At 38.3% G+C, this 72,089-nt stretch overlaps 3 protein-coding genes and 1 long non-coding RNA gene across 5 annotated transcripts in view; 1 reads left to right on the top strand and 3 right to left on the bottom strand.

The window, feature by feature from the left end:
• Window positions 1–12,758: 12,758 nt before the first annotated feature.
• On the bottom strand, window positions 12,759–15,323 carry LOC128518083 (uncharacterized). The gene is made up of 3 exons (XR_008357561.1): window positions 15,248–15,323; window positions 13,377–13,475; window positions 12,759–13,030 (listed from the first exon to the last, which is right to left on the bottom strand). It is a non-coding gene; the product is annotated as an uncharacterized LOC128518083 (long non-coding RNA).
• A 3,546-nt stretch (window positions 15,324–18,869) lies between these two features.
• LOC128517139 (CD276 antigen homolog) lies at window positions 18,870–22,791 on the top strand. 2 transcript variants are annotated; one of them, XM_053490945.1, is made up of 5 exons: window positions 18,870–18,952; window positions 19,125–19,472; window positions 20,060–20,119; window positions 22,439–22,475; window positions 22,686–22,766. In XM_053490945.1, exons 1-5 carry the CDS (start codon window positions 18,904–18,906, stop codon window positions 22,687–22,689), a joined length of 498 nt encoding a protein of 165 aa, XP_053346920.1. In that variant the 5' UTR covers window positions 18,870–18,903; the 3' UTR covers window positions 22,690–22,766. The 2 variants fall into 2 exon arrangements, with proteins under 2 accessions (XP_053346920.1, XP_053346918.1); XM_053490943.1 differs by lacking the exon at window positions 22,439–22,475 and having other exon boundaries at window positions 22,686–22,791.
• Window positions 22,792–51,913: 29,122 nt separating this feature from the next.
• LOC128507252 (uncharacterized) lies at window positions 51,914–59,940 on the bottom strand. The gene is made up of 8 exons (XM_053477995.1): window positions 59,864–59,940; window positions 58,597–58,649; window positions 56,219–56,295; window positions 54,699–54,731; window positions 53,406–53,705; window positions 52,724–52,765; window positions 52,581–52,610; window positions 51,914–52,251 (listed from the first exon to the last, which is right to left on the bottom strand). Exons 1-8 carry the CDS (start codon window positions 59,921–59,923, stop codon window positions 52,103–52,105), a joined length of 744 nt encoding a protein of 247 aa, XP_053333970.1. The 5' UTR covers window positions 59,924–59,940; the 3' UTR covers window positions 51,914–52,102.
• An 11,902-nt stretch (window positions 59,941–71,842) lies between these two features.
• Window positions 71,843–72,089, bottom strand: part of LOC128507236 (uncharacterized) — a 9,857-nt gene continuing 9,610 nt past the window's right edge. The window contains exon 8 of the mRNA XM_053477969.1: window positions 71,843–72,089. This exon is cut by the window's right edge and continues 251 nt beyond it. The gene's annotated coding sequence lies outside the window, so the exon portion shown is untranslated.

Raw genomic sequence — 72,089 nt, 5'->3', positions numbered from 1 at the left:
ATAACCTTTTGAAACATTGGAATTACAGGCTATACACCAGCAGGTGTATGTCATGGTCCTGTCACAGCAACACTGTGGTAAAAAAGGCCCGGCAGCGTCTTTACCACCTCAGACGCTTGAGAGACTTCAGACTGCCCTCTAAGGTGCTCAGGAATTTCTACTCCTGCACCATAGAGAGCATCCTGACAGGAAACGACCTGGTTTGGAAACAGCACCTTAAAGGACAGACGAGCTCTACAGAGGGTGGTGCGTTCAGCTGAACGAATCATCCGCACCGAGCTCCCTGACCTGCACTCAATCTACAGCAAGCGATGCTGGATCAAAGCCCGGAAAATAGTGAAAGACCTCAGCCATCCCAACAATGGACTGTTCACTCTGTTGCGGTCTGGAAAGCGATTCCGCTCCCTGAAGGCCAACACAGAGAGACTGAGGAGGAGCTTCTTCCCGCAGGCGATAAGGTCTCTCAACCACAACACAACACAGGACCAACTACCATCTTTTTGTAACTCCACGGCACAAATCACTTTAAATAAGACACTTTACAAAGTCACTTTTTATGCAGAATTGCACACCACAGCCATTTAAAAATTCTAAATCTGTTTTTGACAAATTTCTATTTTCTTTTCTATATTTCTTATATTTGATATATTTATATTTTATTTTTTTATAGATATTTTGTTCTTATTTGTAAAGTTTATTTTACTTTTACTTTGTACAATACATTTGCACTAGTTAATCTTATTTTCAAACGTATTCTCTTATTGTAGTATATTTACTTTGTACAGCATATTTTACTAGTTAATTTAATTTTTTAAAGTATTTCTTTCATTCCTATTATTTCTTATGTATAAGCTTTTACTATTTTTTTTTTTTATTTGGTCACTGGCAATCGTATAAGCATTTTACTGCATTTTCACTGATGTTAAGAGACAGGGGTAGGGGTAGCTCAGTGGTTAAGGCATTGGACTACGGTTCAGAAGATCCCAGGTTCAAACCACACAACCACCAAGTTGCCACTGTTGGGCCCTTGAGCAAGGCCCTTAACCCTCAACTGCTCAGATGTGTAATGAGATAAAAATGTAAGTCGCTCTGGATAAGAGCGTCTGCCAAATGCCTAAATGTAAGAGAAGCAGTTCTGTCTCTAATTTGGATCCTATGTTGCATAATGGACTGCTGTTGGCTGGAGGAAGACTTGGTAAGTCAGCTTTGCCAAGTGAAATGAAAACATCCCATCCTGTTATCAAAGGATTACCATGTGTCACATCTCATACTTCGAGACATTCATGAACAGTTGGGTCACGGTGGCAGAAATCAGATGGTTTCCAAACTTCGGTGCAAGTACTGGATATCAAATGCCAACTCTTTTGCAAGAAAGATAATCTCCAAATGTGTCATCTGTAGATGTCATAAAGGGAAGTTGGGTGAACAGAAGATGGCAGACCTTCCAGTAAAAAGGATTACCCCTGATTTACCACCTTTTACTAATGTAGGAGTGGATTATTTTTTTTTGGCCCCATAGAAGTTAAAAGGGGACGGAGTAAAGTGAAACGCTATGGAGTCATTTTTACTTGGCAAGTAAAGCTGTTCACTTGGAAATGGCGCATTCCCTCGATACAGATTCATGCATCATGGTCTCTCACATGAGATTTGATAATGGGACAAACTTTATTGGTGCTGAGCGGGAGCCAAGAAAGGCACTAACAGCATTAAATAATGAAAAGATTCAAAGGACCTTACTGCAGAAGGGAGTAGATTGGAATTTTAATCCACCCTCAAGCTCTCACTATGGAGGAATATGGAAGCGTATAATTCGAATGGTGAGACAGATTCTTTGTACTGTTCTTCGACAACAAACATTGGATCACAAAGCACTTCAATCTGTCTTGTGCAAAGCAGAAGCAATTTTGAACGATCGACCTCTCTCTAAACTATCCAATGATCCTAAAGATTTTCATTGAAAATCCAACACCAAAACATTTCATTGAAGCTCCAACACCAAAACACCTTCATTCTTTCATTCTGTTAATGAAAGGAAATCCTGCATTGCGGTCTGGTTTATTTGAAAGGTCTGACTTGTGTGCCAGAAGAAGATGGAGACAAGTGCAATATATTGCAGATTTTTTCTGGAAAAGTGTGAATACCTACCCTTGTTACAGTACAAGAGTGGCAAAAATGGAACAAACAACGTAGGAATCCAGGGGTAAGATTTCTACATTGTTTGTTCCATTTTCGCAGCTCTTGTCGCTCTGAGACACTGTAATTATTGCTGATTCTACAGCACCACGTGGCTCATGGTCTCTTGGAAAAGTCATGGAGACTTAGACAGACAACACAGATTTAGTGCGTTCAGTAAAGGGTCGAACCAAATGTAACATCTTGATACGTCCAGTTAGTAAGCTTTGTCTCCTATTAAAAGCAACAGACTAAATAGGGCATACGATAGTCAAATATTTACTGTTTCTTTTTATCTTTGGTATAAATCATGAATTATTTAAGGATCCATTGTAAATGAATGTGTAATTGTTATGTCATTATGCCATAATCAAGGGGCTGGTGTGTTGGAGCCATTCATTGTAAAGTTTCTTTGGACACTGTGTGTCACCGGTGTAAGAGTCAGGTGTGTGTTGTTGATAATTGGGAAAAATACAGTTTTTGACCGCACAACAGATTAGCGTGTGTGGGGGACAATTTGTAATACTGTGTCATTGATTATGGATTGGAAACATTGATGAATACTCTCAACAAGTAGATTCAAGACAATTGTTAATGGAGCACAAATAAAGTAAGTCCTATTGTATCGACTTCATTTTCGTGGTCTCTGTTTGTATGTGTCCAACAACTTCCTCAAATATTACCAACGCAGCGGTTTATTGGAAAGCTGTTACATGGTAATGTGCTGGGTTGGCCAGCCAACTCGCCTGACCTGAATTTCTGGGCTATTGTACAGACGAGCTAAAAGGTGATAAACTAACCTGTTCTTCAATAACACCAATAATGTACTGGGTGGTAAAACACAAAAGTCTTTACATGTAATACAGATCTGGTCTTTAAAAACGCACGTTTTGAGAAAAGGGATCCCGTGACTTGCTGCGGCAAGCTGTGAAAATGCCCTTCATTACCTGTAGGGGGCAGTCGTGTTTCAGGCTGAAGTATTGTGTGTCTACTGAAGCCGAAAATGTGTTGTGTCTCTTAGGCATCCGTTGACAGCAAGCGACAAAGCTCATAAACATGTCAAGCTCAAACTGATATGTAGGCCTATTTATTCTTCATTTTCTTCTCTCCTTCAATGATGGTACTTCTTTGACTGCGTTTTCTCCATTCAGAATTATTATTATAACGCACCGCGCGTGTGCAAAAAGACTACAAAGATGTATGATATGTTAGCCTATAACATTATTGTTTTTATGCGCTCCGACTATACAAGGGCACTGGTGGCTCAGTGGTAGGTGATTTACCTGTTATGCGGAAGACCCGGGTTCGATTCCCAGCCAGTGCTCAAAGTTCTGGTGTTTTGCGCTGAAATGCCCCCCTCCCACGATATTGCCATTACATTATCAAGTTATGCTTCAGTACTAAATGCATATTTGCAATTAATTTTTTTTTTCTTAAGCTATGAAACACATTAGCACTCACCTCACAGTTGCTATAATTTAATGATAAGCAAAAACTGTAAAACAAAGGATTCACATTAATTACATTTTCACCCAGAGCGGTATTCGAACCATTTCGTTATTACAGGGGCGGACTGGGACCAAAAAGTGGCCCTGGACTTCCTGGCCCACAGCAGCCCACACCATAATACATTGGCTTATTAATGTGGAGATACATTTTTAACACCAGTTACTATTATAAAAATATAACACAATACAGAAATCAATGCTATTTAAACATTATTTGAAGTATGACTGAACATATATTGGGTCATATTAGTAAAACAAAGAAATAAAGAAAAGAAAATCAAGACAAACAACATATAAATCTATAAAGACAATATTTTAAAAGGAATGGCAATATAACTAAAGAGGTAAGCTGAAATAAAATCAGTAGCAGCAGTAGCTTACGCTAGTAAACTAGTTACTTATTTTAATTATGATGGTAGTCAATATTAATAAGAAATAATGCTGAGAAACATTATTTTAAATTAAAATTAACTACCATAATAATTACTAGCACGAGTTAATGCTATATATATATATATATCAAATAAAATTTCATATTATACACACACACATTGATTTATACACATTCTGCAGCTCTTTCTCGAAAGAGAGGCGCTGATGGGGGGTGGGGGGGGAGTCTCGCCTGGGGAGCAATTCAGTGTAGAACCGCCACTGCCTATTCTCCACCACATCACGTACTTCCCGGACCTTGGACTAAACTCCGCACCTCGCTTTTATAATTTGGAGCAAGCCCGAGATCATATTAACGTTAATTATTGCCAGCCGGAACGAATAGGTGGCTCCGTCCCTTTGCCGCCTATTCAGGGAGCCTACGGAGTGAGCGAGAAGCGATAATAAATTTGGGCGCACACCAATCACAGGCGCACGCCGTGACAGATCATCATAAGTTTCTTTAATAGTAAATAATGACCCCCGTTGCGCTGTACCACTGCTGGCAAAACCCTTATGAAATACTTAAACATTAAACGAATTTACAAAACTTTATGCGTGCGGTTAAGCGCTGATTCTACATACAGTAGAAAAGTAAAGAGGAGCAGTGGCGGACTGGCCATCTGGAGCACCGGGAGATTTCCCGGTAGGCCGCTGGCCAATGTGGGGCAGCCCAGTCAGTACGCAAATATATGTATATATAAAAAAATTACGGAAACCATAATATTGCATCTCTTTTCTAGGCATATGGATGCGAAAGTGCGCCGCCGACCAAGAGCGCGTGTTTATGTTTGTAAAACGGATGTATATTTGTAAAACAAAGGAAAAAAAGGGAAGAACAATAAGCCAAACAACATATAAAACTACCAGGAGGCTTATAAACAGTTTGACAGCAAAATTAGACATTTTCGCAGTATTGTGATTTTTTTTTTTTTCTTTCAAAAGATGCAAGACAATACTGGTAAAATATATCATTTACATGCTGTTAAAAACTATTCTGTGCATTGTCTATTATTGAGTCACAAGGGAGCTAAAAAGCTATTCATCATTCAAAGTTATTCATATCAGTGTAGTTAGTCAGTGGCACAGTTTAATCCTAGTGGAACAATCTGACTACATGTGCAGTGCCATGAAAAAGTATTTGCCCCTTCCTAATTTTTTTCTTTGCATATTTGTCACACTTGTATAGGTGGAATTTCACCTAAACACTTTATGAGGAAAAGACAAATTGACCTTTTTTTTGTGAGTTATCATGAACATTTTGCATTTCGGGGGTATCATCTTGATGCATTGTAAGACAAAAAACAATTGTAAAAACAATGCAATTTATGCTATCATAAGGAAAATATCAATTTCTTTCATTCCAAGAATTAAAAACTGTAACAATGTCAACTTTAGAATCTAGAATCCAGAAGGCCTGAAAGTCTTCAGAAGAGCCTCAGATTCAAGAGGTTTTTAAAGTGTGGAGAGGTGAATTACAGTTCCTCTGAATGTATAGGTGAGAACAGATGATTCATACTTGGGGAGAGTGAATAATTTGTGTATTGTTTTTAGTGAACTTGGGCGCGTCAGAAAATGAACGCAAAAGTTTTTTTAAATGGTCAGAGTCAGTCTGCTTGCTGTTTTCCCGACGCATTCATAATCATTAGTCTACTAAGTAAAAAAACAATAGCCCACGTATAGAAACCGTTTATAAATTCTTTGCGACATGAGTTGGCCCGGTGTTATGCGCAGAGCGCCGGGAGATTTCCTGAAGCTCCGAAATCACTGGGGCATTTTTTTATAGATGCTATCTTGAATATATGATGGAGGTTTTAAGCTGTATACATGCATTTTTGAGTGGTTTAAAACGAATTAATAATTCAATTCAATTCAATTTTATTTGTATAGCGCTTTTAACGATTTACATCATCACAAAGCAGCTTTAGTTTTAATAAGTCCGAGCAGACCTACATGAAAGGTGAGAAGTGAGTAACTGCGCTCGCTGTCGCGGTGTATATACTGTACAACACGCGTTTATCAACCTTTTGATAAAAACTCTGCCGTCTGTAAAGGGAAAGTACTTTACAAAAGACGAACAGCTTTATTTGAGTCATGAATTCACAATCACATCACATTCCAGCTATTATTTCCAGCCGTGGTTAAATAATGTATGAAATAATTATTAAATGCTGGACACAAACAGCAAATATGATGATTATTATAAAAAGCCCGAAGAAGTTCGTGTTCATAAAATAATATTTACTTAATAATATAATATATAGTTCATTCATGTCTTCTGATGATGTCGACACATTTTTTACGTTTTAAATAAGATATGTTGGCATATTCACGAATCAGGACATTCGCATAGTTAAGACTATCAGGAAAGTAAAATAATTTCAACACCATGTAAACCGAGACATTGCCATGTCTTTCACTGTTTTGTCCCAGTTAAGACATTACAAAAAATATATAAGAAACTTATTAGGAATTTTAAAGCACGAATTTGGGCATCTCATTACATCATTATGAAAATAATATGAAGCACATATACACACATTTATCATGACAGATCTGTTGTAAAGCAAAATAAAATTCATGTTTGCTTCAGCATTGGAAACAATATTGTTTTAGGCTAACTAATTATACACAATTCTTCGTTGTACAGTTCTTTGTCCGGCTTTTAGATAAAGTCCTTCCATGCGCCACATTTATTTAAATTCCCGAACGTGCTTACGGCAAGTCGCGGCATGCGGCGCGCTAAATTGCGGCATCTCGCGGGAAAACACACGCAGTCTTAATAGCCACATCTGTACATTTAAAAAATGAGTTGGAAAATTACTTTTTCATAATAATTATTATTATTATGTTTCCGCACTGTAATTTGGTACAAATCGCATGACACAAAAATTGCTTGGAAATGTTAATTTTAAAATCATTCATAATTATAAAATTGGAATATCTGTAATATAATTATATAATAAAATAAGTATACCAAAATAGTTTTACCTGATTTTTTCCACTACAGCTTGTGTTAAGTACTTCTCATTGTGGTACTGAGAACAGGGAAGTGCTAGTCTAATAATGTTTTTCCGGCAAGGCAGGCATGGGGGAGGAGACAAGTTCTACAATAAACCAAGTGGATACAAGAACATGGGAGAGAAATTAGTCTTTTAATAATTACGCAATTAATTAAATTAAATTAATAAAAAATTAAACGCAACACTTTTGTTTTTGCTCCCAATTTTGATGAGATGAACTCAAAGATCTGAAACATTTTCTACATACACAAAATAACCATATCTCTCAAATATTGTTCACAAATCTGTTTAAAAGTGATAGTGAGCACTTCTCCTTTGCCGAGATAATCCATCCCACCTCACAGGTGTGCCATATCAAGATGCTGATTAGACAGCATGATTATTGCACAGGTGTGCCTTAGACTGGCCACCTGTAAAAGGCCACTTTAAAAGGTTCAGTTGAATCACACAGCACAATGCCACAGATGTCGCAAGTTTTGAGGGAGCGTGCAATTGGCATGCTGACAGCAGGAATGTCCACCAGAGCTGTTGCTCGTGAATTGAATGTTCATTTCTCTACCATAAGCCGTCTCCAGAGGTGTTTCAGAGGATTTGACAGTACATCCAACCAGCCTCACAACCGCAGACCACGTGTAACCACACCAGCCCAGGACCTCCACATTCAGCAGGTTCACCTCCATGATCGTCCGAGATCAGCCACTCGGACAGCTGCTGAAACAATCGGATTGCATAACCAAAGAATTTCTGCACAAACTGTCAGAAACAGTCTCAGGGAAGCTCATCTGCATGCTCGTCGTCCTCATTGGGGTCTCGACTTGACTCCAGTTCTTCATCTTAACAGATTTTGACAGATTTGTGAACAATATTTGAGAGATATGGTTATTTTGTTTATGTAGAAAATGTTTCAGATCTTTGAGTTCATCTCATTAAAAATGGGAGCAAAAACAAAAGTGTTGCGTTTATATTTTTGTTCAGTATACATACTGGTACAAAACTGCCCAAGCTTTTAAACATTTACAGGGTTCTCACCTTGATAGAAAATATAAAGTGACACTGATTTTTGCATGATTGTGTCAATACTATGTATATGTATAGTAGTGCTGTAGATATGTTTCATTTAATACAGTGCTCGGAATAATTTATGCCTTGTAATCAGCGCATGACTTTTTATACAGCAAGTTAGACGGATCACATGTAACGACAACACAGACGTGCTGTCTGAATGTCCACATGATCAGAGAGGAACTGCTTATTTCCACATTTTAGTCAGTAAATGAACAACTTTGTTCTATATAGTATATGCTTTATGGACATACATATTTCCCCAAAAATCCAGATACCAAAAACACCTTCTTGTTGGTAGTGAACTCACATACTGGATAAAGGACCTGTTTCACAGCCATCACATGTCAGAAAACCTTCTGTGTTCTTTTTTTTTTAATAGAAACTTATGTCTGAATGCAGAAGAGGAGGCACATCTAAAGGACTGTATTTAACCCCCTAATTACCCCAGGCCTTAATGTTTATTAAACACTGTTTATGTTGAGTCATTACCAGCAGTGTTTCATTTTGTAACCTGGTAACCTAGTGTAAGGATATATAGACAGAAACTTTAAAGCGCTGATGGAAGTTGCTCTAATAAGTCCTTCTCCCAAATGCAATGATGTCAATGTAAATATAAATGTAAATGAGTTTGAGCTCACAAATGTGGTTAGCATTAGACCAAAAGTCCCATCCCATAGCAACAATAGCACTATGAAAACACAGTGATGTCAGTTTAGAAATTTCCTTCAGGATCAATATCTTATAAAAATGTTGAAATTCACAAAAACACAACTCTGCACTTAAATAGATTAAAACGTACAATTGAGACATAACACAATTGAGTGTTATGTCTTCAGTCCCAAAAACTAAAATGTTTTGGACAAATAAGGTGCAGCCCTAATGTCAATAATTCCTATTCCTACTATAAACACTAGCCCTTATTTAAACTTGTGTGAACTTAGTTGTCCTTCATCATAGAATTTCTATAGAATAAGAAGGAAAAATCCCTTCTTAAAGACTATACATTCAATGCTCGAAGCATTTGCATGAAATCATTGCCGGACATTAATGGTTTTAACAAAGCAATGTTAAACCTCTTGAGAACACACTGCTATTCTTCAGACAATTGTAAACACATTCGTTTATCTGAGAGCAAACATACTATTAGGAAACTTTTCACCCAGAAAAGCCTTCCGAGATAATGGCAATTATTAAAGTTCAGGGAAATTTGAATTCAACAACACTGACATTTCTGAGTAAAGTGAAACCTTGCAATTTGTGTTCAGTGTTGACTCCAGTTACCACACGCTCAGCCTGACTGTCAGCATTTACGTAATTGGAGGAAGCTAATGTGCAATTACTGCAAGTATTGCAAGTATTCTTTTACTTCTAACTAGGCGTATATAAAAATTGTACAGTGTTATTTTAACACTCAGAGTATTTGAGGGTGTGTTTTCACTGAACACATTTTTACAAATGTTTTAGCTTCAATATTTTATATATTTTCAAACTCCTGCAGAAACAATCTGGTTGTCCTAAACCATCTGGGACATGTAGAGATGACCACGAAAAATAAATTCCCTTTTGCAGTGTGAGCAACACTAAAGACTTTTTTTATATAAGATAAAATGCTAAATTAAAGAATGTATTTACTGACACTGAGATAGTTATGGCAGTTGGAAAAACAGTTTTAGGTGCAATAATGCCATCCACCAGACTGAAGTGTGGATTGTTTGATAAGCAGGAAAGAAAAAAAACATTTAATACAATTACAGAAACATTAAATTCCTAATATCCAATTCTTAATCCAGAGGGATTAATATGATGTTGGCCCCGCCCCCTTTGCAGCTATAACTGCTTCAACTCCTCTGTGAAGGCTTTCCACGAGGTTTATGAGTGTGTTTATGGGAATATTTGACCATTCTTCCAGAAATGCATTTGTTTGGTCAGACAATAATGTTGGACGAGAAGGCCTGACTCACATTCTCCGCTGTGTGGAGCCCTGTGTGCAGCGGGCACTGGGTTTTCTGGTTGTTCTCCATTTTTGTGATTGGACCAGAGGACGCATTTAGGCATTAACTTTCTATAAGTTCATAAGTCTCTGGCATCTGGTATACCTACAACACCATTCCCAGGGTGAAGCATTGTGTAAGCAGTGCCATGTTATGGAGCTGCTTCCCTTCAGATGGGATTTAGGTCAGGATAAAGGGGATCATGGACAGCTCCATGTACAACTCTATGTTTATTATAACACGTGTGTGTGTCCGCATAAAGCAAAAGCTAGTCTCATTAGAGAGGTTAAGGATCCATTTTCTCTCTCCCTGTGTCAGACTGATTCGGTTAGTGTGTCTAACAAAAACACTGCCCTGTCACGATTCTATTTAAAGGTGAGGTGCAGGTTAATTTATTTTATTTTTACTTTACAGCAGTAATTCCATTGTGCGCATGCTCGAGTGTCATTAGAGAGATTTCTTGTTTATTTTGTCTCTCTTGTGCGTGTGCGTGTGAGAAAGTCGTCCCGCACAATAGCCCCGTTAAATAAGAGCGAGAAGAGAAGGAGAACTCTGTAAGATGAGAGGGGAAAGAGTCATTCCTCCTCTCGACTTACTTTAGCTGCACACACACACACACACACACTAATGGAAACACTTATCTGGCAGCATTTATTTTTACTTTTTTTAAAGTAAAGTTAAGGCTGCATGTTAATTTGTTTTAGTTTGACTTTATATTTTGTAATAATTATTAATTTTATGTATTATTTTTTGGGGTTGTGGAACGAATGATAAGAGTTTCATTATTTCTTTTGGGGGAAATTTGCTTTGATATATGTGTGTTTTGAAATACAAGCACACTTCCAGAATGAAATATGCTCGCGATCCAGGGTTGAACTGTAAATTCTCCCACACACACAATTGTGAACTTCCAAGTTCACCTTAATTTCAATCAACAAACAAGATTGTTTTCCTAACAACGAGACAATGTATCCACAAGTATGTTGAGGGTCCCCTTTTTATGAGAAATAATCTAATTGAATCCTTGGACAACGAGAGACCAAATACCAGGCCATGCAAAAAAAATAATGAATACATTTCATTGTCTATCAAGTCTATTTTTAATTTTTTTATTTCGTACATGCATACTTTTTTTTTAATCTGCACAGTCTGGAGTTTGTTGCACTACATTTCACTACTGTTGTACTTGTACAACCATGCATGTCACAAATAAAATTGTTGAATCTTTAAATACTTTTACTACGTGACCAGAACATGGATGGTCATTAGCCATAGTGAGAACTTGGTTCCGAAACTCCTGCAGTCTCATAACAGAGTGCTAGCAAAAGGGTTGGCCTTCTAAGATATTCCCAACTGCGCACGAGTTATAAGAAGATAGATGTCTGAATTAGAAGTAGCATCGTGAACGTCACTGAATTTCACACAGGGGTCAAGCTAAGGCATGCTTGCCTCAATTGTTTCCCCTGGACACAAGAAAGATTCTGACAAATTCCTTACATCACTAGTTTCCCCTGCTGAAATACAGAACTAGCGGTTTGTTGACGAGCAACACAGAAGGCAATTAAGTGACCTGGTTCATGACAATAGCAACAGTCACGAGTTTCAGATGAAGAACTAACCAGTGGCTTACCAGTGAGGACTGGAGGGGAGGAAGTGGTGACACCGGCGCGCTGGAGACATCAGCTCTAACGGGACAAGTGCAAGACTGGTGCAGGAGAGTCAAACCTTCTTGGAAAAGTCACAGGCTTTTAACACTGAGCAGCCAGGTCAAGCTTCTTCCCCTCAGCGGTTTTTTGGAGATATACCATTATGAATAAAAGAAAAAAACTCTAAAAAGAGGGAAAACATAATTAAATAAATGGTAATTAATTAAATTATTACATAATTACTACATTGCATAATAGTTATCATTTTTATTTTATTAAATACAACTATTTTTTAAAAACAAAATCAAACTATATACACAGAGGTGGGTAAAAAAAAGAAAAACTGGTGTCTCTGTTATGTGACTGTTAGTCAGTACTGATTTAAAGTCACACACGGTGGTTTGAGAGTGAGGTGTCCACATACTTTTGCCTGTGTAGTGCGTCATTAACTAAGTTAGATAGATTAAAAGCAAGAAAATTGTCCAGTTTACTAAACATCCGGAATGACCAAGTGTGTAATGAAAAAAAATCTGTTGATATTTATTTGACTTATTTTATTTTATTTTTTTCATGTCGTGTGTGCTGTCGTCTCTGGAAGCTTCTGTCACCGAAACAAATTCTTTGTAGGCTTTGGACTGACCTACATGGCTTGACGGTAAGTTAATATCGCCACCTGTTGGTTTAGCATGCTAAAGGATGGATGAAAATTTTCTATGTTTAAACATAACTGTGTATTTTTGTCATTACCTGTTCAGTGCATAAATTACAATAACATTAGAATTAAATTGATCATGTGAACCGGTTTGATAATAAAGTGCCTTTACAAACATTTGTCCTCTGGTGTGTGTGTCATTGTGTGTTCTACACGGCTTATTTATTCTTTTGTGATAGTCTCAGATCTCTTGGGTTGTGTCTTTACCTGGTAGCTGGTGTAGACTCCTGCATCAGTGAGGGTTAGATCACACAACACCAGTGAACAGTTCCCCTCACGCAGCTCCTCCACAGGAACGTCCACACGACCCTCATATCTCTCACCCTGATACGAGTCCACACCCAGTCATTAAAAACAATCTTAGATTTGATTCGCCACTTGATATTCGATCTGTCAGTGTCTACACTCGTCAGTTCACACGGCAGGACAGCTGTAGAACCCACTGGGCCAGATACACTGATCTCAGGTTCTGCAGAGAGGAGGTCTGAGACAGGAAATTATAATATAGATTATTTTATAACCTTATGGACACTGCTCTTGTTATGAGCTGCATGTTTTATATATATTTTACCACATAAGGGTACTTTTTCACACACACGGTACTTAATATAGTGCAAATATAAAAACAGGACGTCATGATGCCCTGATAGTGTCTGTGTGTGTACAAATTCTAAAACAAGAAAAGGCAGCCATGCAAAAAAAAAAAATAAATAACACACACACATATATATATGTTGTTAAATTACATTTTAGATTTTAAGAAGATAGCTAAATTATATTATTGTAGATCAACATAATTTCCACATTATCTAATACATCACACTACTTACATACATTCTGATGTCAGAAATAAAAACACAGGTCGACTGCAGCATGCGAATCACCATCACCTACTCCAGGGTGTTTTACGTCAAGTCTTTGACAACAACCTGCAACATAAAATGTACATAAATCCTTTATTCTCTACACTGTATAGCTACATCATTAAAAACCACCTCCATGTGTACAGTGCTGTGAAAAATTATTTGCGCCTTCCTGATGATTTTTGCAAATCTGTCACACTTAAATGATTAAATCAAACAAATTAGAATGTTACAGAAAGATAACTGGAGAAAATGTGATTTAATCTATTAAGGAAAAAAGCTGTCCAAACCTGCCTGACCCTATGTGAAGTAATTATCCCCTAAACCTAATACAGTGGGACCTCGGATTGTGAGTAATTTTTAATAAATTTCGTCTTGGTTTACGAGCACAGAGTATCATGTATTACGCATGCGCTTCTTGTTTTGACACCGAGCATCATGTGATCACAACTTCGTTTTTTCTCTCTCACTATTGAATTGTGGGTAATCGTCTCCCCGCTAGGTCTTAGTGCTCGTATCTTACCGGTATAATCAACATCCGTGCGTCTTGCTGAGCATCATCTCCACATTAGGAATAAATAAAGTTCTCAGTTAAAAACAGGCTCTCAAATTGATGTCTGTGACTGTTTCTCCAGGAGATGTAGGCTGTAGATACCTTAATGGTAATGGCTTTTCCTTCCTCTGGAAGAATCTTTATCTTTTTTTTTTTCCATGTTTTTATTTTCTTTTTCAGTAATGCCCTAGAGTTTCCGATTTCACCTACTGTAGTATGTTTCCATCTCTTCCTTTTTGGGGCGATCCTCAACTTTCTTCTCAACCATCATCTTCTGCAGGTTTTAACACAATTTTAATTGTTTAAAAAAAAACATGTTGAAAGTGCTCAAGCCATGCTACGAAATACCCACTTCAGCATAAAAATTGTGCCTAAACTTTATGAAAAGGATAGAAACTAAATCCTCATGGACTTATCAGAAGCATCCTCTGTGATCACGACAGACTGGTGGACACCAAGGTCTACAGAAAGCTAAGTAACTTTGACTGCGCACTACATCATAGCGGAGTCAGGACCTTCTAGCAGGTCCTGATAGAAGCGTAGGAGCACAGTGATAGTTAAAGAGAAACAATGCATGTAGCGATAGTCCAGTCACCACAGATAATCCACCAGAGAACAAGAAGCTGGAGGCCACAGATCTCATGCTTTTCACGAGTGATAAATGTAGCATGCCACTTCAGTTCCTAGTGAGAGGGTTTTGTCCACTGTGGTCAAGTGACAGTGACCGCTAAGAGGTCCACCAGAGAATGAGAGATTTCAGGTTCAAAGCCCATGACCACTGAGGCTGCTCTGGATAAAGGCATCTGACAAACTGCTCAAGGGACAAACTGCCTGTAGGGGCAGTGTGGTGGGCAACCCAGAGCTGGGACTGTCTGAGCACCACTGACTGACCACATGACTTACAACTTAAAGGGGACTTTTATTATATAATACATATTAACTGTATATACATATTGTTGGCGAATGTCGGATCCTCATCCAGCAGTAAAGTTTACTGACAGTTGGAGAGTGTACTGTACATACTCTTACTCTCTGCCAATAGTAAACAAGTCGTGTCTGGTAACCACTTTATTAAATGTAGCAAAGGTTTTGAACTGTTAGTCCTATTTTTATAAGTTGATATAAGATCTTAGTAGCTCATCTGTTTGAATAAAAGACGCCAAACTCTTAAACACTGAAATCAGTAATTTGCATCAAAATAGCAAGAAACTATGATTTAACCACCGTTATCGCCCAAAAGACCAGAATAAATCTGTATTGCGCAAAAAAGGTTATATATTCATACCTTAGTCCACAACGGAGAGCTGAGAGATAAACCTGCCTACAGAAGCCTGACTTCACCGAGCCGCTACACGCGGTGTAATGTTTAAGGAAGTAATCTCAGGCTGTGTTCCATTCCGAAGTGTATTTCACAGGGTGCTCCCTACTCCCTGCTCCGTTCGCAGTGAATGTCGGTAAAAGGAACTTCCCTCGACTAATCTGCACCATTTGGAACACCCTGCGAAGTCACCAGCGCTGACGTCACTTCCTCTTTGCCATACCTGTCGCTGCTGCTGTGGAAATTTCACACTACTGACATTAAATATGGAAACAAAAACTGATACCATTATAAAACAAACTACTGAAACGTGTATAACTTTTAAATAAATTATTGATTGATTATTATAATTATTGTTTAATTTAATTTTTTTGTACCCGTTACTAGCCTATATAACACTAAAACCTTTTCTGATTAAAATTAAATGTAATTTTTTGTGACGTTTTAATATAATGTAATCATGTTAATAATGATAATAAATATATAAATCCTATTTGAGCTCTATTTTTTTTCACAATCACACGAGACGCAATGACTGATGGGAATTTTTTCATTCCATTTCCGGTGAAGTGAACACCTGTGGTTCACTCGTTCCCTACACCGTACGCAATTTCCTTTGAACTGAACATTTTCGCTCCCTGCGGTTTGGAATCACACTTAACATGGCCGACCAGCCTGTGTAGTGCACTTCGCAGGGTACTACAGGCCGTTTGGAACGGACCTCAAGTGTTGCACGCGCCTCAGTAAGGAACGTAGCTATTGGCTGTCCTAAAAGGCGCTAAATGACGCCATCGTCTAATTTACATAATAGACAATTTGCTTGCAGTTGAAATGGACACTGTAGGGGAAAAGAATAACGTCGTGGAAGAGCTAAAAAGTAAAGAAAAAGCACTGTAAATATGTTTAGAACTGTAAATGACCTATTTTCTGTTGATTCCTTGTATTTTTTTTTATTTTATTTAATTTTGTAACAGAAAGACACACAGTGGACGAGGTGCATAAGTGACTAAGAAAGAGTCAAATGTTGACAAATTATTAAATCACAAAAAAACTACAATTACAATATGAAAAGTATGAAAGTACCAGATTCAGATATACAATAAAAGATATCAAAAAGTATACAAATAACTATCCACAGATGAATAGAAGATATAGGTTCATAAAAAAAAATCAATTGCATTTTATTTTCAAGCCTAGAGAAGAATAAAAACCCTCTGGAACAAAAAAAAAATCTTGACTGGGGTTCTCAAAATTTCATGCATGAAAGAGGTAAAAACATTTAGAGGAATGTGGACAATCAGGAACAGAAGAGAAGTAAACGCGGAAACAATTCTTTTATCTGATTGATCCACAGTATTTGTTTTTTGTAGCTGTGGTTAGACCGACACTTCTGCGGACACCTCGCCATGGTCTTCAAGGTTGTAGCTGGAGAAAAGGCTTTTTACACTAATATGTCTTGACACTTCTAAAAGCTAAGGACTTAAGGAGATTAAGTTTTATTTCTGCAAGCCTTTTCTGAACAGTCCATACTACATGATCACATGCCGATCTGAGTTTGATTTGTGGTTATAGAAGTTTGATTCTGATAAACTTGATTTAGAAGGTAGTTTGTTAGAAGATAGGTATTTAGAAGGTAGTTGTTTGGCCTCGTATCTGTCTGACCAGGTATCTGCGGTGTAGCTGCCGGCGGATTTACCTGCGGATTTACACCTGGCTTATTATTTTATTATTACATTATTATATATATATAATATTACTTTGTTATTATTATATATTTTACCAGTTTATAACAAATCTTAATAGCAACAGATTTTTGTGTTTAGATTATTTTGTGTTTTCTTTGCTAGAATTGATGTATTTCTTACCCTGATCTTTTTGCCTTTCTGTTAGTCTTTCTTTTTATTCCAAATTTTTTTTTTCCATGGCAATATCTCTTTTCTTTTTTTCTTAATTACACAAGTGCACACAAAACAGAGTTGAGAAATCTGAGATGCATTTAGACATAAAACACTAAATGTCTGTAATATAACATCAAAACAGCACAACATGTAATTTAACAGGCTGGATCCCGGATGTTAAGCAGAACATCCAGTATGTTCTTTAATACTCACCATGCAAGTTTATTTTTAATTACATTTTTTCTCTGGCTGCTTGCCAATTTACAGGTTCGATAAAGTGAAACTGCCTGCATGTTGTTATTGTTGTTGTTGTTCTTCTTCTTACCTTCCACTTGGAGGAGTTTATGTTGGATCTCCTTAAGCTTTGATTACAGTGCATATTCACTATTGAACTGTTTCAACCCTAAACAACCATTTATTTCTGTCAAAAGTTGTATTTATTTTTGGCAATGGCTTGTTTTGATGACCCCTTAAAGTGTGTTTCTGCTTCTTTTTAGGAGATTATTGTACATACTGTACTGTATGGTAACATTATCTTAAAGCACTTTTTTAAGTTGCTTTGGATAAGAGTGTAAAATGTACAGTAAATTCCTAAATGTAAATGTAATTCTGTTTTATTAGTGTTATCCCTCTTGATTAAAAAAAAAAAAAAAAAGGTTTATAGTACTTTAGTATTGGTTCAAAAAATTTTAAATAGCAGTCTTCCCACTGGAGCTGCCAACTGCTATTAGATTGTCTATGCTCTTGTATGGATGAACTAAGTTTTGTTTTGAACGATGTTTTGTTAGTTGATATTCGGAGAAAACTTTAAGTGTTTCACTAATTCTATGCCTTGATACAATCAAGACGAAAATATTTCATCATTTTAATCAAAAATATGTTTAAAATATATAAAGAATAGATATGTCTATTCTTTATATATTTTGAATATATTTCTAATTCAAATTTAAATTCAAATTTACGCACTACATATTTATATTTTCATTTATGGACCACTGCACAAATCACTTTAATAAGACACTTTAAGAAGTCACTTTTTATGCATATTTGCACATCCAATTTCATTTACATTTACATTCATCTACATTTTGACAAATTTCTATTTTCTTCTATCTTTTTCTAATTTACTTTGTACAGTATAGTTTACTAGTTAAGTTTATTTTCTATCGTATTTCTTTATTTATATTTATTTCTTATGTATAAGCATTTATTTTTTAAGGTCACTGGCGGTCGTATAAGCATTTCATTGCATATCGTACTGTGTATGACTGTGTATGTGACGAATAAAATTTTAATTTGATTTGATTTATTTTTGAACTATATGAACATTGTGCACTTTTTTTTTCTTTTTTTTCTTTCACTTTTTTAGCTTGGAAAAATGTTTTTGTGGTTTCTTAAAATAAATACAATGCAGTTTACAAGTTCCTTTCCAAACTGGTTAAATTCATACACTTGTATATACGGCTAAAGTATTCAAGTACAGAGAGCCTCAGCTTTGAGCATTTAATAATTTATACTATATATTTTTTTTGCCTATTGATCCAGACATTCGGGTCAGCTGTATATATCTGTACATAGATTTATTACATATTTTTATTATTATTGAGAGAATTGAAACACCATGTTACCTGGGGATATTTCTATATATTTATTCACACTCATTCACACCTGGATTTGTCTGTACTAGCAATCTGGACACACTCCTCCAGACACCATGATGGAAAGATGACCTCATTTACAAATATTTGCATTGTGTGGTTCACCGTCTGTGTGGGTGAGTAATCAGTATTTTTATTAAACAGATAAACATGGGTCTCTTGTCATGTAAGATATTTTTTTATTTAATTCATTATAGATTTAGTTTAGATTAGATTCAACTTTGTCACTGCACATGTAGGTACAAGGCAATGATAATTTAACATAGATCTTAATTTTCTCATTTTAAGGCCTTTGTGCAGACCCCGATGTCACTGTATCTAAACCAGTCGGATCTACAGCAGTCCTGCCGTGTACACTGAGCCCTCTGCCAAGTGAAACTCCGTTCATTATCTGGCACAACAAGAATGGCTTTGTGTTTGAGCGAGAGGGTGAGGAGTCGTATCAGGGTGAGGGATATGAGGGTCGTGTGGACGTTCCTGTGGAGGAGCTGCGTAAGGGGAACTGTTCACTGGTGTTGAGAGATCTGAGACTAAATGATGCAGGAGTCTACACCAGCTACCAGATAGAGGGACACACCAAGAGATCTGCTTCTGCCATGACAAAAAGTAACCTGATCAACAGTGTTGAACTCGAAGGTAAGTGAGTGTGTCTCAGTCAAACATAGACTCTTATACACACAGAGAATGAAGCTGGACATACTGAATCATTTTCATTATTCTAAAATATTGTTACATGTTACATGGTTACAAAAATAAAGATTATTTTATTACTGACATAAAACAAAAGAGTAATATTTTTTTTAATTTTGAATGGTAGTGTGTGTGTGTATATGTATAAAAACTTAAATAACTCTTGATTGTGGAAAGCTGCTTTGCGGCAATGAAAATAGCTAAAAGCGCTATACAAATAAAAATGAATTGAATTGAATATATTTACATTTTACATTTACATTTGGGCATTTGGCAGACGCTCTTATCCAGAGCGACTTACAATTTTTACCTCATTATACATCTGAGCAGTTGAGGGTTAAGGGCCGCTCAAGGGCCCAACAGTGGCAACTTGGTGGTTGTGGGGTTTGAACCTGGGATCTTCCGAACCGTAATCCAATGCCTTAACCACTAAGCTACCGCCGGCCTGTATATATATATATACAGTATATACACACACTTTAAGTTCTATAAGTGTGGCAAGATGATTTAATACTGTTTTTAACCCTATACAGTTACTATTCCTGTCAAAGGGACAAATGAAAAGAGCTTATCTGAAACACTTGGTTCCTCTGGTGAGTAAAATACATATTTTTAAGCTATGAAACTTTATATTTGTTTATTTGAATAATTTTATTTTTCAGTCTGTTAGAAGTGTGTGCAGGACTGTTCTTTTTTTTTTCCAATCCCACTCCTGCCTGAAGTGATTTTGATCAATCCCAGCTCCACTCCTGCGGAAACAATTACCAATCAATCCCGCTTTCACACGTCTGTTAATTCACCTGCAAACAAATCTAATTAATAATATTTCTTAATTTATAAAATATTAATTGAGATAAATGGAATGAATAAATGCAGTAATTGCGTCATGCGGCATCCAGTAGGCATTAACTTTTATGATTATTTCCTGGTAAATTCTGATAAATAGTTTATAATAAATTTTTGTGCAAGGCAGAAGTTTTGTGCTCCTAGGCTATTTCTGGCCATTGAGCACACTGAGACAAATTGTCGTGAGCCAATGCATCAGTGGGTGTGTCAATCATTAAAAAACAAACAAGCAAACCATGTCTATACAAATAAAAAATATATAAGGTCTTTATCAAGTGTGTCTGTCTCTTGATCAGCCAGGCTGTGTGTGACTGTTATTCACTGTGCACATTGGAGTGTGTTCAGTGTGTCTCCAGACTGGGCTCACTGGCTAATCACAGGTTAATGCGCACTTAGGTAAAGTATGTCAACATCCTCTAGTAATCAGGTTAAAAGGTAGTGTGCTGAAGAGAGATGGTAAATGAAGAAAAAAAGAAAACATCAAAAAGTAAAAGAGGAGCTGGCGTTAAAGGCACAGGTGTCTTAATGATGATAATAAATAAGTAATTCACCTGTGCATTGACGTGGCCATCAACATCCTCAAGTGGTCAGTAATGTTTTTGAGGAGAACATTCAAATGGTAAAATAAAGATAAATTATAGGATATGTATTCAACCGCAGCCAGCAGAGTGGCTTAGTTGTTAGCACTTTCGCCTTGCACCTCCAGAGTCTGGGTTCGATTTCTGTCTCTGCGTGCAAGTTTGCAATTTCTCCTCGTGCTTGGTGGGTTTCCTCCGAATAGTCCGGTTTCCTCCCACAGTCAAAAGACATGCAGGTTAGGTTAATTGGCGTTCCCAAAATTGCCCGTAGTGTGTATGTGTGTGCCCTGCAACAGATTGGCACTCAGTCAGTTTTGTACCCTACCTCGTGCCCTAAGTCTCCTGGGATAGACTTCAGCCCCCCTGCAACCCTGAATACAGGATAAAGCGGTATAGACGATGAGTGAGTGAGTGAGTATTTAACTGTACAGTAGTTTGCTTGTGCTTACAAGGCAAATCACTGATCGACAACTTGTTACTATATGATACAAAACACAATATGTGATAAACATTTCCATATTTTGCAGTGGATCTTTTTTATTGTAATTTTATAGTCCCCTCCACACATAACTGACTTTTTTTTTTTTTTTTTTACATTTACTTTGTTGTTAACTGTTATCGATATTATCAACCTTAGAAATTACAGCGGTGGGGAGTAGAGATTTGGATTTTTTTTTTTGTACTGTATAAATATTTTTTGTTAACTGAACTAAACTACTAGTATAGCCTGTGATGCATTGGCGCCGTGTCCAGGCTGTACCCCGCCTTGTGCTCTAAGTCTCCTGTGATAGGCTCCAGGCCCCAGCGACCCTGAATACAGGATGAAGCAGTATACTGTAGATAATGAGTGAGTGAATCTGATGAAGAAGAATACAAAAAATCATATACTACAAACTCAATCAGCAGACATTAAAATCCATATCTTAAAGTATCAGTATCTTCCGTACATGTATTAAACATATGAATTAAATCCTGCTGTATCAACCTGATATACACACATAATTTCCATACTTTATTTCATTATGTACATGATGTCATGATCCAGACGTACAGACTGTAGCTGTATGTGTTACTTTATTGTATTGTATTAATTGTTATACTGTGGTTGTGTAGATGCAGCAGATGAGCTCCATTAACATTTGGACAAGTTTGAAATGAAATATAGAAATTATGTGTGTATATCAGGTTCATACAACAGAGATTAAATCAATATTATTTCATTATATGCGGTATATTTAATAATAATAATATTTAGAATATGGACTTAAATTACTGTAAATGTCTGGTGATAAGGTTATAGTAAATGATTTTATTTGTTATTAAATCTGCATTGCAAGTTTATTTTGTAAGACTGCTAGGTTCCTCCTATAATATATTATTATATCTACTGTACGTTATGTCTATTTACAAGTACCTGCTGTTATTTTTATACACAATCAGTTTCTATATTGCACTGATTTCTCCTCATGCTTGGTGGGTTTCCTCCAGGTACTCCAGTTTCCTCCCACAGTCAAAAGACATGCAGGTTAGGTTAATTGGCGTTCCCAAAATTGCTCGTAGTGTGTATGTGTGTGCCCTGCAATGGATTGGCTGCAAGGTTTTGTGTTGTATTCAATAAGAGTACATCAATCAGTAATATATTTAGATTAGGTTACAGTTCTCTCTTGTGTGTGTGTGTGTATAGTTTTGTGTACTGATTACTCTAATAAAAGAATGTTTTTCTGTGTTTTTCCAGGTGATGCCATAACGACCCACCCACACCTAAAGATTCTGGTTCTGTCCCTCCTCTCCTGTTTACTCTTCAATCTCCTCTCATAGATGGAGGGGTGAAGACACTTAGATGGATGTCAAGGTTTTGTCACCAGAGCACCAAACTGCCTGTTTGTATTTTGTTATCTGTAAAATAAAACTGCACTCCCTGAGACTTTTCGCTTTGAGTGTTTTCAGTTGGGTCCAAACCTATCACCTCTGTGGCTCAGTGGTAAATTCCTCAGCCTTTACCCCGGAGACCTGGGTTCAAGCCCCCAGCCTGACACAGTCAGGTGAAGCTGGCAAGCACTGTCTGACCTCTGTGTGTAGGAAGGCTTTGGGGCATCTTTGTTTCATGTGTAATTTTACTGTAGGAACACCTTAAAGTGTTCTGTTTGGGTATTTCATGCTACTCTGAGTTTCTTTTGGTGAAAAAAGAAATATTTTTGAACTTTGTTATAACCAATGTTGGGAGGGTTACTTTGGAAATGTGATAGGTAAAAGGTTAGTGATAAATACAGTAGTTATACAAACGTTTAATCCCCTAGACAGCCAAAGAACCGCGTTTGGTGAATTATTTTTTACCCAGTATTCATCCCTTAATTATTATTATTGTAAACGTTGCTTAAATTTTTATCTATAATTTTTTTAAATATTTTTTTTATTATAATAAAATATATTCTTTAATTATACTTTACATTAACCTAGACATTTGAGGCACCATATACTGTAGGGTAACTTTACTGATCTTGATTTAGAAAATAAAAATGACAAGAATTAAAATGAATAAATCACAAAATTATATAAAAAGTGTTTTGGAAAAAAGTCTTGAATTTTATTTACAAGCGGGGCCGGTTCTACTGGGGGCAAGAGGGGGCAATTAGTTATAGTGTGTTAAGTCTTACTTTAGGTTAAACATTTTTGAGAATTGGACCATCCAGCTAAGATAAATGTTATGTCATTGATTGATAAAATCTGGATTAAGGATATTTTATTTTGTTTTATTTAATTTGAATTTTTCAGTTTCCCCCTGAGGGATTGCCACCTTATTGTGGTCAGGGGGTTTGCGTGCCTCAGTGACCTTAAGATCTATACCAGCAGGAGCTTAGTCTTCAAGTGGGACACCCAAGTTGAAGAGGTCTGAAGGTAGAGGCCTGACAAAGTGTAATCCACTTCTCCAAGCATCTGATGTAGCTAACAACACAATTCAGCAAGGACAATACTGTTACTATAAACACAGGGAGAAAACAGTGTTCGAACATGATGTGTACACATGATGCCCCCCCATATGTGAATGTCTAGAACCGGCCCTGTTTACAAGGATTTTTGGCAATGAAGCTGTAAAGTTCTAAAATCATAGTTAAACCAGGCAATGTAAACCTACAATCAATATGACTGTTGGATAGCTAACAATAACCAGTCCTGACTGGAGATTAAATATTAATGTGTTACTGAATGGACAGGGGGCAGCACGGTGGTTTACTCCAGTTTCCTCTCGTATTCAAGGGTCATGCAGATTAGGCTCACTGCTGGTGAACAAGCATTACACTTTACAGTATTGTTGGAGCTACTGTATTTTCTGATTTTAAAAAATAGAAGATTGAGGAATTTTTTGCAGTAAAACACACACTTTATTCATCAGACCCCATCTGCCAAGAGTGAAGCACAAAGAGTTTATTAACAGATGTAAATCAGTGCAAAGTCAGACAGGAGAACCAGTTCAATTTTAAGTCAATTAAATTTTAAACAGTTCTTAATAAATGGAAAAAGTTACAAAAGTCAAAACGAGTCTGTTACACAGTGTACCGAACTATGGCCAAAGAAGTCACAACTGCATTAAAAAGAAGCAAAGTACAACATAGTCTAGATTTTTTTTTTTTACAGAAACATTTTTGAACAAATAAAAAAATTCTGTTTTTTTTTCTTCTCAGTAATATATTAAAATGTATTTTACTAATATAATTATGTAACACTTATATGAAGAAACTACTCCAACACTGGCTAAAACAGTTATAAAGTTTTTTTTCTTCTTGGTGTATGATTGAAGCAGCTACTGAGTTTATGAAAAAAAACTCAAAATCATTTCTAATCTCTCTGCATTATTTACATACTTTCTCCAGCAGGTGGCAGCAGAGTGACACTGTACATGTCCTAAACCCCTAAAGTATAATTCACATCAGTTATTCACATTTTATTTCTATCCCAAAGTCTTCATATTAAATAGGTCAATAATGTACTTTTAAGTACAGAACAGAAAATTATTGATTACAACATTTTATAGCTCACACACACTGAGTATTAACTGATCAGTCATGTTTTGGATCACAGCAGGGTCTCTACTGATTAATGGTTCTTGTGGTGAGAAATGGTTTCTGGGCCATCTGGAAAATCGTTGGTTGGTCACGTATCAGCTTCCTGCACAGCGAAATGTGTGTTAGTGTGAAATAACAGAGTTATAACGCAAAGTATCAGTTTTGATTTTCTCTAAGCTACGTCTGATGTGTGTCTCTGTTACCTTATTGTTTAAATTTCAAACACTGGCACAAGAGAAGGTACAATAATTATAGTTATTAATGTGTGACATGGTGACGTGTATGAATGTTGGTCTATAACCTGCAACTTCTTACCGTGTAGCATGATATAGGTCAGAAAGGAGCTGATGAGGCACATTAAAACAACTAAATAAAAAAAAAAACGATGTCGTTTTATTAAATTGATTGCATTGTATATAAGGGGCAGACCGCTGTTTGTCTAAACCATCAGCCTCATGATTCTTCTGGTAGTTACATCTGCAAAAACAGCTGAGATAAAATTCTAATATAAAGTCCAAGAACTCATCTGAAACACACACAGGGGAGGAGCACAGAGACATCAACATCATCTGAAACACACACAGGGGAGGAGCACAGAGACATCAACATCATCTGAAACACACACAGGGGAGGAGCACAGAGACATCAACATCTTTAACTCCAATGATCTTTAAACTGACTGAACGGCTGCTTTCTGTTGCATCAAAGTGACTCCCGTCTACATTATAATCTACATTAAAGACTTTGTCTGGTTTGCTCCGCGTGGCTGCTATGATCTGTCTCACGCCCGTAGAGTTGATCTGATACCAGGAGATCTCGTAATAATCAGCGATGTCACAGTGCAGGGTGACGTCCTCTTTAGGATGGACAAATCTGACGTCTGCTGAAGTGAACTCGGGGAGACACGGTGTAAAGAAAGCTGAGACAAAAAGCGCATAATCACTCGTCCACACACTCTCACAGCTACAGGGATTTATTCATCATGTACACGCACAACTCTGTGTTTATTCACTAATGTGTGTACGTGTAACTCACTGAACAGCGTCTGTAGAATGAATGTACTGTAAAGCGGAGTTTGTCCATTTCTCACACACTCCCTCTAGTGCTGCTGCAGGAGGTTTAACTTTACACGTGGAGCCGCATGATGTTGGGCTGGAGGCAAACACACCACTGGATAGAACCAAATACCTGAAAAGACAGTGTTGTCAAAAACAGATTAAAAAAAAAAAAACTGTTAGTAGTTCAGAAACGTAGTTCAGGACGTCACCCTGCACTGTGACATCGCTGATTATTACGAGTGAAGCAATGCAGCAATGCAACCAATCATTGTTTATGTAATGTTGTTGTCGTCGTCCACCATCAGTTCATCCAATATGACCAACTATAATACTGTATGGCAGGCATGGCAGACTGATCAGGATAAGCGCAGCTCGATTTCTTCTATGATGGATCTCCTGAATCACATAAAGGGTTCTGACACAGTTTTGATGTTACCCAAGACCTTAATGGTTTATTTCTCCATCCCTTTCTTCACAAGTCCCAGGGCTCCTATAATCACTGGCAATGTTGTCGTGTCCATTTCCAGGTTCGTTTGGTCTTGATATTGATGTTAAGTTTAGTTACTTTCACTAAGGTGTTCCTTCCAGTCAGAATGGACATGTCCATCCATGTGCAGGTATGTGGCTGCCTTGTTGTGTATGTATTATGTAATAGCTATTCAGTTTTGGCCATCTCAGGGAACCCTGACACTACATGGTCAATGGTTCACTAAAATTGATGACATATCGCACAGGCTACGTCTGTGCCTGGTCTTGGGCAGCAATGATAAAGCAGTTATGGGCCATTGGCCATCTGTTGGTCTACTGGACATCTTTTTCACAACTCTTTTTAGATATTCCACTGCATCTTATTTGACTGTTTGCATGTTCTTAGCTGGAGCTTCATTTTCAGGTTTTAGGGTGGTTAAGCTCATTTTGGACTTTTTTGTTTTGTTTGTCTTGCTTTCTAGCGATTATTTAAAGGGGACATGAAATTAAATGAAAACATGATAAGGTAGATATCTAGACGTATTATTTTTGGTTTGTTGGTAATTTCCAATTAGATTAGGCCCCTTTCACCCTCACCTCTGGAAAGGTAGAATTTATCCACATCTGCTATTGGGATGTGCATCCTTTCTAAAGTTTTTAAGTTTTTTTCTTTCTAGTTTCCTTATCCCTTAATGTAACCAGAGCGCTGATGGTTTACATTCAGCTGGTTCCATTGATTTAGGGGAAAAGGGGCAGTGTGGTAGCTCAGTGTGTTAAGGCTCTGAGTTACGGATCTCATAAATCTCCACGACAAAAACATACAGTAGTGAGGACTTTATGAACTTTTTTAATAACAAAATTGTAAATATTAGGCTAAAAATTCAGGCTTTAAAACCAGTGAATTTAATTGACACAGATGATAAACACATCAGATCAAAACCTAGAATACTTTACTCCCCTTGAAGAGAGTGAACTAATTTTAATCATGTCTTTTGCAAAATCATCAACCTGTATAAAAGATCCTGTACCAACACATTTTTTTAAACAGATAGTACCAGCAATAACAGAACCCCTGTTGAGAATAATTAATTCTTTACTCAGCATTGGTTATGTTCCAAAATCTTTTTAAATTAGCAGTTATTAAACCGATTAAGAAACCTGACCTCAAACCTTGCCACTGTTGCTGTCGTCCTCGGCTTGCTTATCAGGGAAAGTCTTATCATTATGATTAATACACTTTCACATTTCAAACAAACTTAATTAAATCTTTAGATTGTGCAAAGCTGCTTTGCGACAACGTAAATCATTAAAAGCGCTATACAAATAAAATTGAATAGAATTGAATTGGTGAATGTAATGTGCAGTCGACTCGCTGCCGCTCCGCACACTGCTCTAATGTTTCAGCAGCCCTTAATTCTGCTTGTCCTATGTGCTGTCACTGTAGACACGAGAGTTGGTCTGATCTCCCCGATGTTTCAGGAGCTATGAATTCTGCCTGATAAACCCATTTTCATCACTGTTGCAAAACGCCTGTGACACACTTACAGTATTGACGCTGACACTGCCTGCCATTATTTCTGTGAGATATGAGCCTGTGACACGCCTATATTGTACAAACGCACCCTGACCCCCCCCCCCCACACCCCTGTAAAATTCTGTATAGGTGAGCTGCTTCGTTTAACATCCTGCAGAATCCTGCAGTTTAGCTTGAGTGATGTTTTTTACTTGTCCATATTTGATATAATTATTATATAAATATTATATTATTATCAGAATTATGGAGAATACATACTGTAATATGAATATTAACCATCTGGAGTAAACCTAAACAAAAAGTTGAATAGCACAAGATATTTAATGGGAGTAAAGCTCAAGTACAACAGAACCATGTCTATTGTATATGTCCCTTTTATTCTAATTAAAAGCTAAATTATAGAAGAATAGAGAAATGGGGACAAAGCGTGTTGTTCATAAGAGAAGAGAGAGGAAGCAATGTCAATAATCGGTGTGACCACTGTTTGTTTAAAAGCTAGTCTTAAATATAATTTGTGCAGCTTCATAATGAAACTAGTGGATACCCACGGCTGTGTGCTAGTATTACCTGCAACTGAAGTGTGCAGTCAAACCGCTGCCGCTCCTCACACTGCTCCAATGTTCCAGCAGTCCTCACTTCTGCCTGTCCTAGGTACTGTCACTGTAGACCTGTCTCACTCTGATCCGGGGGTTCAGGAGCTATGGGCTTGGGCTGACCGTACCCACTGTCACTACTGTTGCAACGCCTGTGACATGCTCACAGTAACTACTGTTACATTACAGTGTGATATAAAAGCTGATGAGGATGATTATGCTGGCTACCACTGTTGGACAAAAGAGTCTCACATGAGGTTATGATCTGGCTGTGGTCAAACATATTGGTGACATTTTTTTTTTTTTTGTGCTACACATATAGACTGGCTGTGCCCGCGACTCATGTGAAATACCCCCCAAAAAAGGGAAATCACAAACCGAAATAGGTACACAAAATCTATATTTGCCAGTCAAGTCAAAAAGTAGTTAGTAGGTACACTACAATGAAAATCCAAGTTACCAAGCAAATACCTTGAAAATCTGCATTAGCCTATGTGGCATTCACAAATTGTGTCCTGTGATAGTTTGCACCCTATCAAGCATGTACCCCACCCACCATGCCAAGGCTCTAGGCACCACGGCCTTGTTCATGATAAAAGGCATAGAAGATTCATATGATATATGATATTATAAAATTTGATCAAAGTCTGCCAAATACACCTGTACAACAGCACCATCTGTGTTAATGAAAATACACACATTTTATAATAAAAAGCTGTTTTTTATTTAAATTTTAAATTAACATATCCTCTCCTCCCGTGGGCTGGTTGTGATGAAACAAAGCCTATGTGTTACCTGAGGCTCGGCCAATTACACCTTGTTAAAACTTTGGGTGTTATTTTTGAAAGTGGCATGTTTTTTGATAAACAGATAAGTGCAGTTGTGAAGGCAAGTTTTTACCAGCTAAGGCTTCTCAGTAAGGTCAAATCAATTTTGACCCGAGCTGATCTTGAAAAAGCTGTTCATGCCTTCATCAGCTCGCGGATTGACTTTTGTAATGCCCTCTACTCTGGACTCAGTCAATCACTGCTCAATCGGCTTCAACTGGTACAGAATGCTGCAGCACGTCTTCTTTCCAACACCTCTAAACGCTCTCACATCAGTCCAGTCCTCCTCTCGCTCCACTGGCTTCCAGTGCGGTTTAGGGTGGAATTTAAGATCCTGATGTTTGTATTTAAGGCCATCAATGGTCTGGCCCCTGTTTACCTCGCGGAGTTGATAATGGTCCACCACCCAGCCAGGACTTTGCGCTCTTCTCAATATACCACTTTGGTCATACCCAAGTTTAATTATAAAAAGTTTGGAGGTCGGTCATTTGCTGTTCAGGGCCCAAAACTGTGGAACGCACTACCGGGACAGCTTCGAAGTATCACTGAGCTCAGTGCTTTTAAATTGCAGTTGAAGACACATCTTTTTAGACTTGCTTTTGATATGTAGCTAATAATTTGATAGCTGTTTTTATGCATATTGTCCTGTTTTTGATTGTTGTGTTTTATGTTTTTTGTTTTTATACTGGAAAGCGCCCTGGGCACCTTTTGGTTGTTGTAGGGCGCTATATAAATAAATTTTGATTGATTGATTGATTGATTAAGTAATGCATGCACAACTATAGACAACAGGACTGTATATACACTGTGTAGACAATAGGATGAAGAAGGGAATATAATATGCTATATATATATATATATATATATATATATATATATATATATATATATGTACAAACTACATAATACAAAACTATTTTAAATTATTAAGAATAATATACAGATATAAAAATATTTTAGAAGTCTCTAAAACAGGACGCAGTTAAAATTGACATCAAAATACTGTTGTCTACTGTCATGATTATGGAGGAAGCGAACGCAAATGCAGGGTTAGAAATAACAAAGGTAGTCTTTAATAAGTCCCAACACAAAAAAAACACAGAACACAACAAAACTAAACACAACGAAAACCAAATGGGAAAAGCTTCCCCAGGCCGGGTCTGCAGGCGGGAAAAAAGAAGAGTACTTAGGTCACACCAAACAAACTCGATTTACAGCCTTGCGAGGAACTCAGCGCTGCCTCTCGGTCAGCCTTGAACTTGAACTTTTCGTGAGAAAAAAAAGGATCTTCCACCTGCAGACTCCCTCAGTCCTGGGTCAACACAAAAGACACACAATGATTAGGCACAGGGGATAAACAAGACATGGTGCAACAGTGAACAGACGAGGGGCTACGGGTTCGACTGGAATAAATAGGGACACACACGGGGTAGACACAGGTGCAGGTAATCTAGGAATTAAGGAGGACATGTTACACACGCAGACACACTAGGGGGAGACAAAGCGACGGCTCAGTAGACAGGTGAGCCAGATCTTACTCCCCAGGACTGAGGTGGCTCGGATGTGACATTACCCCCCCCTCCCAGGACCGGCTGCCCGGGAGAGGTGTGGGCGCGCTCTCTGCGTTACCGGAGGGAGTCGGGACCCACCGACCCGCTGGATTTGCCGGCGGGGGGGTCGGCCCGGAGGTCGTGGTGCTGGGCGGTCCGGCCGTGTCAGGTGGAATTCTGTAATGAGCTCTCTGCTTAGCACATCACGGGCCGGGACCCAGCTGCGCTCCTCCGGTTCGTACCCCTCCCAATCGACCAAGTATTGCAGGGCACCTCCTCTCCTCCGGGAGTCACATTGAAACGGCGTTAAGCCAGTCGAGGAGTGTTTCAGTGAGTTTTGTGCATATTCCGCCCAGAATAAGCAGTCTGCCCACTCATGTTGTCGACTACTACAATATGCCCGGAGGTACCTCCCGAGATCCTGGACAGTCCGCTCTGCCTGTCCATTAGATTCAGGGTGATAACCCGATGTTAGGCTAACAGTGGTTCCCAACTTCTGGAAGAAAGCTTTCCAGACTCTCGCGATGAATTGGGGACCACGATCTGAAACAATGTCCTCCGGAATACCGTAGTAGTGAAACACCGAATCGAATAGGGTTTCTGCCACCTGGAGGGCGGTTGGAAGTGAGCTAAATGGGAGAAATCGGCATCCCTTAGAGAAGCGATCTACCACGACTAATATTGTAGTGTACCCTTTAGACACCGGCAGATCCGTTACAAAATTCACGGCGATGTGGGACCACGGCCTGTTCGGTGTGGGCAGGGGCATTAATTTTCTAACTGGCAAACATCGAGAGGTTTTAGTTGTTGCTCAAACAGCACAAGACGAAACTACTGTTTTCACGGTTTACCGCATGTTTGGCCACCAGAACTTTGGTTCTAGGAGATGGTATGTTCTCAAAACGTTGGGGTGTCCTGAAGAAAAGCTGGAATGTGCCTCTATCGTCACTCGTTCTCGAAGTGACTCCGGGACGTAGGTTTGGCCCGGTGGACAACCCTGCGGCACGGGTTGGGACCGCATCGCCTGGGTTATCTCCGAGTCGATATCCCACAGTACCGGAGCCACGACAAGTGACGGAGGCAATATGGGTTCAGGATCCGAATTCAGATCCGGCGTCGGGAAACAGCGGGATAGCGCATCCGCCTTTATATTTTTTGAACCGGGACGGTATGTGATGGTAAAATAAAAGCGCGTGAAAAACAGCGCCCATCGAGCTTGACGAGAGTTAAGTGTCTTTGCTTGTTGGAGGTACTCCAGATTCCTGTGATCTGTTAGTACCACAAATGGGTATTTAGCTCCCTCCAACCAATGCCTCCACTCCTCTAACGCCGCTTTGACTGCTAGCAGTTCGCGATTCCCGATATCATAATTACGCTCGGCAGGTGTCAGTTTCCGCGAAAAAAAAGCACAGGGGTAGAGCTTTTATGGGTGGCCGTGGCGCTGTGACAGCACTGCTCCCAAACCCACCTCCGACGCATCGACCTCAACTAAAAAGGGCTTCTCTGGATCAGGCAGTTTTAGAATAGGCGCGGAGGTGAAAGCTTGTTTTAGGCGCTGGAAAGCCGTACGTGCTTCCAGCGAAAACGCGCGTAGCCATTGTGGTTTCCCCTTTAACAAACCGGTGAGCGGTGCTGCCATCATGCTGAAGCCCCTAATAAAGCGCCTATAGAAATTAGCAAACCCAAGAAAGCTCTGTAGCGCCTTTACTGACTTGGGTTCCGGCCATTGTTGCACCGCCGTTACCTTGGCTGCATCCATTTCGACCCCGTGTGGCCCTATGTGATAGCTGAGGAATGCGATCTCACTCTTGTGGAATTCGCATTTTTCTGCTTTCACATAGAGCCCGTGTTCCCGTAGTAGACAAAGGACGGCGGTTACATGACGGACGTGTTCGACATATGACCGTGAGTATATTAGAATATCATCTAAATATACTATAACAAAACGGTTCAACATATGCCGAAACACGTCATTCATGAACCCCTGAAACACCGCAGGTGCATTTACCAGTCCATAAGCCATCACGTTATATTGGTAATGACCTGATGCAGTGCTAAACGCAGTCTTCCATTCATCACCCTTGCGAACACGAACGAGATTATAGGCGTGAGCAAGGCGGAGTTTTCCCCGGCAAGAGATCAATCGCGCAGTCCCACGGACGATGAAGGGGAAGTCGTGCGGCTGCCCTAACACTAAACACATCTTTAAACGAAGTGTACTCAGATGGCACTGTGGTAGATACCTGGGCGGTTGGGCTTTCAATAGTGGTGGTTTGGACCGTTAACGTGGACGGTGTACAGAATTTAGTGCATCTTGGGGCCCAGGAAATGATGCGTGAGCCTGCCCAATTGATATTGGGATTGTGAGAACTGAGCCATGGTAAACCTAGTACGACGGCTTGGTCTAGCTAAGGAATCACAAAGAATTTTAATTCCTCTGCATGACCGGGAAATTTTAACCGAAGGGGCACGGAAAGATGTTCAACAGGCGAATACGCTAAGGTTTTGCCATCTAGAGCCTTAATTGTGATCGGGTGCGGAAGCTTCGACACTGGAGCTTGTAGCGAGGAAAGGACAGCAGACGAGACGAAGTTTCCAGGCGACCCAGAATCTATTAGGGGAAACACAGAGACAGAACGATTATTATATGACAAGGTGGCCTGTAAACAAAAACTGTGGTGTGTGCGAGGTGGAGTGCGTGTAGTTACTTTAAGTAACGGACAGTTTCGGAGCTGATGTGTACCCCCCCCCACAGTATAAACATAACCCCGACGACAGCCTTCGGCGCCTCTCCTGGACCGACAGGCGGGATGTGCCCACGTCCATGGGCTCCGGTGAGCTCTCGTCGCCCGGTTCAACGGGGGGTTTGCTGAGGCTGAGCTGTCGACGCGGTTCGGACCCTCCGCTGGCTCCTTTCGCTGGATAAGGTCTGCGATGTCCGCGGAGGTGCTGGTCCAGCTTAATCGCCAGTTGGATGCTGTCATCTAGCGACAAACCCGCGTCCCTGCATGCCAGCTCCAGCTGCAGGTCGGGGTGCAGTCCATCTCTGAACCTGGCGAGTAAGCTCTTGTTGCACCAGCCACTCTCCGCGGCAAGGAACCGAAATTTCACGGCGTAGTCCGCCACTGTAGATTGTCCTTGTTTCAGCCTCAGCAGTTGTTGTTCCCCCGTCCTTCCGTAGTCCAGATAATCGAACATCGCGCGAAACTTGTGGAGAAACTGGTGGTAACTGGACGTGGTGCTCGCGCCGGCGGCCCAGTCCATCGTCGGCCCCGTTAGCTGTTGGATTACAAAACTGACCTTCTTTCCCTCTGAAAGATCGGAAGTGGCCAGATAGAGCTCGCAGGCTAGGAGGAATTTTTTGCACCCCTCGGGGTCTCCTGCGTATCTCTCCGGAGGGGCTTCCCGTGGTGGAGAGCGTGCGGACCGGCCAATATCAACATAAAGAATGAAAATAATGAAAATAAATAACTGTACTTGCAACAGTTTTGTTGCAAAGCATAATTTTGTGTTTAAATTTAATTAGATCTCATGTTGTATACACAGCTGAAAAAAAACAATAGAACCCTGTCCAAAAATAATAGAAAATGTAATGGATTTAATGGTTATATTGGGAATTGTATTGGTTTTAATGGTAAGTATAACAATGTCTGCTGGTATATGATGGATTCTATTGGTGGGTGGAATAAGGAATTTTGTAAGTTTCACTGGAAAAAGTTAATGGTTCATAATGGTATTTAATAGAAACCATTAGAATTTCTGTGATGGTTTGTATATTAGGCTTTTATTGTGTTATTTTTTTATAGCAAGGTAAGCACAGCAAGCATCATAAACAAAAAGACTAAAAATTAACCTAAGAGTTAACGTTATATCACTAATGAACATAATGACATGAATCCCTTAATCATACAGAGAGAACATTGTTACATACCTTTATCTTCTGCCCGTTTCTCCTCATCTTCTTTTGTTTTTTTCCTAAATTGGGCACCTGACAGCTTTGGCCTTTTTCTCTCCATCGCTGTGTTTACTTTGTAATCGACGATTCGACAATCAACAGATTTCCCCCAACGCTGTCACTCACGACCAGAAGTCAAGACTAAACCAATTCACCTCCACATCATAATCGTTATTATTACCTATTTTTATTAGCCATTTCACAATTAAATAAATAAAAAAGTGCTAATTATTGGTCTGTGTTTATCATATTTTGAATGAAATGTGCGTTATTTGTAAGAAAGTCAAGAGTCACTGACATAATTTATCCCCACTCATCGTCCGCTTCAATTGGGAGAGGTGAACTGTACTCTTATTCCTTTTTTGTATAGCACTTTTAACAATTGGCGTTGTCCCAAAGCAGCTTTACACAATCAAATGAATTATACTTTTATCTCCATAAGTTGTCATGAAATATTCATAAAACTGGACACAAATTATCTTTAAATTGTTAATCACTCGACTGTCCAATTACTTTTGATCCTGTGAAAATTGAAGCAAAATGGCTGCAATCCCTAAACAGTCTTTTTGTTAAGCCCATTTATAACATGTGAATATACACTTCAATTAAATCTTGCCTCATTTATTTATCTCTTGTTCATATACACTGGGTCACTGTTGCTATCAGTGGTTGGCCCAATGTCATTTTGTCCATTGGCCTAACGTTGGCTCACTGGTGGTCCAATATTGGTGGGTTTCCTCCGGGTACTCCGCTTTTCTCCCACAAACCAAAGACATGTAGATTAGGCTAATTGGCATCCCAAATTGCCCGTAGTGTGTGAATAAGTGTGTGAGTGTGTGTGTATGTGTGTATGTGTGTGGCCTGCGATGGATTGGCACCCTGTCCAGGGTGTACCCTGCCTTGTGCCCTAAGTCTCCTTGAATAGACTCCAGGTCCCAGTGACCCTGAATACAGGATAAAGCGGTATAGATGATGAGTGACTATATTGTTAGAGCTATTTTCTGAATTCAGGAAGCAAAGAAAATTTTATGCACTGAAACACACCACAAGACTCTATCTGCTTAAAGCGATGCATATTAATTTGATAGATGTGAGGCGGTGCAAGGTCAGACCGCCTGAGAACCAATCAAAACCACCGTCCGTATTAACAGCTTTGTTTTAAATTCTCCTGAACTATGCACACAGAAGGCATCCTGCATGTAAAAAAGAAAAAGCATTGCAAGTATTGCAAAAAAAAAGTACAATATAGTCTACATAGGTTTTTTTTTTTTTTTTACAGAAAAACTGTACCACCAACATCACACCACCAACATCACATGAAAAAAGAAAAATCATTTCTAATCTGCATGTGAGCGATGTGTGAATTATTTACACTAATCTTTCTAAAGTGACAGCGTGTCCTTTTCTGTAACCCTTACACATTAAACAAATTCACCCCCTCCAGCAGGTGGCAGTAGAGTGACACTGTACATGTCCTATACGCCTGTATTACAGTAATCTGCATCCCTAATGTAATGTATAAACACATCAGTTCTTCCACGTTTTATTTTCATCCCAAGTCTTTATATTAAACAGGTCAATGATGTACTTTTAAGTACAGATCAGGAAATTATCGGTTACAACATTTTACAGTTCACAGATGTCTGGAGACACATGTGAGACCCAGGTCACGTCAGATGGTTGCACTTCAGCTTCGTGCACAGCGAATTGTGTGTAAGTGTGAAATAAACTTTGAGTGTCTAGGACAGACGAAGCTCACTGAATAAAAAGCATGCAGACGCGATAGGGTTACAAAGGTTATATAGAAATAACTCCACAGTGTGTATGAGTAGCAGAATTTTTATGATTCAGAGCATTTAAAGCACACAGAGGAGCACAAAGATATTATCCCAGATGCTCTTTATATTAAATAATGTATTGCAAAACGCACAAAACTATCCGGCTCTCACAGTCACACGTCTGCTTTACCACAGACACAGACTTCCTGTCCTACAGCCCGTGTTCAAAAACCTGCTAAACTCACAGGTTAGAATGTTTACTTCTCAGAAATCACACGGAGACTCAATAACCATTTATCTTTGCAGTGATAGAATTCAGTACACAGTACACATGTGTTGAGTACATTTCCAGTTACTACGATCAAATATGTAGAACGGGAGCTGATTTAAACTGGTCCTCCTGAACTGGGACTGGTGGGGAAACGTCATTGTATTTCATCGTCGCTCCTCCTCCAGGTTTAATCAAACGTCTGTGAAAATCATCTGAAAATACTATGTCTGGCAAATACGACCTCACATGAACAGGGAACTTTTTTGTAATTTTTTAAGATAAAAAAAGTACCCTGATGATTCAATAGCTTGTATATCCACATTAAGTACAGTAGTAATAATTTGAAGTAATCATTTTATGTAAGGCTTTCAGTCTCTCACATTGTTTTGGGCCATTCTTCTTTACAACTTTTTGTGGGCGGGACACCGGGGGTTTAAAAAGACAAATTGAGAGCCAACTATTACGCAGCTGACCTTCCTGTAATGAAGAAAGATCAGCTAACTCTCCACACATACCCAACAGGTAAGATAACTTTAAAAGCACATACTGTAAGAATAGGACCCCATAGAACCCAATCAATCAGGAAGTAAAACAACACATTGGAAAGCTGAGAGCTCGTGCAGTCTATCTGGGAAGCAATAAACACCACGCAGAGGCAGAAACGTCACTCAAAGGCAGAAATATGCCTATTACAAAAAAAAAAAAAAAAAATAGACATGCTAAAGTATGTCATAAACAACCCAGCCAATACCCCCTACTGTATGACAGACTGGTGCCATGACAGGTCAAGAGATGCAATACTACAGTACCTTGCCAATAAACTTCATGATAGGGCAACCAATAAACCAACTAGCCTATCAAATATAGGCAGGAGGAGTTTCAGTAGTTTTGCGACACTTGCTTCAGTTCATTTAGATTTTTGGGCATTTTCTCATATACAGCTCTGTTGAACTGAGGCCTGGACTTTGACTAGGTCATAGAGAAAGTGGACTCCATATTAACTTAAACACCTCTCCTATTATGCTGAACTTCCAGCCCCATAACATTCAGCATGACTGCAAATAAATCCCTTCTTTTTGTAAGGATGGGTTCCATGTCTACTCTGGTTCCTCTCCAGGTTTCTTCTTATTGCCATCTCAGTTTTTCCTTGCCACTGTTTTTTTTTTTTTTAAGATTTGGAAAACTTACCATAACCATAGAGTGTCTAACATCTGAGTGAGTTTGGATGTTAAGCATGAAGTACCTGCTTGCACTCAAACTAAATGTGACTGTGGGTATACCAAACTGTACCAATGGTTCCACTTAACCATGAAGATGGTCTTGGACTGATGTGGGCAGATCTTCTGTGATGGCTTCTGACTGCAGTCAATCAATAATAGTGAAAGTGCACTTTATATGAACCAAAACTCCTTTCTTGCTATATTGAGATACTGTATACCTGGGACTGATTTATGGGTATACTATCTGACATCATCCAATGAGGATACTGTAGGTTCCCTGCTGGTTCCTCAGAATGTTTTTATTCCTTGCCACTGTTGTCACTGACTTGCTTATCATAGACAAACTGATAATTATAATTTATATTATTTTTTCTATAATATTATTTTTAATGCTTTATTCAGATTTTTTATTTAACTGAATTTATTTAATTAAGGTGACAGTTCACAACTACCTTTTTAGGTTTTAATAATGTGTCTGATAGATTTAAATTAAAAGTTTATTAAAAGTTTTCTTTGCTTAATTCGACCCTCCTGAAGCAGTTATCTTCTGTCAGGCAGTGTAGTGTAAGTCAGGCGTGACAATCTTACAGATGAATTCTAACCTGTGAATCTGTGGGGGTGTATTTACGGACTGTGTTATGTGCGTGTTATCTTGTTTTAGGTAGTGTTATGTAGTTAAAATCATGTGATCACTGCACACAGACCACACACATATCACCTTTAACAGAAACCTGCCTATTTTGTCATGTCTGCCTGTTACACTTCACTGCCAGCTAAGAATCTTCCTCTAAAAAGGACACTTATTAGACATAGTCATTTCCTCTTCCCATTAAATGAATTCAAATTTTATTTGTCACATACACAGTCATACACAGTACTATGTGCAGTGAAATGCTTAAACGAACGCCCGTGACCTTAAAATGTAAAAGAAAGTTAACAAGAGATAAATAGAACAAAATATAAAAAACTTCAAAAATATATAAGAAATATAAAAAAAATATATCTATACAATTAGAGGAAATATAAAAATGAATTTAAATAGAAATAAGTGACAATGACCAGGAAGCATCCTGGGCCACCATAACACCTCAGCAGTGCCACAGGCTGATTGGCTCCATGCCACGCCGCACAGAAGCAGTCATTTCTGCAAAAGGGATTTTCGACCAAGTATTGAGTGCATAACTGAACATAATTATTTGAAGGTTGACTTTTTTGTATTAAAAACACTTTTATTGGTCGGATGAAATATGCTAATTTTTTGAGATAGAAATTTTGGGTTTTAATGAGCTGTATGCTAAAATCATCAATATTAAAATAATTAAAAGGCTTGAACTACTTCAGTTGTGTGTAATGAATCTAAAATATATAAAAGTCTAATGTTTATCAGTACATTACAGAAAATAATAAACTTTATTACAATATGCTAATTTTTTTAGAAGGACCTGTATATATATATATATATATATATATATATATATATATATATATATATATATATATAAAGGTTATGGACACTGCAAGCCTTACTTATTACTTACTTTGTATTTCTTCAGGTGAGTTGTTTAAAGCTGTTTTTTTTTTTTTGTTTAAGTCTGCTTTTGTTTGTGGCAACTTTTTGAAAATTAAACCTGACCTGTCCTCTACAGCCATCACATACCTTAAAGATGTCCCCAAATGTAATAAAATCAGATGCTTAAGTTAAAAAAAACTGAGGCCAGTGACCGTTGAACACATTTTGCAAAAAGAGGGGATGTGGGTTTTTGTCCTGTGCACGGCGTGTGGGTTTTAACCACCAGCAGCAGAGGCGGAAAACCAATCGCTTCTTCTCAAGTTTCACTTCACTGTGTGCACACTTAGCCCCAGAGACACATCATAATTTAAATCTTGGATTAAAAAACAACACTTTTGTCAGTGGATTCTGCATTATTTGGATATACAGTACACCCAGGTCTCAATTAAAAAAATATATATATATACTGTTCATTACATTAATGCATATTACACATGAGATTGAAAAGAAACATAGAAGCGTCAGGAGTTTATTATTAGGATTACACTGATTATATAAAACATAAATATACAGTTATATAGACTGGCAAAGTCTTTGAGTTCATCCTATATTAGGATTCAATTTGTCACATGTACATTAAAGTACAGTGAATTATTATTATTTTTTTTGCATATCCCAGTTAGGAAGCTGGAGTCAGATGCAGGGTCAGACAGGATACAGCACCCCTAGAGCAGACAGGGTTAAGTGTCATGCTCAAGGCCGCAATAGTGGCACCTTAAAAGTGTTATGGCTTGGACCCTTAACACTTACACTATGTACAGGTTATTGATAAAAATTCTCTCTTTTATTTATATACATTATTTATGAATTACTTTTATAAAATCTATTTAATCCAAACACTGTAATTTGTTAAATGAGCTTTGACTGTACTACCAACAGTACATTTAAGGTTAAACACTTCCCCCACATGCTTAGACCAGCGGGGGGGTATTTCCTGTGCAGTGGGTGGTTTATACAGTACTTCAACAGCAGACAGAGAAAGAAAAGAAGGTAACCATAGTGGTTTCTGTGTTTGATAATGCAGGGTCCTTCTCGCCATCTCATCTGAGCGTTCCGACAGAAAATTTCTTCTTACATTTAAATTATGTTATTAAATATAATACAAACGTTCATATACCTACAAACCTTTTTTTGATGCAGGGTCTGTGTTAGAAGAGCCTGGGAGTGTGAGGTGAAAGACATCCCAGAAGATAATAGCTTCTACTGTGTAAGGGAGTGAAAACAAGAATAAAGATTGATTAAGTAAACAGCTAGTGAGATTTGGTGGATTGTTATTAGGAGTATTTTTTCGCTAAACCAGTGTGGCATTATGCCTAGTTTGAGGTTCTTTGGCATCTCGACAGAGTTCTCCGGATGTTTCGGTCACAACGCAGGACTTTTTGTAATAAGTGAACTGTGTTTGATGTGAGACTTCTTTGCTAGATTGCTAGTAGTGGATGGCTAAAGGGTACGGAGCTGTTCTGGTTGCACAGGGGGAACCTACACAATATTGTGCATAATATTTTATTATGACCAGTGAACTGTATTATTTAAAAATAGAGTTACTGTAAGTAGATATGAGGTCATCTTTATGGACGGCAACCTGCAGTACACTACATAGAAAACTGGAGTATGTGGTTGGTCAGATTTAAGAGATAATAGTGGCAGATGGAGAGGAGCAGGTAAAACCATCTGCTTTCCATCTGTGACTGATTATAATTCTACTTACTGGTGTGACCTATACACATGAGTCTCGGAAAACAAGTCTCAAAAATTAAATTATGGATGAATTTATGTATGGAGGAATTTATCCTCTTTAACACTAGAAGCGCCGCGCCAGTGTCACCTACTAAAAGCGCGGTTCAGCGGTCATTTGACCGCCTATTGTTTTGAATGGGAAGCTGCTGCTGACACGCAATGATCGCTAGATGGCGCTTTCACCTAAAGCAAATAGTTTAGCTCCAAGATCAACTTGCACTTGGACAATGCGCCATTCATTCCCGCGTTGATAATCAGCAGTAATTTTTTGTTCATATTTAACTGAGAAAACCTACTACAGAGTCTCTAAGGGGACAAAGGAAGAGGAAAAAACGGCAAAAGAAAAAAAACAAGTCATGTTTTTTAATGTTTTGCATTATACTTTATATATATTTATATATAATATTACTTTGTTCTGCCGTTTTTTCTCCTCCTTTGTCCATCTAGGGGCTTTGTACTATAACAAAAAGGAAAGCTCTATTTAATTTTATATTGTTTGGAGAAAATGTATTAGTTTGTTTATTCTATTTGAAGCTTCTGAACGTCTCGATGGAGCAGGAGCAGCGATTTAGTTCTGAACTCGCTTCCGTGAAATTATCGCTAAACCAATATTTAATTTGAATAAATCAGATCTACCACAGAGATGATAAACTATGCTATGTCATAACCAAAGCAAACACCACGATTATGCCTCGTTTCGTTCAGTGTTGCTAGGCAACGGAGCACGCGCCTAATCGGCGGGAACGTGGTGCACTTGTGTATTTTGTTTGTTCACATCGAATTTTTTATAACAGTACAAGAAGTACTGTTATAAAACAGACACACACACACCTCCCCTGAGCCCTCTGTAAATGGTAAACATCTAATCACCGTCGGTATGCAAATGAGTCAAGACGTAGCCTAACGTGGTGTTGTGTCGGAGTTCAGCGGTCACGGAGAGGAAAGACTTTGAAGAAGCTGCAGCGTTTTTTCAGTTACAACAAGCACAGCGATGAGTCCACGTCCGCTAAATTTGACAGACTGAAGATAAATTACCGTTGTCTGACAAACCCCTATGTAAAGCCTATAGTAAAAGCCTAAGTAAATGAATATAGTCAAATTTACCTCGTGTTTTCTACTATAAGATTATCATAAACCAAATCTAAGGTAAGTGTTTCATTTTTAAGTTCTTGTCCTGTTGGCAGGAATCCACTATAGTAAAAGCCTATAGTAAATTTGACTATATTCATCTACTTAGAGCTGTTCATTTACTATAAAAAAAATTACAAAAAAACAAAATATAAAAAAAAAACATAACATGATCTGTTCTATTGCCCATCTGCTTTAACTTAGGTTTTTTTTTTTTATTCATGAGACAACCTTTCAGTTCTGTAAATATTCTATAATGTTTTGTCTGTTTTGTCAGTCTATTCCTCTGTTCGGTGTTTAAGCATACCTAATTCTTCATTTCTTCATGTGCATCCTTTCATCCATATCCCTCTAGCAAGACGGAAGGTAGAGTAACTTACCTTATAGACATATAGGCTGTAAGTATAAATCCCAGAATGTAAAATAAAATGTCAGAAACTTAGTAAACACCATAACAGAACAACAGAACAGGAGGGCTGGGTTTCAGTGCTTGTGGCTGAATGTGTTAAACCAGAACTAATGCTGGAGTTACAAGACGTTTTATTCCACTAAGTCTCTGTTCACATGTTCAGCGGAGGCTGAGTGTTAGAAATGGCGGCGTCCCTGTGTGTGCTTACTTTACACCTGCTGTTTGGTGAGTTTATAAAAACAAAAAGTTGTACTTATGAACCAAATATTATGCTAATATTCTCATAATAAATAAAAAAAATTATATTGTATATAACTGTATTCTATGAATGTGTACTGTGAGCTGTGTGTGAGTTTTTCCAGAGCGGTGATGAATCTGATCTCTTAATGTGCTGTTGTTCTTTCAGGTCTCATCAGTCTGAGTCTCCTTCAGATCATTTCAGCTGATCTCATATCTGTTGATCCTGGAGAGAACATCACTCTGCCCTGTAACATCACTCAGGTTTCAGAGATATCGTGGTATCAGATGAACTCAGCAGGCGTGAGGCAGATTATATCAGCCAGACAAAGGGGTCTGTATAAAGACTTTTATGTAGATTATAATGTAGACGAGAGTCACTTTGATGTGACCGAAAGCAGCAGTTCAGTCAGTTTAGTGATTATTGGAGTTAGAGAGACAGATCTGGGGTTTTATTTTTGTGGAGGTCGAAATGACACGACACACACTCAGTTTGGGAAACACATCAGACTCGACTTTACTACAGGTGGGTGCCAATACACTTATAAACACTTATTTCAGTTTTGTACAAATATTTTTATAATAACAGATTCATTTATTTATTAAATATTATTTGTGAAAATATATCTTTATTTGACAAGGTGACAATGTTTTACCAGTAAAACAGACAATGTGTAACTGTAAACTTTCTAACTTTTAAAATCAATTTTAACTATACATATTCAGTATTCTTTAAAGGTTCGGGCTAAGAATTAACGTAATATAACGTAAACAATAATAATAATTAATAATAATTTAATAATAGTAGTGCTACATTCCATAAACTTATATATAATATATATTGCATTACTATATAATTGGAGTGCACAGTACAACATTTCAAGTTTCTATATTCTATTCCCTTGAAAAAGAATGTAAAATAAGTCCTGTAAATTTATTCTGCAACTGAAAACACAGCTAGTCTGTGGATGTGAAGTTTAGGTTGCTTTTTAATGCAAATTCTGCAGGTCTTGTCTACACATAAATATAGTTCAAAGAGAGATACAGTCTCAGAGTCATTGTGTACTTTGTTCTTTATGTTTAAATATTGCAAATGTTTACATGTTTGTTTCTTTTGTTTAGTCAGATTTTGTTTTTATAGTTGTCCGCATTAGTTTAGATAAACAATTTATTAAACATATATTATTTTTTTCTCCTAAGCATAAACTAAACAATAAAATCAACATTCTCACAGTTGCACAATACTTATTTTTACAATTTTACATATTTGTAAGGATCAGTGTTAAAATAGATTGTCTGTGTGACAAACAATGCAAAATATAGGAAAAAGTACATTAATTTTATATATTGTGTTTTTTAACAGAATAGGATTTCCTCAGTACACTACTGATATCTCTGTACGACTGTGTGTATTTTAGGTCAAAGCAATAATGAGATGCCAGAATGCTGGACTGATATGATCGTAATGTGCGTGTGCTCCATTTTTGTCCTAATAAACATCATCTGCATAGGTGCATTCTGCTGCGGTGGGGGAGGTAGGCCTGGTGAAAAAACAATAAAACAAAATATATGTGGTAATAAATTTTTCTTGTGTACTTTTTTAGGAAAAGCAATAAAATAAAATTGAGCAAGTGCGTGCACCGCACACACATTATATATATATATATATATATATATATATATATATATATATATATATATACACAGTATATATTATTATAATATAATTTAAAACGTATACAGGTCCTTCTCAAAAAATTTGCATGTTGTGATAAAGTTTATTATTTTCTGTAATGTACTGATAAACATTAGACTTTCATATATTTCAGATTCATTACACACAACTGAAGTAGTTCAAGCCTTTTAATTATTTTAATATAGATGATTTTGGCATACAGCTCATGAAAACCCAAAATTCCTATCTCAAAAAATTAGCATATTTCATCTGACCAATAAAAGAAAAGTACTTTTAATACAAAAAAAAGTCAACCTTCAAATAATTATGTTCAGTTATGCACTCAATACTTGGTCGGGAATCCTTTTGCAGAAATGACTGCTTCAATGCGGCGTGGCATGGAGGCAATCAGCCTGTGGCACTGCTGAGGTGTTATGGAGGCCCAGGATGCTTCGATAGCGGCCCTAATCTCATCCAGAGTGTTGGGTCTTGCGTCTCTCAACTTTCTCTTCACAATATCCCACAGATTCTCTATGGGGTTCAGGTCAGGAGAGTTGGTAGGCCAATTGAGCACAGTAAAACCATGGTCAGTAAACCATTTACCAGTGGTTTTGGCACTATGAGCAGGTGCCAGGTCGTGCTGAAAAACGAAATCTTCATCTTCATAAAGCTTTTCAGCAGATGGAAGCATGAAGTTCTCCAAAATCTCTTGATAGCTAGCTGCATTGACCCTGCCCTTGATAAAACACAGTGGACCAACACCAGCAGCTGACATGGCACCCCAGACCATCACTGACTGTGGGTACTTGACACTGGACTTCAGGACTTTGGCATTTCCCCCTCGCCAGTCTTCCTCCAGACTCTGGCAATCCGAAAAAAGTACTTTGGACCACTGAGCAACAGTCCAGTGCTGCTTCTCTGTAGCCCAGGTCAGGCGCTTCTGCCGCTGTTTCTGGTTCAAAAGTGGCTTGACCTGGGGAATGCGGCACGTGTAGCCCATTTCCTGCACACGCCTGTACACGGTGGCTCTAGATGTTTCTACTCCAGACTCAGTCCACTGCTTCAGCTGGTCTCCCAAGGTCACCTCTTCTCGTTGTGCAGCGTTTTCTGCCACACTTTTTCCTTCCCACTGAGGTGCCTTGATACAGCACTCTGTGAACAGCCTATTCGTTCAGAAATTTTTTTCTGTGTCTTACCCTCTTGCTTGAGGGTGTCAATGATGGCCTTCTGGACAGCAGTCAGGTCGGCAGTCTTACCCATGATTGCGGTTTTGAATAATGAACCAGGCTGGGAGTTTTTAAAAGCCTCAGGAATCTTTTGCAGGTGTTTAGAGTTAATTAGTTGATTCAGATGATTAGGTTGATAGCTCGTTTAGAGAACCTTTTCATGATAAATTAATTTTTTGAGATGTATACACACACAGGTGCGTCTCAATAAATTAGAATATCATCGAAAAGTTGATTTATTTTTGTAATTCAATTTAAAAAATTGCTCAAACTCATATATGACATAGATTCACTACACACAGACTGATGTATTTCAATTGTTTATTTATTATTTATATTATTATTTATTTATTTTATGATTATGACTTATAGCTAATGAAAACCCAAAATTTAGTATTTCAAAAAATGTAATATTCTGAAAAAGTTAAATATTGAAGACTCATGGTGTCACACTCTAATCAGCTAATTAACTCGAAATTAGTGATAGATTTGTCAGGTATTTTATAGTCTTTATTTTATAATTTAGTCTTAAATTTTTTTGTATAAATGCCCCCTTGTCTGAGCTCCTCCAACATTTTCTCCCAATTATACTAATGGTTCTTCCATGTGCTCAAATGAATGATCATGTAATCCAGACAGATTGTGACCCAGGGATGGTGATTTCAGAGTGCAATGTCACACCATGATCTCTGTTTGCTTGATTATAACTTAAGAGAAGAGGAACTTTCTACTGTATGAAATGGCACTTTGTATCAAAAACAGGTGGACACGCAGGTGGAACTCAACAGCTGCCTAGCCAGCCTGGAGCAGGACAAAATCCTTTCTGTCAGCTATAGTCTTCAGCATAACTACTGGTGGCCAAGCATGAAAGCAGACATTAACAGATTAATTATTTTCTGTACCTTTAACCGTACCCAAGGGAAAACTTGTGCCACTGTCTACACCATGAAGACAAATTTCTTTTAATTTCATTACAGAATCACAAGTAAATCATAAAATAATTGTATATCCAAATTGATTCTTCAAACCAGTGTGTCTGATTCCTCTGCATAGCCTTCCTACAGCCTTCAACTTTCAAACTGTTTTTAAATTTTTCACTATACAAAAAGGCTTCATAAACAGCTGTGTCCTCACAATTAAAATATGTGAGGACTTTATGGAGAAAATGGGTGTCACAGTCAGCCCGACATCAGGGTATCAACCCCAAGTGAATGGTCAGGTTGAATGAGCCAATCATGAAATAGACCACTTTTTGAGAACATACTGTACAAGAATGGGACTGACCCCATTCTAATGCACAGTAGGATACTAAAACCAGTTATTTCCATGCAAGAAGAGCATCACAGACTCAGGAATGCTTAGAAGGTAATGGGAAAGAGCACACCAATGACTAGAAAAAAGAGCAACATCAAACAAGGCATTTCCTAATAGGCATCTGAACCTCTGCACATTGACAGATGACCAGCATAAAGAATAAATGGCATCCTAAAATCAAGATACAGTCAGGGAAAACTACAGTAAAATACCTGATAGCCTGGAAAGTGTCCAGGGGCAAGTATTAGATCAACACACAAGATATGCTAGATCCTTTAATGATTTAGGAATTACATCCCAACCAGCCGCAACCACACTTAAAGAGAACTAGAAGAAGGTAGCTTCTTGGTGGGGGCCTGTGTCAGTGTAGCGGAAGCAGAGTGCAACTACCAGCATGCATGCTCCAGCTCCAAAGTTCGAACCAGGAGCACATGTTTGCAGTTAACACCGGATATAAATAGAACTCAGAACACAAGGAGCCTCGCAAAGCATACACTATAGCAAGTTTACTTTATAATCACAACTTTTCTTTGCTCTTGTTTATGTTATTTGATGAATTACCATCCAATTCTATTCAAACTCAAACTCTGCTTTGGATTTAGTGTCTTATTAAAATTTAATGGAAAGTGATTTGTTTTCCAGGAAAATCAATATTATCATGCACTTGTTGCAGTAACACAACAGGCATTATTGAAAAGGTATGGAAACACTCAAATTAAGATCCAATAACATTTTTACCATTGCTGTTCATTTTCTTTCTTTATTTATTTTTTTATTGTTAATAACATAACACCAATGAAAAAATATTTCTTACATTAAATTTCACAGTAGTATATGTTGCTTAAATTTGTGAAAATATGATTTTAAAAATGCGCATTACAACAAAAAAAATATTGTAAAAGGCAAAACTAATAAATGTATCATTCAAACAATATAATAAACAGTAAACTTTAAAAGAAAGTTCTTATACAATGTATTTACTGGACAGTTTTCATGTTCTCTGGAAAACTTTATTGTTAATCCAAAAACAAACAGAAAAAGTAATTTGAGGTTTTAAAGCTGTTCCTAAAAGCAAATCTGTGCATTACTTTAAGATGTTCAATATCAGCATTCTTTTTAATGTTTTTTCACATTAGTTTAAATAACTTGGCTATACTATACTATTTCCTTCTTTTAATATAGAGGCACATCATAATTCTACATAATATAGAGGCACAGAGACAACACTGTTACATTTGACGTGTGAGATTCATTTTCTTAGGCGCGGTTACAGTTTTTGGCCACATGATGGGAAAAAAGTGTGGGGAAAAAAGACAGAGATTTGGTCAAGTGAATTGGTATAAGTTACATTGTGTATTTGTGTCAAAGGTGTATAAGAATTACTTTGTTGGATTTAAGAACAAATCCAACTTACAAACGTCCTCTTTTGGTAGTCTGAGACTACGTAAGATTTAAAAAATGTCCCTAGAATAAGAATTTTAATACATGGAAAATAATACAGCAAATGTAAAAGGAATGCAATACATTAATGGGATAGTGCAGGTAATGTCTAAAATATTAATAATAATAATAATAATAATAATAATATGATAATAATTTAGTGTTAACCTAAATCTTTTTTCAGGATGAAAACATTCATTATGCCAGTGTTCAGTGCAAAAAAAGGTCCAGAGTATCTGTTAAGAATAACACTGCATCAGATTCAGTAAGTGTGATCTATGCAGCAGTCCCATCACAACCACAGAGCCAGTGACTAGAACAAGGTAATCCAAATTATATATACACACACATACTGCCTGGCAACAAAGAAAAAAACTATGGCACACTCTATCACACAATTTTTGCTTTGATTGTGGCACGCATTTGCCATGACATCGTTAAGCTAATGCAATGTCACTTTTTTTTACATCCACAGACAGATTTATCTCTAAGATCTTCAAAATCTTATATTGATAATGATGGATGGAGAGCTGCAATGATTCAACGCTGCAAATAACAAAGATTTTCTGTGGTGGCTAATTCACATGTAAACATGATATTTTATGCTGCCTGAACAACTCCTTCACAATTTGAGCCCAATGAATCCTGGCATTGGCATCCTGAAATATAGCAAATAGGGAAAATTGTAGACCCCTCCATAATTTCTAAGTAAGAGAACTTTTAATTAGCTCATTAGAGTGGGACACTTTGACCCTAGAATATTGAAACCTTTTCACAATATTAAAATGTTCTGAGATTGTGGATTTGGGGTTTTCATGAGCTGTAAACTATAATCATCTCAATTATGACAAATCACAGCATGAACTATCTTGCTTCGCATGTAATGAGTCTATCTCATATATTAGTTTCACCTTTTAATTTGCATTGCTGAAATAAATGAACTTTTGCACGATATATATTCGGGTTTCACACACACACACACACACACACACATACAGTATGTATATATATATATATATATATATATATATATATATATATATATATATACTGAACAAAAATATAAACGCAACACTTTTGTTTTTGCTCCCATTTTTAATGAGATGAACTCAAAGATCTGAAACATTTCCTACATAAACAAAATAACCATATCTCTTAAATATTGTTCACAAATCCGTCAAAATCTGTTAAGATGAAGAACTGGAGTCAAGTCGAGACCCCAATGGGGACGACGAGCATGCAGATGAGCTTCCCTGAGACTGTTTTTGACAGTTTGTGCAGAAGTTCTTTGGTTATGCACTCCGATTGTTTCAGCAGCTGTCCGAGTGGCTGGTCTCAGACGATCATGGAGGTGAACATGCTGGATGTGGAGGTCCTGGGCTGGTGTGGTTACACGTCGTCTGCGGTTGTGACGCCGGTTGGATGTACTGCCAAATCCTCTGAAACGCCTTTGGTGAAGGCTTATGGTGGAGAAATGAACATTCAATTCACGAGCAACAGCTCTGGTGGACATTCCTGCTGTCAGCATGCCAATTGCACGCTCCCTCAATGCTTGTGGCATCTGTGGCATTGTGCTGTGTGATTCAACTGAACCTTTCAAAGTGGCCTTTTACAGGTGGCCAGTCTAAGGCACACCTGTGCAATAATCATGCTGTCTAATCAGCATCTTGATATGACACACCAGTGGTGGGATGGATTATCTCGGCAAAGGAGAAGTGCTCACTATCACAGATTTTGACAGATTTGTGAACAATATTTGAGAGATATGGTTATTTTGTTTATGTAGAAAACGTTTCAGATCTTTGAGTTCATCTCATAAAAAATGGGAGCAAAAACAAAAGTGTTGCGTTTATATTTTTGTTCAGTATATATACACAGTATATGTTTAAGCTGTCTCACAGAAAGAGAGAGAGAGAGAGAGAGAGAGAGAGAGAGTGAAAGTCTATGCAAGCCAAAAGGAAATAATGAATCCCTCCTACTAGTTAGTACTCACAATAATATTAATAAAGAGTCATTATTTCATCTAAGTATGTAGTGTAGTGAAATCAGGAGTCTGCTTTTTAAGAACAGGTCATCATTTTAGTAGGATGTGTGTAATGTCTATAGGATGTGTGTAATGTCTAAAGAATGTGTGTGGTGTCTATAGGATGTGTGTAATGTCTATAGGGTGTGTGTAGTGTCTATAGGGTGTGTGTAGTGCCCACTGTATATGTGTTTTTGAGGATGTTAAGACCCACAAAGGGGGCCGTGTTACATGCCCGTGTGTGTGGCATGTAAGTGTAGTGGCGCGGATGCTGGTGGCGGCGTGCACGCGCGCTCTTTTTTTCTCTCTCTCTCTTGCTCTCCCTTTCCTGCAGGTGGCCTCGCCCTGATTGGCCGTCGTTGGAACTGCGCGTCTTTTTAAGGTCGCGGAAGAAAGCCGGAAGCGCGCGCTATGTTGGGAGATGTTGCTTGTGCTTGTTTATGTTGTGAAAATAGAACTGTTGGGTTGCGCCTGTGTTTGTGAGCTTGTGTGGTGTGTGTTTTGGTCTCTTTGTGTTATGTTACTTGTTAAGTGTTGTAAATATTGTAAATAGTTATTTTTGTTAGTATATGCATTTCTTTTATGGAAGCAGTAGGGGTTGGGTGCCATTTTAGTTAGACCCGTTTTCTCCTGTTTTGAATGTTTAGTTAGGGAGTCAGTTTAGCCCTGTGTTTTTGGTTTAGTTTTTCTTTGTAGTGTAGTTAGTTTTTGGGAGGAGATAGGGCAGGGTTTTTGTTTATTGTTTTGGCCTTGGCCCAACCCTGAAGCCAAGAGCTTCCGGTGTGTGTGTGCGTAAAAAAATAAAAGTTAAAAAGACAAAAGTTTGGTCGTGTAAGATTTTATTATTTATTTTGCCCTGGGACCCTAGACCTGGGGACGTAACATTTTAAAAGTACAATAGGGCCTTTGCACATTATAACATCAGCACTATTAAAAACTTTAGGCTTATCAGAGTGATGGCGAGGACATCATAGTCAGGTCATCATCGTGCTGATGTCATAGTGCTTGGACCCTAAAAATGTCAGCAATGTGTAGATTATGTTTCCTCTAAATATGTTGGTGCTGTCGTGTTGCCGTGTCAGTTCATTTCTTTGGACTCCTCTGTGTTTTTAGTCTGGAAATTGGCAGATTTTTTCTTCTTCAGAAGCCACACTCCGAGACCAAGTAACACCAGGCCCGGCAAAATGATCAGGATCCACAAGTAATGAAGGTTCTTTACACCGTTATCTGCAGAGACAGAAATTCATTGCTGTAAATAGTTCCCTCTCAATGACATGACATTAGAAATGTTATTATAGATTTAAAACAGTCATTATGAAGTCTATTCTTCTTATTTTCATTGTTTTTATATTTTCATATTTCTCTCTTTCAAAAATGATATTTTATTTATTAAATATTATTCATGTGTGGAGTTTCAGCGTAGAACTACTTTTTCATATCGGTCATTAATATTTTTTCATATGTGTTGTCACTCACATAATCACATGACTGTGTGTGATGTTTCCATCAGTGAGCTGAACAACACAACACACACTTAAATAAGGTTTAATATTCACCTGAGGAATCTGGACTCTCTTCAGTTCGGTCTTTAGAGGAAAAAGAAATTAATATTACTTTTAAAAAATGTCTTACTTTATTAACAATAACAATATATTTTTCTTTTGATGTGATATTTCAATAAGGTTTGATATTCACCCACCTGACGAATCTGTTCTCTCTTTAATTCTCTCTTCAGTTCGGTCTTTATAGAAAAAAGAAGATAAAATAAATGATATTAAATATCTGTGTTCTGAGTGTGTGTGTGATTTTTACACATTATTTATTCTCACAAGTGATTTCTGTTTAAACACACAGTTCATTTACTCCTGTTAATTTATTCACTAGTTTATTTACTCCTGTTAATTTATTCACTAGTTCATTTACTCCTGTTGGACGCAGCAAAAATATCTAATAATTGGGTGAACACAGGAATTTGAGAGACTTCGTAAAGGACCAGATTGTGACACTTTGACTATTAGGAGGAGGTCGGTGAGTGTGTGCTGAAAAAAGTATTGACATTTGGGACAGGGGTGTGTGGTGTGTGTGTGTGTGTGTGTGTGTGTGTGTGTATTCTTTCTACTCAATCTAACACAGACAAGGAAATCTTACCAGTTCTCTGTGTAAAACACTAAACTGTGCAGCAGTGTGTGTGTGTGTGTGTGTGTGTATTCTCTCTATATATGTGTATTCTCACAGTCTCACATCAACATTAAATAATCTGTTCAGTTTAATAACATTCCAGTCATTATAAACTCTGTGTACTGATACTGTGTGTGTGTGTGTGTGTGTGTGTGTGTGTGTGTGTGTGTGTCAGACTCTCTATCTGAGACTAATACACTTACTGTAGACTGAGAGATGAACTTCCTGGACCAAGACAGATTTCTTTGGGTGTTCCAACAGCATGGAGCTTCTGTACTCAGCTTCATCAGTAACTCTGACGTTCTTCAACACCAGGGAACAGTTTCCTTTAAGCAGCTCGTCCTCAGGAACGTCCACACGACCCTCGTATCCTTCAGCCTGAAGGGAATCTTTACCCTTTCGCTCAAACACAACCTCACGCTCAATAGTCCACACAACATGAGGTGTTTGGACAGAGAGATCTCTCCATTCACACGGCAGGATGACTGTGGAGCCCACAGGAGCTGAAATGACGGGAAACACGTTTTAGGAAATGATCATATTTATATCCTATATAATAAAATCTATATTTATCTTTTAAACCAGTGTTGTAGTATAGTGTTGTAATAAGGCTCGACTCAATAACGATGTGCCCCAATGACAAATGGTTTGACCCTTTAACTAGGCCACAAAAATTTGGTTGATTCACAGGAAATTATAATTTTTTTTACATTTGCAATTCATTCAAATGTAATAATGTTTTTTACATTTAACATTAATTCATCATCACCAAAGAAGTTGGTGGTATGGAGGCTCGGAACGATGTTTGAATTTCCAGTTCTGTATTTGGATTTGCAGAGGGAGTCACATGGGATTCCAATGAGTTAGTTATTGTTCGTATTAGTGAAGGTGAGGAAGTACATTCCAGGAAATATTAATTGCTTCTGTTTTAAGATCCAAAATATTAGCCACAGATTTCCTGCTTCAATTTTTCTTTGGCGGTTGTAAACCATCACCCGCGTTTATCTGCCGCTGCAATATTCAGACATTATTTGTACGAATCTGAATACGTCACAGCCTTAACAACGCATTGCGATTGAACCCCTTTAAAAAAAAGGCTAATAGCAATCAGGGAGAATGAAGCAGCAAGTGTGTTTACACTGAGAATCATCTGTCATGTACTGTGTGTGTGTGTGTGTGTGTGTGTGTGTCATATGTGTGTGCACATTTCATATACATTTGTTTGAGCGATTAGTAATATACATGTATGTATGAGTGTTTCATATACGCGTGTGTGTGGATGGAGTGTTTCATGTTTGCGTGTATGAGTTTGATTTAAGCTCTATAAGACACTTCATATTTTATTAAAGTTAGAGTCTATTAGAGTTGTTATGAGGAAACCTGGGTCATGACTCAGTGGTTAAGGCGTCTGATACTGACCTTATTTCTAACTCTGTTATCTGATACGCTGAGACTTTTATAATTAGTCGGTGTTTCACACTGTATGATTGACTTACCTGTGACTGAGAGTTGAGCTGCATTGATGGAATCTGTGGGAAAAAAAAAAAAATCACAATCTACATGATTTTAAGAAACATACATATACAGTGCATTGCAAAAGTATTTATACCCCTTGAACTTTTCCACATTTCGTCACATAATAACCACAAAGGTAAATTAGATTTTATTGGAAAGACAATGATAAATGGTTAACATATTTAATGAATAAAACTTTATGAACTGTGGTGTGCATTTGTATTCAGCCCCCTTTACTCTGATACCCCGAACTAAAATCCAGTGGAACCTTCAGAAGTCACCTGATTAGTAAATAAAGTCCACCTGTGTGTAAATAATCTCAGTATAAATACAGCTGTTCTGTGAAGCCCTCAGAGGTTTGTTAGAGAACATTAGTGAAGAAGCATCATAAAGCCCAAGGAACACACCAGGGTGGGAAAGTGTTCAATCCATCCATCATCTGAAAATAGGAAGAGTACGGCACAACTGTAAACCTACCAAGACATGGCCGTCTACCTAAACGAACAGGTCGGGCTAGGAGAGCATTAATCAGAGTAGCAGCCAAGAGAACAATGGTAACTCTGGAGGACCTGCAGAGATCCAAAGCTCAGGTGGAACAATCTGTCCACAGGACAAATATTAGCCATGACCTCCACAAATCTGGCCTTTATAGAAGAGCAGCAAGAAGAAAGTAATTGTTAAAAGAAAGCTATAAAAAGACCCATTTGTAGTTTGTGACAGGCCATGTGGGGGGACATATGAAGGTGGAAGAAGGTGCTCTGGTCAGATAAGAACAAAACATTTTGGCCTGAATGCAAAACACTGTGTGTGGTGGAAAACTGTGAAACATGTTGGTGGCAACATCATGTTGTGGGGGTGCGTTTCTTTAGCAGAGACAGGGAAGCTGGTCAGAGTTGATGGGAAGATGGATAGAGTCAAATACAGGACAATCTTAGAAGAAAACCCGTTAGAGTCTGCAAAAGACTTGAAACTGGGGTGGAGCTTCACCTTCCAGCAGGACAACGAACCTAAACACACAACCAGAGCTACAATGGAATGGTTAAAATCAAAGAATATTCATGTGTTTAAGGTCCAGACCTAAATCCAATTGAGAATCTGTGGCCAGACGTGAAAATTGCAGTTCATAGACGCTCTTCATAATTTCAACTAATCACAAACTATTTTGAAAAAAACGGCAAAAAGCAGCTGTAATTGCAGCAAAAGTTGATTCTATAAGGTATTGACTTAAGAAGTAAAAACAAGTGAATACAAGTCCACACTTATCGGATATTTAATTGTTTAAAAAAAAAAAATGAAAAACATTTTCCTTCCACTTTTACACCTTCTTTGTGTTGGTCCATCACATAAAATCTCAATAAAATGCATTTATGTTTGTGGTCGTTCAAGGGGTATGAATATTTTATAGAAATAGATACAGTAGACAGACAGACAGACATACTGTACAGATACAATAGATAGATACGCATATTGTAGTCAGTGTTTGGACACTTATGATTCTCACCCAGACATAAGATATACAGGACATACAGGAGGGTCGTGATGTCCATTAGACTGCTGTGGAGTTTGGATTTACTGAAACTAACAGATGGAAATGAGAAACAATGAGTCCATGTATAGAATATATAATCAGCATTTATCATTGTAAAATTACATAATAAAGAAAATTTTTAATCATTTTATCTCTTATATACAGCATACACACACACACACACACTATATTGCCAAAAGTTGTCTGCCTTTAAGTGCATATGAAATTTAGTAACATCCAATTCTTTATCCATGGGGTTTAATGATGTTGGCCACGCCCCCTTTGCAGCTATAACAGCTTAAACTCTTCTGTGAAGGCTTTCCACAAGGTTTAGGAGTGTGTTTATGGGACTTTTTGACTATCAATTAGTGCAGTGCAGTTTGCAAAGGATATGAATAATTTTGGACATGCCACTGTACATCATCCTGTACATCATCTTATTATCTTTTGGGAGACGCTCGTGTCATTTCTAATCAAGAAAAAAACTTGCTGGTTGAATAAAAGTGAGCTTACATCACAATATGGGTTATAAATAATTTCGGGATTGACACATTATATATACTACCGTTCAAAAGTTTGGGGTCACTTTTTGTTTAGTGATTTACACTCACCTAAAGGATTATTAGGAACACCTGTTCAATTTCTCATTAATGCAATTATCTAAACAACCAATCACATGGCAGTTGCTTCAATGCATTTAGGGGTGTGGTCCTGGTCAAGACAATCTCCTAAACTCCAAACTGAATGTCAGAATGGGAAAGAAAGGTGATTTAAGCAATTTTGAGCGTGGCATGGTTGTTGGTGCCAGACGGGCCGGTCTGAGTATTTCACAATCTGCTCAGTTACTGGGATTTTCATGCACAACCATTTCTAGGGTTTACAAAGAATGGTGAGAAAAGGAAAAAACATCCAGTATGCGGCAGTCCTGTGGGCGAAAATGCCTTGTTGATGCTAGAGGTCAGAGGAGAATGGGCCGACTGATTCAAGCTGATAGAAGAGCAACTTTGACTGAAATAACCAACCGAGGTATGCAGCAAAGCATTTGTGAAGCCACAACACGCACAACCTTGAGACGGATGGGCTACGACAGCAAAAGACCCCACCGGGTACCACTCATCTCCACTACAAATAGGAAAAAGAGGCTACAATTTGCACGAGCTCACCAAAATTGGACATTTGAAGACTGGAAAAATGTTGCCTGGTCTGATGAGTCTCGATTTCTGTTGAGACATTCAAATGGTAGAGTCAGAATTTGTCGTAAACAAAATGAGAACATGGATCCATCCTGCCTTGTTACCACTGTGCAGGCTGGTGGTGGTGGTGTAATGGTGTGGGGATGTTTTATTGGAACACTTTAGAACCCTTAGTGCCAATTGGGCATCGTTTAAATGCCACAGGCTACCTGAGCATTGTTTCTGACCATGTCCATCCCTTTATGACCACCATGTACCCATCCTCTGATAGCTACTTCCAGCAGGATAATGCACCATGTCACAAAGCTCGAATCATTTTAAATTGGTTTCTTGAATATGACAATGAGTTTACAGTCACCAGATCTCAACCCAATAGAGCATCTTTGGGATGTGGTGGAACGGGAGCTTTGTGCCCTGGATGTGCATCCCACAAATCTCCATCAACTGCAAGATGCCATCCTATCAATATGGGCCAACATTTCTAAAGAATGCTTTCAGCACCTTGTTGAATCAATGCCACGTAGAATTAAGGCAGTTCTGAAGGCGAAAATGGGTCAAACACTGTATTAGTATGGTGTTTCTAATAATCCTTTAGGTGAGTGTATTTTCTACATTCTACAACAATACTGGGGATTTCAAAACTATAAAATAACACATATGAAATTAGGTAATTACGTAACAACAAGAAAAACAACAGTAAGTTGTTATTTTAAGACACAGAGGTCAGCCTTTCTGTAATAGTTCTTGCAAGAACAGTATTGTCAAGTGCATTTGCAAAATCCGTCAAGCACCATAATGAAACTGTCTCTCATGAAGGCCGTCCCAGGAGGGCGAGACCAAAACCTACCTCTGCCTCAGACGAGAAGTTCATTTAGAGTTATCAGCCTGAAAAATGACCAATTAACAGCACCTCAGATTAGAGGCGTTATGAAGTCCTTACAGAGCAGAAGTAGCAGAAACATCTCACCATTAACAGTTCAAAGGAGATGAATGCATTTTTTGCATGCCTTTACAATGTAGAAATAAATCGTCATGGAGTTAGAAAGTGACCCCAAACATTTGAATGGTAGTGTATATAAGATATATATGATTTATATTACGAATTTAAAGACATATAATTATTATTTAAACACATTTAAGAAATTAATTCTCTCCTACCACAAAGGATGCTGTTCTGCCTGCCAATGTGTAAATAGTTTATAGTGCAGCACCTGTAGGATCACAGAGGAGCAGCAACATTTTACCAACTTAAATGCAAATATAGGAATTCAAAAATTATTTAAAATTCAGGAGTCAGTGTTGTGAAAGTGATAACTCTACTAATCATGAACTCTCTCATGTAATTCTGCAGGCCTTCTGCATGGCAGGCGAAAACACCTACCCCTGAGCCACCAGTGCTCTATACATTATGTACATTTATTATGTATTTGGTAAAAAGGTGAGTATAACATGGTATATGTAACATATAATATGTTTAACCTAACTTGCTTTGTAGTTAGTGTTTTTTAGGATACAAGATTTTGCTACATAGCTCATACACACTTGCGCGTATACACACGAAACTTGGTACACATTTAGAGCTCATTGAGCTGAACGACTTTCGCTCTGCATGTCATGGGCTCAATGAAACAGAAAGTCAGTTATTTTGGGTCGTTCGCAAAACACAACCGAAGGATTTTGATCTACTCCTCCTAGGGGATTTATATGATCACCACCAAACCGGGCTGATGTGATCTAAAGACACTGAGGATGCAAACTTGTAGAGGGATTGTTCACGAGGTCAGCCATGATAATGCCTTAAACTTACGCTAAAAAATGGTTAATAACATTGTGTGGCATTATACTGAGTGACATTAACTGCTTTTTAGCACAAATTTGAGGCATTATTACGGCGGAGGGTCCCTGGGGCTCCACCCATGTGCAGATCCTGACGCCTGACCCTCCCACCCGTCATATGTGGTTAACTGCCTGCTGCTGCTCCTTACGCTGCTACATTGTAACGCCTGTGATTCACTCAGTATAACAACGTAAATGTTGATAATAACGATTCCTGCAGATACACTGACTTTGGTCCAACCCACCCGCCAAGAAAACAGAGGTTCGGTTTTATAAATATAGATAACACACGTACATGATATACACAACCTTTTACAATTAGCCTGCAAACAGCTTACAGATATACACAATAGAATGTGTAAATAACATACGAGGAGTGTTCAAGTCAAACCGGGTCAAAATTCTCATGAATAAAGGCTTAAACCCAATTTTACACTACGGATCTAAACTCAGCTGATTGACGAGTTGATGTTGAGTTTTGAACGAGCAGAATAAACACGGTTATGTGTGTATCATTAACACTTTTACGCGGTGTTAGCTAGCTGTTAGCTGTTAGCTCCTGTTGTCCTAAGAATTCGCCAGCCGTTACCTGTTCGTGTCGGTCTCCAACCAAAATATTTCCTTTTGTCTTCGATTTATTTCGTTGCATATTCACTTCAGTTATTTTTTATCTGACTGGTACAGTATCCGCACCCTTTAAGGAAACAATCCAATTGGACGGTAGTCCCCTGGGAAGTGTCCTGCACAGTCATAGTAAGTGCGATTCGAAACCGCAGAAAGCGGGAATGTCGTGGTGTAGGGAACAAGTGAACAACGGATCTACACTTCACCGGAAGTGGGAATGAAAAATCTCCCATCATGCCCTGCGCCTCACTGGAACCCTAAAATGGAGCTCAAAAAGTGATTGACATACGTATTATCCTCATTATCGAGGACAAAAATTATTATTGTAATTTAATCGAATAATACATTTATGAGTTATACACGTGGGACGGGGAGTTTGGCGCAGGGGAATTGCGCGCCCCCAGTGGGCCACTTGTGCTACTGTTTACCCACTAACAGAGAACGTGAGCTGGGTTTAGACCGTCCCATCTTTCGGGTACAATCGCGCACGCTCTAGCTCCACCTCACTGACGGGGCGGTAGTGTGTATAACTCGGAAATAAATTATTTGATTAATTTACAATAATTATTGTACAGAGTCAGCGACGGGTATCCAAGATGCCTATGTTACCATGGTAACGCACGGAGAAAGTGACGTATGCGCTTGTGACGTTCCAGGGTTTTTCAAATGGTGGAATTTTGTCACACATTCCCTGAACAGGAAGTAGGGAGCACACTGAAGTATATTTTGGAATGTAATGCAGCCCCACCAGAGGCATTCAACGGTGTGGAAGTATTGATGGGAAGTTTGGATCATTTTAGTGACTCTTTGGATCTCGTTTATCAAAATCAACAAATCTTTTTTTGAGTCATTTAGTTAATTTCGTTCTTTTGTTCAGAAATCAAATAAAATGTTACATTTTTAATAAACAGACCCATATCACATCTACATAAAAAAATTTTTGGCTGTAGTTCAAGTAATGAAAATATTACATTTTGATAAATATGATAGATTATTATAAACAGATTGAGCAGTTCACTTCTCATATCTTCTGGTCTGAATTGTTCTTTCTTTTGTCACGTGACTCTCATAGACACTATACAGTGCATTACACAGGAAACAGAATTGAACGATTCTTCTCATGAGTCTCCTAGTCCAAGTCGTCCGTACTGCTTCATGAGTTCTATATGTTTAAAATAATCAATCCTATCTCTTGACCTAGCACATGTTTTCCCTGTACTGTATACCTGTGTGTATAAATAATAGACAACTCTCTGACCGAGTAACTTTATTATTATTATTTTTTTTAAAGAATATACTTTATGATGTTTCTCTGGTGCTAAGGCAGACATGTTTTGGACGGGTGAACTGAAACTTGAAATAAAGCAGCTGGTTTTCCGTCTCTTTTTCTGGTGGTAAAAACCACAGGCTGTGCACAAGACAAAAACCCACAACTTCCCTTTTCATTAGATCTATTCAAGTATTAAGAATATTAAAGGTTAATACACACGACTAAAGTCGCCCAAAAAATTATAATTAAGATTGCTAATAAGCCAGTAATGAGGTCAACATCAGCAGAAGCTTTTAAAAATGCATTTGTAATGTTGTAGGTTATAAAAGCATTATGGTTTTGAGGTAATTTCTTTATTTTAACTGAACATTTTTACCTCCTTGGGTTTGAAATTTTACTTAACAAGGCTGAACACCCGGTGCAGTACACTTTGCAGGGAAGTTTAAGCTGATCGGGACATAAGCACTGTTCCAGGGAAATCCTGTATAGAGGAGCTATTGCTAACAGCTAACTAAGATCGGGAGAGTGTTAATGAAAAATCAAAATAATTGTTTGATTTATTTAATTTATTTAATGTTGAACCATATGTGAAAGAATGGATAATAACTTTAATGTCCAAAGCTAATAGTGTTGAGGAGTTCCGTAATATAATACAGTAGATATTAGAACATTAAAGTGCATTTAGAGATTACAACAAATTCACACAATTTATAGTCATAATTTACACTCATGTTCTTTTATTCAAACTTGCAACAGTCAGACATGGTGAGAGCTGTAGAACAAAGAACAAAATTCTTCAGAAAAAGGAAAACACACACACATCTATCTATCTATCTATCTATCTATCTCTCTCTCTCTCTCTCTCTCTATATATATATATATATATATATATATATATATATATATATACACACACACACAGATATATACAGTGAGGTCAATAAGTATTTGATCACCCTGTGATTTTGCAAGTTCTCTTACTTAGAAATCGTGGAGGGTCTACAATTTTCAGCCTAGGTGCATTTCCACTGTGAGAGACAGAATCTAGAAAAAAAAATCCGGAAATCACATTGCATGATTTTTTAACAATTTGTGAATTACTGTGTCAAATAAGTATTTGATCAATTGAGTTAAAACATTTTAATATTTGGTACAGACACCTTTGGTAACAATTACAGAGGTCAAATAGTTCCTGTAGTTCTTCACCAGGTTTGCACACACTGCAGGAGGGATTTTGGCCCACTCCTCCATACAGATCTTCTCTAGATCTATCAGGTTCCAGAGCAACACGGAGTTTCGGCTCCCTTCAAAAAATTTTTATTGGATTTAAGACTGAAGACTGGCTAGGTCACTCCAGAACCTTGATATGCTTCTTACGAATCACACTTTTCCTGGCTGTGTGCTTTGGGTCATTGTCATGTTGGAAGACTCAGCAACGATCCAACTTTAATGCTTTGACTGAGGGAAGAAGGTTTTTGCCCAATATGTCACATTACATGGCCCCGTTCATCCTCTCCTTAATATAGTGCCGTCGTCCTGTCCCAAGTGTAGAAAAACACCCCCAAAGTATGATGCTTCCAGCCCCATGCTTTAATGTAGGTATGGTATTATTGGGATGATACTCATCATTCTTCTTCCTCCAAACACGGCGAATGGAGTTAAAAAAATATATATCCTAACAACGTTTCATCAAACAGAATCTTGACAGTTTTATTGCCCCTTTTGTTGACCTTTGGATGACCCTTAGGAATTTGTGTGTGTGTGTGTTTGGGGGGGGGGGGGAATCGTTTTATTCATTTTATTTTATTCATTTGTTTCCTTCACTTATTTCATTCATTTTATTTATAAACGTATTTACTAATTTATTTAGACATCGTTTCATTTGTTTATTTCATTTATTTAACCTATTTATTTCATATATGTACGTATTTACTCATTTACTTTTTGTAAGAATTTGTTCAGTGTGTTTTGTTTTATTTGAAAAATATGCTCGGTGTGGGGACTCATTTCAAGATGTTTGTGCTTAACTATTAAGACGGGGAGATTTATTTATTTATTTATTTATAACCGGAGAACAGGGAAACGTTTATTCAGTGTGATAAGGAAAAGCGTGCATCACTTTGATTGACAGAGCACTATCGAACTTGTTCGTTTTTCAATTTACTTAAAGAGAAAAAGAATAAGCATTACCAGAGAGTGAGAGCCCTGAGTCATTGGTGGAGAGGTTTGAAGAAGAAGAAAATAAACGTTACGATGATACGACTAAAACGTTGTTGCAAACATGCAAGCGAGTCTGAGAAAAGAATAATGAGACAAAAGCAAGGTCTGCGGGTGAATGGTTTTACCGTGTGAGCTTGTCCGATGTTTGCTGAAGGGAAATCAAACGGGTTTCCTCTCGGGTGCTGTGATTGGCCGGATCTGCGCGTGACAAAACCCCGCCTTCGCCTCTTCTGCTTAGTCGCAAAAGGTGTTAATTTTTCAAAGTCTTCATCTACAGTGGTGTGAAAAACTATTTGCCCCCTTCCTAATTTCTTATTCTTTTGCATGTTTGTCACACAAAATGTTTCTGCTCATCAAAAACCGTTAACTATTAGTCAAAGATAACATAATTAAACACAAAATGCAGGTTTTAAATGAAGGTTTACATTATTAAGGGAGAAAAAACCCTCCAAATTTACATGGCCCTGTGTGAAAAAGTGATTGCCCCCCTTTTTAAAAAATAACTTAACTGTGGTTTATCACACCTGAGTTCAATTTCTGTAGTCACCCCCAGGCCTGATTACTGCCACACCTGTTTCAATCAAGAAATCACTTAAATAGGAGCTACCTGACACAGAGAAGTAGACCAAAAGCACCTCAAAAGCTAGACATCATGCCAAGATCCAAAGAAATTCAGGAACAAATGAGAACAAAAGTAATTGAGATCTATCAGTCTGGTAAAGGTTATAAAGCCATTTCTAAAGCTTTGGGACTCCAGCGAACCACAGTGAGAGCCATTATCCACAAATGGCAAAAACATGGAACAGTGGTGAACCTTCCCAGGAGTGGCCGGTCGACCAAAATTACCCCAAGAGCGCAGAGACAACTCATCCGAGAGGCCACAAAAGACCCCAGGACAACATCTAAAGAACTGCAGGCCTCACTTGCCTCAATTAAGGTCAGTGTTCACGACTCCACAATAAGAAAGAGACTGGGCAAAAACGGCCTGCATGGCAGATTTCCAAGGCGCAAACCACTTTTAAGCAAAAAGAACATTAAGGCTCGTCTCAATTTTGCTAAAAAACATCTCAATGATTGCCAAGACTTTTGGGAAAACACCTTGTGGACCGACGAGACAAAAGTTGAACTTTTTGGAAGGTGGGTGTCCCGTTACATCTGGCGTAAAAGTAACACAGCATTTCAGAAAAAGAACATCATACCAACAGTAAAATATGGCGGTGGTAGTGTGATGGTCTGGGGTTGTTTTGCTGCTTCAGGACCTGGAAGGCTTGCTTTGATAGATGGAACCATGAATTCTACTGTCTACCAAAAAATCCTGAAGGAGAATGTCCGGTCATATGTTCGTCAACTCAAGCTGAAGCGATCTTGGGTGCTGCAGCAGGACAATGACCCAAAACACACCAGCAAATCCACCTCTGAATGGCTGAAGAAAAACAAAATGAAGACTTTGGAGTGGCCTAGTCAAAGTCCTGACCTGAATCCTATTGAGATGTTGTGGCATGACCTTAAAAAGGCGGTTCATGGTAGAAAACCCTTTTTTTGCAAAGATGAGTGGGCCAAAATTCCTCCAGAGCGCTGTAAACGACTCGTTGCAAGTTATCACAAACGCTTGATTGCAGTTATTGCTGCTAAGGGTGGCCCAACCAGTTATTAGGTTCAGGGGGCAATTACTTTTTCACACAGGGCCATGTAGGTTTGGATTTTTTTTCTCCCCAAATAATAAAAAACATCATTTAAAAACTGCATTTTGTCTTTACTTGTGTTATCTTTGACTAATAGTTAAATGTGTTTGATAATCAGAAACATTGTGTGACAAACATGCAAAAGAATAAGAGATCAGGAAGGGGGCAAATAGTTTTTCACACCACTGTAAATCTGTTGTTTTATCCACATTTTTAGGTAGGACTGTGCTTATTATGTCTTTTAAAAAGTTCTCTAACACTAGAGCTGAGGTGACCGTGTGGAGTGATAATGGAAGAAACAAAAGTTGATCCTTGAATTATCAGTGCACTTTGTGCCATGATCATTTTGTTAGGAATGGAATGCTGAACTGATCCAACAGATCGGTTAAAACTCCCTAGTTTATTTTCTCATTTAACTAAACCCAATTTAATTTCACTGTAGACAGCGCCTTGTAACATCGGACGTAAGAGGCAGCGACCTAAGAAGACTTCTAAGGCATGATTCGAGAAACACACTTAGAAAAGTAATCAACTTACGTAAGATATATCTTAAGAATCTTTTTAGTGCACTAAGAGTGTGCGTTATCGGGAAACCTGGTCACTTATCCACACAGGCAGCAACACGTAAGATAAACACATACAAGAGAGTCATGATGTCCATAAGACTTTTGTGGATTCTCTGAAACAAACGCATGGAAATGAGACACCTTTTGTCCATGTCTGGAATGTATGTATGTGGACATATTGTAACGGCATCCGCCTGTGATGGGCGTGCGCTTAAATCTACTACCGATCCCACTGCACCTTCACACCCCCGCCACCAAAAAGGAAAAGGCTGCGAGGAGGAAAGCGTTAAGGTCCCAGATCCCAGCCGGAAAAGCCGCCCAGCCGATGGATGTCAGCCCACAGAGATCTGGGAGGGGCCAGGCCGACCATGAACAGCGGGAGAAGCGGCGTCATAAGGGAGCGTGCAGGAGCGCTGCCTCCGTGTGCTCTGTTCTGCCACTCCGCCCACCGCCACCTATCGCCAGCTGTGTGCCCACATGCCAGCATGTCACTGCGCCAGACCTTCACTTCATCCCTTCTCCTTTCTTTCTGTCCTCACTCCTCTAACCCTTTTTTTCCCCATTTATCCTAAATAAAGTACCCCTTTTCCCATAAGACCTCGCCTCGTGTCCGTGCTTCATGGTGCCACCCGTGCAACATGGGTCGAAACTGTTATAATATATAAATATAAAATCATGGTCACTTTCATAGTATTAGCTAGCTGTTAGTGGTAGCTCCTAAACTAACACAATCTTTTAAAACTAATACAATCTTTTCACAATTGATCAATCAATCAATCTTCTTACATCCATGGACACTATGGACAATTCCACGCACACCTACCTTCATATCTACACTACATGTTTACGTTTACATCCTGGACCTTTGCACAAAGACACTTTGTTCTATGCATATTTGCACACTATCTTTCTTACAAAATATCTAAATTTCTCAATTTCTTAAATGCTCTTGTACAGTACAGTATATTTCAATTTGTACAGTATATTTCTATTTTTCATGTACAGCATATTTCTATTTTTATTTTTAGTTCTATTTTTCCTAGTTTAATTTAATTTTTTCTATTTAATTTTTCTATCTTATTTCTTTTATTCATATTTATTTCTTATTATAAGCTTAATTCTCTTTTATGGTCACTGGCGGTCGTATAAGCATTTCATAACATTTCGTACTGTGTATGACTGTATATGTGACAAATAAAATGAAATTTAAATTTTTTCCTAAAATGTGAGTGGTGTAGAGAACAAATGAACAACAGATTTTCACTTCACCGGAAGTGTGATAATGATAAATTTCCCATTAGTCACTGCGCCTCGTGGGGCGCAAAACAAAGGAGCTCAAAAAGAAATTGACATACAGTATATATTGTCATTATTATTGAGGATTAAATAATTCTTGTAAATTAATCGGGTAGTTTATTTACGAGTAATTCAGTAGAATGCTCTATAGCAGCAGTGACAGGTAACCTGAGGTGATTATGTTACTATGGTAACGCACAGAGGACATGAAGTCTACGGTGTTTCAAATGGTGGAATTTTGTTGAGGGAAGTTCCCTTAACTGACATTACCTGAACAGGGAGCAGCGAGTAGGGAGCACCCTGTGAAGTACACTTCAGAATGGAACGCAGCCCCACCAGAGGCATTCCACAGTGTACTTCAAAGCATGCTTCCTACTTCCGGTTCCCTGTGGAGTTATTGTTGGTTAAGGGATCTTACAGATTACTAGCCTAAAGAATTGTTAGGATTTACTGATTAAATATATTTGACTTAAGATATTACATTGTTTACAGATTCTTATTGTGTCACAGTAATCTTGTGTCATCCTAAATAATAATAAATGGTGCACGAGAATAAAGTCAGGTCTCGTAGCCGTATTATTGTCACTGTCCACTTTACACTACTAGTTAAACTAAGAGAAAATCCAGAGCCTGAATTCCTTCTCACCACTTTAGCCTGGCATATTACTTTATATTACACAAACAACAAGAGAAAATCCATCGAAGGTGACGACTTTGTGTGAGAAGAGTACTGGCAATGATGGCCTTGATCTTTTAAGCCGGACGTGTGTTGGACGGGCAAACAGTGAAGTGAAACTTGAAAAGAAGCAGTTGGTTTTCCGTCTCTGCTGCTGGTGGTAAAAAAAAACCACAACTTTTTTATTTTCATTAAATATATTAAAGTATTTATTAAAGGAGTTTATTACAAATTTCTCTTTCACTGACGGAGACTTGGTTATGTAACAATTCTTGGAAATTACAGTCCTTAAACTACTGAACACTTACTGTCACAAGCCTTCACAGTAAAATACCTGCATCAGCCGAGTCCAAGACCATCTTCATGGCCATCGAGTGGAACCAGACAAGTGCACAGGGTTAAGGGGTCAGGATCACTGGAAACACTGGAGTGCAGAGTTCAGAGAGAGAGCGAGAGCAGCGCATTTCAGTGTACTTACAGTCATACAGTTTAATGGATAAGGTCAATGTATATTTTGCAGTGTGTCTGGAATTACATGTTCCACACATAAGTGCCTGTGTTAAGATAAATCCTACCATCTTGCAGAGGGGCCGAGACCTTTCCCTCCAAACCTCTCTTTAAGAACTCTCTTTAGGAACTTTAAGCTGATCGGGACATGAGCACTGTTCCAGGTAAATCTTGTATGTGTGACTTCAGCTTGTTGTCTTTAGACAAGCAGGAAAGATGAGCCACTGCTAACAGCTAACTAATATTGGGAGAGAGTTAATGAAAAATGAAAAGAATTGATTGATTTATTTCATTTATTTAATGTTGAACCATATGTGAAAGAATGGATAAGTTTAATATTTAAAGCTAAAAGTGTTGATGAGTTCAGTGATATAATACAGTAGATATTAGAATATTAAAGTGCATTTAGAGATTACAACAAATCAACACAATTTATAGTCCTAATACATACTTATGCTTATTAATTTAAACTTAATAAAACAAAACGCACACAACAGAAATTGCAACAGTCAGGCATGGAGAGAGCTGTAGGACAAAGACATTCTTCAGAAAAAGGAAAACACACATATGTGGAGCAGTCTCTGAGAGAGAGAAAGTCTATGCAAGCGAAAAGCAAATAACTAATCCCTCCTACTAGTCAGTAGTCACAATAATATTAATAAAAAGTTATTACAATGTAGTGTAATCAGAAGTCGTACATTACATAAAAAATGTAACATATTATCCATTTGTTGTTCCAGTGCAGCTTACTTAACGTGATGGTGTAAATGTAGTGTGTATCTCGTGTGTAACTGAGAAAATCCAGTTTACTGGATAAATAAAAACACCCTACAAATGTGATGTCCTTCAGATGTATTTACAATATGCAGATGTATACACACTTCAAAAGTCGTTATCTAGGACCTTTATTAAAACTCAAATTGAAATATAGTTGCAAGCAACGATGATGGGCCCAAGCACCTGCGCCATCGCTACCGCGGTGCACCACACAAGCTGTGTGGATTTTGAGCATGTTAAGACCCATAAAGAGCCGCGGATGCTGATGTCATGGAAAATGATGTCACTCAGGATGTCATGAGCCACTTTTCAGTATAAGTGTAAAGCATCGTTACGGCCGGACACGTCATTCTGGTGCGTCATCGCCACCCGGACACAACATAGAACCAGTAGTGTCCATAGGATGTGTAGTGTGTAAAGGATGTGTGTAGTGTCCATAGGATGTGTAGTGTGTATAGGATGTGTGTACTGTCTACAGTGGCTTGCAAAAGTATTCGGCTCCTTGAACTTTTTCACATTTTGTCACATTACAGCCACAAACATAAATCAATTTCATTGGAATTCCACGTGAAAGACCAATACAAAGTGGTGTCCACGTGAGAAGTCGAACGAAAATCATACATGATTCCAAACATTTTTTACAAATAAATAACTGCAAAGTGGTTGTGTGCGTAATAATTCAGCCCCCTTCGGTCTGAGTGCAGTCAGTTGCCTATAGACATTGCCTGATGAGTGCTAATGACTAAATAGAGTGCACCTGTGTGTAATCTAATGTCAGTACAAATACAGCTGCTCTGTGACGTCCTCACAGGTTGTCTAAGAGAATATTGGGAGCAACAACACCATGAAGTCCAAAGAACACACCAGACAGGTCAAGGATAAAGTTTTTGAGAGATTTAAAGCAGGCTTAGGCTACAAAAAGATTTCCAAAGCCTTGAACATCCCATGGAGCACTGTTCAAGCGAACATTCAGAAATGGAAGGAGTATGGCACAACTGTAAACCTACCAAGACAAGGCCGTCCACCTAAACTCACAGGCACTCACAAAACGCACTCACAAGGAGAGCGCTGATCAGAAATGCAGCCAAGAGGCCCATGGTGACTCTGGACGAGCTGCAGAGATCTACAGCTCAGGTGGGGGAATCTGTCCATAGGACAACTATTAGTCGTGCACCGCACAAAGTTGGCCTTTATGGAAGATTGGCAAGAAGAAAGCCATTGTAAACAGAAAACCATAAGAAGTCCTGTTTGCAGTTTGCCACAAGCCATGTGGGGGACACAGCAAACATGTGGAAGAAGGTGCTCTGGTCAGATAAGACCAAAATGGAACTTTTTGGCCAAAATGCAAAACGCTATGTGTGGCAGAAAACCAACACTGCACATCACTCTAAACACACCATCCCCACCATCTGGATATCCAAGATGGCGCCGGTGAGGTTGGCTGCCGTCACGACTGCTCCGACCAGATTTTCTTTGTTTTTGTTCTTTAAGTTAGTTTTTACCGTTTTAAAACCAGTCAAATTACCACCATGGAGTACATTAGCGCGAGTGTTGTTCCTCTCACACGCTCCTGCACACCAAATCTGGAGCTACTGTCCATCATGTGTCGTCCTTTTTATCTTCCTCGGGAGTTTACATCGGTCATAATCAGCGCCGTTTATATTTCACCACAAGCGGACACGGACACTGCCTTATGCGAGCTGCATGAGGCACTCACACAGCAACAAACACAACACCGGGACGCTGCGCTTATTGTGGCGGGGGACTTTAACAGTGCCAACCTCAAACGTGCAGCGCCAAACTTTTATCAGCATATCACCTGCCCCACCAGGGGCGAAAGGACACTGGATCATTGCTACACCACAGTCAAGGACGGTTACAAGGCACTATCTCGCCCTCCGTTTGGTAAATCCGACCACGCCACCATCTTCCTCATGCCAAAATACAAACAAAGGCTGAAACAGGAAGTTCCGGTTCAGAGGAAGGTCGCGCGCTGGACGGACCAATCGGTGGCCGCGTTACAGGACGCACTCGATGACGCAGACACAAATTCACTTTTTCTATGCATACTTGCACAAAATTATAGTTCTATGTGTACAATATATTTCTATTTTCAGGTTCTATTTTTTCTAGTTAAATTTTTATGTAAATTTTCTATCATATTTCTTCTATTGATATTTATTACTTATAAGTTTTAATTCTCTTTTTAAGGTCACTGGCGGTCGTGTAAGCATTTCACTACATTTCGTACTGTGTATGACTGTGTATGTGACAAATAAAATTTGAATTTGTATTTGAATTTGAAATATGGTGGTGGCAGCATCATGCTCTGGGGGTTCTCTTCAGCAAGGACAGGGAAGCTGGTCAGAGTTGATGAGATGGATGGAGCCAAATACAGAGCAATCTTGGAAGAAAACCTCTTAAAGTCTGCAAAAGACTTGAGACTGGGGCGGAGGTTCACCTTCCAGCAGGACAACGACCCTAAACATAAAGCCAGGGCAACAATGGAATGGTTTAAAACAAAACATATCCATGTGTTAGAATGGCCCAGTCAAAGTCCGGATCTAAATCGAATCGAGAATCTGTGGCAAGATCTGAAAACTGCTGTTCACAAACGCTGTCCATTTAATCTGACTGAGGTGGAGCTGTTTTGCGAAGAAGAATGGACAAGGATTTCAGTCTCTAAATGTGCAAAGCTAGTAGAGACATACCCTAAAAGACTGGCAGCTGTAACTGCAGCAAAAGGTGGTTCTACAAAGTATTGACTCAGGGGGCTGAATAATTACGCACACCCGACTTTTCAGCTATTTATTTGTAAAAAATGTTTGGAATTATGTATGACTTTCGTTCCACTTCTCACGTGTACACCACTTTGTATTGGTTTACACGTGGAATTCCAATAAAATTGATTCATGTTTGTGGCTGTAATGTGGCAAAATGTGGAAAAAGTGAATACTTTTGCAAACCACTGTATAGGATTTGTAGTGTGTAGGATGTATGTAGTGTCCATAGGATGTGTGTACTGTCTGTAAGATACGATTTCTAAGAGTTTTTGAGCATGCTAGGGGGCCGGATGATTGAAATAAAAATAATTTAGAAAATAATTCTTAGAAGTACAATAGGGCCTTCACACGCTATGACATCAGCACTAATTAAACATCTAAAACTTATCAGAGCGATGGCGAGGACATCATAGT

Source organism: Clarias gariepinus, chromosome 2, assembly GCF_024256425.1.
Source record: "Clarias gariepinus isolate MV-2021 ecotype Netherlands chromosome 2, CGAR_prim_01v2, whole genome shotgun sequence".
Taxonomy (NCBI): domain Eukaryota; kingdom Metazoa; phylum Chordata; class Actinopteri; order Siluriformes; family Clariidae; genus Clarias; species Clarias gariepinus.
Note: the sequence above shows the minus strand (reverse complement) of the source record. Positions and strands in the feature narration are given on the sequence as shown.

What these genes read in the sequence shown, in the direction of transcription:
- LOC128507252 (XM_053477995.1), bottom strand. Translation starts at nt 59,923, where the DNA reads ATGCAACGAAATAAATCGAAGACAAAAGGAAATATTTTGGTTGGAGAC. An exon ending in TTGGAGACCGACACGAACAG is followed by an intron (nt 58,650 to 59,863) that starts GTAACGGCTGGC and finishes GTGATCCTACAG; the next exon opens with GTGCTGCACTATAAACTATT. An exon ending in AGTTCATCTCTCAGTCTACA is followed by an intron (nt 52,766 to 53,405) that starts GTAAGTGTATTA and finishes TTTTCTATAAAG; the next exon opens with ACCGAACTGAAGAGAGAATT.
- LOC128517139 (XM_053490943.1), top strand. Translation starts at nt 18,904, where the DNA reads ATGACCTCATTTACAAATATTTGCATTGTGTGGTTCACCGTCTGTGTG. An exon ending in CAACAGTGTTGAACTCGAAG is followed by an intron (nt 19,473 to 20,059) that starts GTAAGTGAGTGT and finishes AACCCTATACAG; the next exon opens with TTACTATTCCTGTCAAAGGG. An exon ending in TGAAACACTTGGTTCCTCTG is followed by an intron (nt 20,120 to 22,685) that starts GTGAGTAAAATA and finishes GTGTTTTTCCAG; the next exon opens with GTGATGCCATAACGACCCAC.